This window comes from Arachis stenosperma, chromosome 10 (genome assembly GCF_014773155.1).
Source record: "Arachis stenosperma cultivar V10309 chromosome 10, arast.V10309.gnm1.PFL2, whole genome shotgun sequence".
NCBI classification, from domain to species: domain Eukaryota; kingdom Viridiplantae; phylum Streptophyta; class Magnoliopsida; order Fabales; family Fabaceae; genus Arachis; species Arachis stenosperma.
This window is the reverse complement of record NC_080386.1, coordinates 7776944-7849032: the sequence shown is the minus strand read 5'-3', so window position 1 is coordinate 7849032 and position 72089 is coordinate 7776944. Positions and strand designations below refer to the sequence as shown.

The window sequence follows — 72089 nt, the reverse complement described above, 5'->3', positions numbered from 1 at the left end:
TCAATCCTTTGAGTTCCATCATGTATATACTCACTTAAACCATTATAAACTTTAATTTGTTGATCCTCCATTGTTTATAATCTTCAAATTTTTCAATCTATCTCAAGATTAATCACTCATTCATCAACTCATAAACCTACAAAACAATGGCTAATTGGATATCTCTAATGCTTAAGTTAGTAAGAGATACAAAAATAGCAATATAAATACAATGAATTCAAACAAATCATATTAGATTAGAATCCAAGATACCAAGTTCATTTCAGATGTTAAAAAAACTTTCTTTACATAAAAGTTTAGTGAAGATGTCCGCTAGTTGTTTACTAGTTTCGACAAATTCAATAACCACATCACCCTTTTCAACATGGTCTCTTATGAAGTGATGTCTAATCTCAATATGCTTGGTTCTTGAATGTTGAACCAGATTCTTGGTTAAATTTATTGCACTAGTATTATCACATTTGATAGGAATGTGATCAAGCATGAGTCCATAGTCCACAAGTTGTTGTTTCATCCATAAATTTGGGCGCAACAACTACCGGCGGCTACATACTCGGCTTCGGCGGTAGACAAGGCTACACTTACTTGTTTCTTACTATGCCATGAAACAAGAGAGTTTCCTAGCAAGTGACAAGTGCCGCTAGTGCTTTTCCTATCCAATTTGCAACCGGCAAAATCGGAATCGGAATAACCAATCAAATCACAAGTGGATCCTTTCGGATACCACAATCCAACATTTAATGTTCCTATGAGATACTTCATAATCCTTTTCACCGCACTTAAGTGAGATTCCTTAGGATTAGCTTGGTATCTCGCACACATGCATACACTAAACATGATATCTGGCCTACTTGCCGTTAGATAAAGTAATGATCCTATCATGCCTCTATACTTCTTTACATCTATGCTTTTACCTTGTTCATCTTTGTCAAGGTAGCAAGTAGTGCTCATTGGTATGTCCATTGCCTTAGCATTGTCCATTCCAAATCTTTTGAGCAGTTCCTTGCAATATTTGATTTGGCTAACGAAAGTTCCTTCTTTTCCTTGTTTGATTTGAAGACCAAGGAAGAAGTTGAGTTCGCCCATCATGGACATTTCAAATTCACTTTGCATGAGGTTTGAGAAAAACTTGCAAAGTGATTCGTTAGTTGAACCAAATATTATGTCATCGACGTAAACTTGTACCAAAAGGATATTTTTGTTTTCAATCAAGATAAATAAAGTTGTATCAACCTTCCCTCTTCTAAAACCCTTTTCTATTAAAAACTTGCTCAAACGTTCATACCAAGCTCTTGGAGCTTGTTTAAGACCATAAAGAGCTTTCTTGAGTTTAAAAACATGATTAGGATTTTCATAATCCTCAAAATCGGGAGGTTGTTCAACATATACTTCTTCTTGAATGAAACCATTAAGAAAGGCACTCTTAACATCCATTTGATAAAGTTTGAAGTTATAAGAGGATGCAAAAGCAAGTAACATCCTAATTGCTTCTAATCTAGCTACGGGAGCATAAGTTTCGTCATAATCAATGCCTTCCTCTTGATTATAACCTTTGGCTACTAATCTAGCTTTGTTTCTAACAATTGTACCATTTTCATCGAGTTTATTTCTAAAAACCCATTTTGTTCCTACAATTGTTTGATTACTTGGTTTAGGCACCAATTCCCAAACGTCATTTCGTTTGAATTGGTTAAGCTCCTCTTGCATTGCCATAGCCCAATGTTCATCATCAATTGCGGACTCAATGGTAGATGGTTCAATTTGAGAAACAAAAGCACTATATGCAAATAAATTTCTAAAAGTGGATCGAGTTGTTACCCCTTTCGAAACATCACCAATGACGTTGTCTAGAGGATGATCCTTTGAAGTACGCCAATCCTTTGGAAGTGCATTTATTTGTGCTTGTGATGGTTCAATTTCTTCAACTTGAACACTATCCTTTGTTGAGCTTGTAGAGGCTTCATTTAAATCTTTTCTTTGTCTTCACCATTCAAATTTAGTGAATCAAAGTTTTCTACATTTTCATCAAAATCTTTTCTAGCACAACAACGGTTAGTTTCATCAAAAGCGACATGAATACTTTCTTCCATAGTCATGATGCATTTATTATATACTCTAAAAGCTTTGCTAGTTAAAGAGTAGCCTAAGAAGATTCCTTCATCAGCCTTAGCATCAAATTTGCCTAAGTTATCTTTTCCATTATTTAGAATAAAGCATTTACAACCAAAGACGTGAAGGTGGGAAATATTTGGCTTTCTTCCTTTGTACAATTCGTACGGTGTTTTCTTAAGAATAGGTCGAATGATAATCCTATTCATAACATAACACGCGGTACTAACCGCATCCGCCCAAAAGTACTTAGGAATATTAGCCTCATTGAGCATAGTTCTCGCCATTTCTTCTAAATGACGATTTTTCCTTTCAACCACACCATTTTGTTGTGGTGTTCTAGGAGAGGAAAAATTATGCTCAATGCCATTTTCTTCACAAAAAGTTTCAAAAAGATTGTTTTCAAATTCTCCACCATGATCACTTCTAATAGATGATATATGCAAATTCTTTTCATTTTGAATAACTTTGGCTAATCTTTTGAATGCTCGAATGCATCACTCTTGTTTGCTAGGAACAAGGTCCATGTAAATCGAGTAATCATCAACAATAACTAAAGCATAGTAATTGCCACCAAAGCTCATAGTCCTAGAAGGACCAAATAAATCCATGTGCAAAAGTTGTAATGGCCTTGTTGTTGAAACAATGTTTTTGGATTTAAAAGAGGCCTTTACTTGTTTTCCCTTTTGACATGCGTCGCAAAGGACGTCTTTTTCAAAACGTAGCTTTGGTAAGCCAATTACTAACTCTTTAGAGACCAACTTGCTAAGATGGTCCATGTTAGCATGAGCTACTCTACGATGCCATAACCAAGTTTCATCATTTTTACTAACAAGGCATTTCACATCATTTGAGGAAACTTCATTTAGATTAATCATGTATACATTGTCAACACGGTGCCCAATTAGCACAATTTCATTAGTGTCTTGCCTTTTTATCAAACAACATTTTGAATCAAAGGTGACTAAGTTTCCTTTGTCACAAAGTTGGCTAACACTAATGAGATTATGTTTGAGACCTTTGACAAGTATAACATTATCTATGGAGGTAGAAGAATTTTACCAACTTTTCCAACGCCGATTACTTTGCCGGTGTTGTTGTCTCCATAGATCACGTTTCCTCCGTTTGTAGGCTCTATTGCGGTGAACTTTGATTCATCGCCGGTCATGTGTTTGGAGCATCCACTATCAACATACCAATTTGTATCCTTAGCTCCAACACGTACCTACAAAACAATTAAAATTGGGATTTAGGTACCCAAGTGAATTTGGGTCCTTGATGGTTAGTATGAGCATAATGCCCATAAGGTGCCCATCTCGTATCTTGATTACGAAAGTTTATATGTTTAATTCTAGTAAAGCATACGGGTGCTATATGACCTACTTTATTACAATAATGACATATGACATTTGGATTATGCATCCTATGCATGTTTCTAAATGGTTGCCTAGGTTGTTTCCTAAATGCAACATCTTTTGATCTATATGCATTGTGATTATAATTTCTAAATGAAGCATGTTGAGGAGGATGTTTAAATGCTTCATTCCTTTTAGGCATGCTTGCCTTTTGGGCTTGCGGTTGCCTAATAGGAGTTTTAGTATTTTTAAATTTTCCTTTTTCAAAACCTAAACCTTCCTTATTATGAACATGCTTTTGGTTTTTCAACATTTTATCTAAGTTCTTTGAAGATTCATTGAACTTAGCTAAAGTGTTCTTAAGATTTGTAATTTCATTTTCATGCATTTTACAAGATTTGTATGGATCACTACTTGTGCTACACTTATCTTTTCCAAGATTGATATTCTCGTTTTTCAACATCTCATTTTGTTTTAAAAGATCCATATTCTTTTTCTTTAGGAGAGAATAATCTTGGGTAAGTTTTGTGTACACCTCAAGTAAGGCATCATATTCATCTTGTAAATTAAAAGAAGTGGAGTTGTCATCACTAACCTTTTCTTCGCTTGCCATTAAGCAAGATTTGTAACCTCGTCGTCATCGGAGTCGGATTCATCCTCGTTCTCCCATGATATGTATGCTTTCTCCTTCTTCTTAAATTTCTTGTTTTTGTCCTCCTTTTGAAGTTTTGGACAATTGGGTTTGATGTGTCCAAGTTCTCCACACTCATAGCATTTTGGTACCTTTGTTTTGCTCTTGAAGTTTTTCTTCATTGCAAACTTATTGAATCTTTTTAATAAGAGTGCAAATTCTTCATCTCCTTCTTCTTCATTATCATCACTCTCTTCTTGTAGTGATGTTGTTTTAAGGGCGAGACTTTTCTTCTTGCTTTCTTCACCTTTTTGTCTATTTAGCATAGTCATTTCATAGGTGAGAAGATTACCTCGTAGTTGATCAAATGTAAGTTGATCATAGAGCCTTCCTTCCACAATGGCGTTCACTTTGGAGTTCCATTTTGGTGTAAGGCTTGTAAGCACCTTGGTCACAATTTGTTTATCATTGTATTTTGTGCCAAGCATGCTTAGATTGTTGAAGATCTTGGAGAGTCTTTCAAGAGCTTCTTCAATGCTCTCTTCATCTTTCATTTTAAAATTTTCCCATTCATGAACCAACATAAATACCTTTGATTCTTTAACGTGGTCGGTTCTTTCGTAAGTGATTTGGAGTTTATCCCAAATCTCTTTAGCGGTTTCACATGTAGAGATCTTCATATAATCATGCTCGTTAAGTGCACAATGAATGAAGTTGATGGCTTTATCATTCATTGCCACTTTCTTCCAATCATCGTCACTATATTCATCTTCTCCTTTCGGTACTTGCTTTGAGACGGAGACTTCTCCTTCTTTAGTGCTTGTTGTCTTTGTTGGAATGTGATTTCCATTCTCAATCACTTTCCAAATTCTCACATCTTGAGAACGGATCCAAATTCTCATCTTATTTTTCCAATAAGAGTAATTTGTTCCGCTAAAAAGAGGAGGTCTAGCGGTTGAGTTACCTTCACTAGTGTTGTTGTTGTTAAAGCTTGTGCTTGCCATGATCTTTTCCCTTAAACGGTTAAGTCTTTCAAAGGGTTAAGCTCTGATACCACTTGTAGAACCTATGCACAATTACTCAAGGGGGGGTGAATTGAGTATTACAACAACAATGAATCTTTTTGCGAAAGTTAAAGACAATATACAAAAGTGTTATTGTACTAGTATTTTTCCAAGAGCTTAACTCAATTGCTAAGCATTTATAAGGAGCTTTTACTTTCCAATAGACACCAACTCAAATAAATTGATCAAGCTTTTCACCAATCGGACTTAAGCTATTCCTTAAGTACTTACGAAGCTACTTTTCGATCACAATTTATTTGCTCAAAGGTAAAAGACAATAATATTAAAGAGATGAGTTTGGAGAGATGAAAACGCTATTTAGAGTGGTTCGGCACAATCCTTGTCCTACGTCCACTTTCTTTCTCAATCGCTATTGAGAAGTTCCACTATTGCCAAGCTTCAAGGTGCTCGCGCAAAACCTTTTACAATCCGAGTCCTTAGTTTCTAACACCTCACGGTATATGATCACCACTCATATACTAACCCATTCCACTTAGAGATACCTTCTCTAAGATTTGCCTTGAGTACTTAGTATACCTCTTTGGTATCCTCACCGACTATAGTGTTTATAACTCTTGACTCAACCTTGGAGATCACACTCCAATTTACAAAGTGTACAAGAAAACAATTCTCAAAGAATTGTTGAGACGAAATGAGTACTCTCTAGAAGAGTGTATGATTACAAGTTTAGCACTATTGAACCAATTGATATTGCTCTCTCAAATTGTGTATTATAACACCTTAAAAAATGTGTAGAATGAAAGAATATGAACAAGATAGTTTGCAAATGCTCAAGTATATGAAATAAGGCTTCAATCCATCTATTTATAGACTCCCCAAACCTTAGAAACGTTGGGGAGTTAATGGGATGGAGCCTTTTTGTCAAAACTAGCCGTTTTTTATGTTTTTGAATCATTTGCATCGATGCATAACACTTTGCATCGATGCAAATGTGTCTTTGAAGCTGAAATTTGAATTTTCAGCTAGGTTGCATCGATGCAAACATCTTTGCATCGATGCAACAAGTCGTCGCATGCTTTGCATCGATGCAAGATGAGTGTGCATCGATGCAAGATGAGTGTGCATCGATGCAAACCTTAAAGAATGGCTTAAAATCACTTCAAAATACTTAGGATTGATCTCAAACTTGTTGGAGTCAATTCCTATGCTTTTGTACCTTTGAAAACAAGTTTTAAACCATTTGGCTAGCATCGAATTGCAAGATGTGCATCAAAACATTTTGTGAGTGTGTGTTGAGAGATTTAGCAATTGGTTCTTAACAAGAAGTTACCTAAGTCCTAAGACACTATACTTGTCTTCAAATGTTGTGGACTTGAGTTTCTTGTTGTTGTTGTGTTGCTTTCAACTCTTCATTCCTCAATGTTGAATGTTGGTTGATCTTTCAACATGTTGTTCATTCAAGTTGTTTGTTGGTTTGTCATTCATCAAAACCTACGAATACAAACTTCGCATACAAGCAACATGATTTACAGTTAAACCATCTCTTATATCCCAAACCATTGTAGTCAAAAACAACTTTATAAACTTTGTCTCTAATAATTCTTTCACCAAAGAAACATTGAATTGGAAAGTGGCTATTTCGGTTGCATAGTCTACAAAATCTTAAAGTTGTTGTTTTGCTAAAGCATGTTGAGTTTTGAAACCTTATATCATTTGAAGATGAGGCCATGTTTTCAAATAAGGTTTTTCAACAGATTTGAAATTCTTGTGAAACCCCAAATCAGCTTTATCATAGAGAGGTTTTTGACTAGCCAAGATTTGATTTAAATTTTCAAAACTTTGAGTGAACTTGGCTAAGTCATTTTTAAGATTTTTTATCTTTTTAGCAACTTTTCATTTTCTTTAAAATAGTTTACATATGCAACAACAGAATGATCACTTTCACAGCTTCTAAGTTGAGCTTTTAACTGCTTGTTTTCTTCAACAAGTTCAACAGCAGTTTCAGCCTCCCTTAGTTTATCTTTAAGAAAACCATTTTTAGCTTTAAGAATGGTGATTTATTGTTTAAGACTTGGTTATCAAGTAAGAAACATATCATTTTTTCAGAAAGGTGGTCTATCATAAGATGAAGATCTTCAATGTCAGGGTTATGAAAGACTACCTGTTCAATGTGATCTGCCATGAGACATGGTTGGGACTTGGTCTCTGATTCTTCATCATCGTCTGAGTCATTTTCCAAGTCCTCCCAAGGAGCCATCAGTCCATTTTTCTTTCCTTTCTTTGGCTTCTCCTCCTTCTTCAACTTAGGACAATCAGATTTGAAATGCCCAGTCTCTTTGCAGTTGTAGCATGTCACCTTGCTGAAATCTTTCTTTTGTTTTCTTGAACTGCTTCCCTTGCCTCTTTCCTTGAACTTCACCATTTTCTTGAATTTTTGGCAAACAACACAAATTTATTTTCAGAGGAATTATTACTGGATTCATCATCCAGGGGGTTAGTAACAGATGTAAAAGCAATTACTTTCTTTTTTGAATCCTTTTTCAAATAAGTGTTTTCGAAAGCAAGTAAGTTTTCTCTCAAATCATCATATGTCATGGAATCTAGACCACTACTCTCAGATATGATTAATGCCTTAGTTTTCTACTCTTTTGTGAGACATCTCAAAACTCTCCTCACAAGCACAGAATCAGGATATGTAATTCCCAGAGCATCCAAGCCAACAATGATAATGTTAAATCTTTCAAACATTTTATCTATTGATTCTCCTTCCTTCATTGAGAACATTTCATATTCTCTGTTCAGCATGTCTATCCTAGTCTTCTTCACTATGGTGATTCCTTCATGAGTGATTTGAAGTTTATCCCAGATTTCCTTTGTCGTTGTGCATCGTGATACCCGTCGGTATTTCTCAAAGTTGATAGCACAGTTGAGCAAGTTGACAGCTTTAGCATTGAGCTCCACCTTCTTTCTGTCTTCTTCGGTCCAGCTTGCTTCGGGTTTAAGAGAGATTATTCCTTCAGCACTTGTGGTGGTTGAAAATTGAGGACCCTCCAGGATAATCTTCCATAGTTTGTAGTCCAATACTTGCACAAAAATCTTAATTCTCTCCTTTCATAGGTGTAGTTTTTCCCATTGAAAAGAGGAGGTCTGTTGCTTGATTGTCCTTCTATCAGGTTGTAGGACACCAGATTTAAGCCACTATTTTCTGCCATCTGGATCTTTTCTCTAAGCTACAAAGCTTGATCTCTTTGAGACCAAGCTCTGATACTAATTGATGTTTTATCAGTGGCTAAGAGAAGGGGGTTGAATCTTAACCCCTTTTTCGCTTAGTAACTCTTGTTGTCCTTCAGAATACTTGAGGAGATATTTCTTGTTTTGGTCTCGTGCCTAGCCAAGAGACTTTTTCGTTTTGTCTCGTGACCAGCCATGAGATATTTTTCAATTTTGTCTCCTATGCATCAGAATAAAAAATGGAGTAGAAGAGAGAGAAAATTACACCAAGATATATCCTGGTTCAGCTGCTAAGTGCAATGCAGCCTACATCCAATCTCCATCACAACAACGATGGAATTTTACTATAATCATTTTTTATTACAGACACAAATTCTCCCTAGGAACTACCCTTCCTATCTGGGACAAGTCCAGAATCTATTCCCAAAACTGAACTTGACTTGGTAACCCACCAAGCTTTCAACTGCAAAGTGCTAACCCAACTTGCAAGGAAATTCCCACAAAATCATGAAACACAACACAGATGTACAAAGGACCTCTAAGGACATATATGGCTTTTTCTTTTAATTTTGTGCACTCTGCCTTTTTCCGCTCTATGGATTTTTCTTACAAACATCACTGTTTGCCTTTTTCCATGAGACTCAAGACAGACAAAATTAAACAGAAAAATACAAAATAGAAAATATTGAAGAAGAAGAACTTCTATTAGCTTAGGTAGCTATGTGAATAATGTGCTTTTCACTCTTTTCCTTGCTTCAAGCCCTGGCTGTTCTCCCTTATTTATAGAAGGGGAAGCCTCCACAGTTGAAATTGTTAAACCAAGCGAAACTTCTTCTTCTTCATGCAAAACCGGTTTGGCCAGAGAGAGAGGAGAGATAATCGAATGTAAAACCTAACATGCAATTACCTCTGTGTCTTCCCTTCACACCAAACTTCATCAATCCGAGCCATCCATCTTGACTTGCACTCCAAGAAGGATTCCTAGCCCTTGATGCGTTCTTGATGCATGACAGCTCCTCCTGCTCTACTTTTGCTTCCTCCTTCACGTAGCCTCCTTAGCTACCTTCTGTGATGGGTGAGCACAAAGCAGAGATGAGCCATGCCTCTGAGATCTTCTTCCTCTGACCGAGATCATCTTTTTCCATTTTTGGTATGGAGAGCATGAGCTTATTTCACCAAATCTTATCCCTTTTGGTGAAGATCTCAGCCACATTATACTTTTTGTTTTCTTTTTCTTGCCATCATTACAATGGTCTTTAGCTTGCTTCTAGCTTCTTCTTCATTACTCTGATAGTTTGCAAAAGCTTCCATGCTTTCTCTATGAAGTGACCGAATGCAAGAAGAGAGATGAGAGAGAAGAGAGAAAACTTTTAATGGATTTGAATGAAGAAATCAAAATGAATTAATTTACTTCCCTTTTTCTGCTTTAGGTAGCGTGTAGCATTGATGATAACAATAAAATCAATTGCTAATTTCTCTCTCATAGTTCCCATGTGATTAATGATAATTAAATTAAATTTGGAATTCATCACATGAGAGAGAGAGAGAGAGAGAGAGAGATCCGTTGGAAGCAAGAAGCATTTGCTTTCTCTCTTTTCTTTATTTCGGACCAAGAAAGCTAGTGTCTAGAAAAAGATTAATTTGGGCTAATATTAATAATTGAATCTGGCCTAACTAATCATAGAAACAATTTAGCCACTTAATATAACAATTTTTGCTCAAAGATGAATGTACTGGGCTTTGTTTACCAAGATATTGGCCCAATTAACAAAACAATTCAGCCAACATTCATATAATAATTTCATAACCAAGGCTGATTCTCCTTTTCATATTGGGCTAGCAATTTTTTCGACCCAATAGCAAAATCTGCACAGCAAAATTATTTAATTAACACATATAAACCAAAATCAAATTAATAATTTTGCAAACTAATTTAATTTAGCATTTTCCAAACTCATCAATCACGATTTTCTGGTCTTCTATATAAATAGCCACACAAAATTATAAAATAATCATTTTTATCGCTTTTTCTATTTTAACTCTTTTTTTATGTATAAATGTACTCAAAATGAGAAGGTATGGATGAGTGTTTCATTAATCATTTGTTTGACAAATATTATAGTCTGAAAATATCTCAATTTAGACATTTTACCGCTGTCGATGAAAGTTGGACCTGTAGTAATTTAGGGTGACCATGATATTTTTTGTAATATTACATAGAAAAATATTTTTTAAAATAAACACACCCATTGTAATTAATTTTCTTTGTCAATCTATTATCTTTTACCTAACAAATAATATCCATGTTGAATATATTATTTTCATCAGATACCATACAAAATTGATTGATAATTCTATGTATAAAAATACTCATGTAGTAACTAAATACTATATTGTTATCTTGATAAAGTTAATTCTCCTATGATTATGCGAATGTATAGCACTATCAGGTAAAAATTGATTGGATTACATTTATTTCCAACGAGGTAGGTGATCTTTTAGGCCTAATTACGGTCAAAGTTGAGTAAAGTTTGAAAAATGCTAACAATACAAATATTTTTTATTTTTATTACCCAATAATAAATATATAAATTAAAACTAATATTGTTTCGTACAAAATCATAAAATATAGAGCGAATAAATGAGCATTTGTATCCATAAAAGATGAAAACACTGACATATGTATCCATACTAGATCGAAACTAAACTTGTACCCACATAAGATGCCATTCGTGTGACAAAAATACCCTACGTGGCATTCCAACCCTCTAAAGATAGCGTACTTTTGTCACACAGAGGGCATCTTGTATAGGTACAAGTTTAGTTTTGATTTAGTATGAGTACACATATCAGCGTTTTCATCTTTTATGGATACAAATGGTCATTTATTCAATATAGAGCATACTCAAAACATATCAAATTTGTATTAACTGTCATTGTTTATCAGTTACGTTATGATAATTTTGGTTATTAAAAAAGATTAAAATTAACTTAAATATACACAATATTATTTCATACTTTTTATTTTTATTTATTATTATAAAAAGTCATACATATTATAAGAGAACCTCATCTTTTTACCAACGGTTCTTTCCTTCAATGATTTTTATAAAGAAAAAAGGTATAATAATATTGTGTTTGGCAAGAATATATGGGATTTTTAAAGGTTGAAGCATAGGTTTAGTCCTTAACATATTCGTAGACAAAGTGTAGAGTAGATAAAAAGATAGCTAGCTAATAAAAGAATAAATGGTTAAAGCTTTCTCAATACTAACAGTCGTAGTGTATGATAGGTGTTCTATAACTTTTTTGGATTTAATTGTTTCTTTATTATTATATGTTGTTCTGTTTAATTGATGATAAAATGACTTATGATAATCATCTTATCGTGGTAGTGTAAAAGTTGTAGGTATTATATTTACTTTGTATGCTGTTAAATCTCATGTCCTTGATAGATATTTGTGATTGAGTAATTATTAAAAGAAATTGGTTTAATATCTATTTTATATTCTATTTAAATTATAATAGTGAGTAAATATTTTTTATAATAAATAATGCAATTTAAATAATTGTGAAATTAGGATATACCACATATGATGATAAATATCTTGGCATTAGATCTGCTATAATACAAATTTTTAGGAATATTATATTGTATTATATAATTTAGTTATATTTTTCTTATCTTCAATCTATATTATTTAGATTGACATATTTCTAAAAAAGTTATTCAATTTTTTTAAATTATTAAATCAAATCAGCTACAAACTAATTAATTAGGTTGATTAAATATCTAGATATCTTATAATTTGAGCAATTTACTCAATTAAAATTGGTGTGAAGATTTTTTACTCAAATGCAACATTTCCAATTCGTTTACGTGAGTGTCCTTTTTGGTTATGATGTAAACCGTGGTAGGTAATCACGATTTTCAATTTGTACATAAACCATGGGCGGTTAGCACGGTTTATACTTAGAAAATGTTGTACATAAACGGCGGCTGCTTACCACGGATTATGAAGGAAAAATGCTACTAGAAACCGTGGTTGGTCATCACGGTTTATGAAGAAAAGCTGTGAGCATAAAACCTTGTTGGCTACCACGGTTTATGCTTAGAATAGTATAAATACCTAATCTGCCTTAAGTGTTCTAAGTCTAAATTTGTCATGTGAGTACATGTGAGTATACAGCAAATTCATTGGTTAAATATCAAATTCTTAAATAAAATTTAGATCCATGCTTGATTTGTCGTACTCGAATGTACTAAAACATATTCAAAAAATAAATAGAAATACTAAATTCTAAATTCTTAAAAAATAGGTTTAAAAAATAATTTGACAGTCAAAATAATTGTAAAATGTTATTTAATTAAACATTGGTTCTTCTTTACTAATTAAATATTGTAAATTTAACTATTTAGTTTTATTAATGAAACTTTGTTTTTTTAAAATATATTGTTAGGATTTTTCTAACAGCTATATTTATTATTACTCTTAATTGAAGTCAATTTAATTTATTAGTAGTGCTATAATTTAAAGCTATTTTGACTAGCATACAAAAATTAAATTGACTTCAATTAAAAGTAAAATAAATATAGCTGTTAGAAAAATCCTAACAATATATTTTAAAAAAATAAAGTTTTATTAATAAAACTAAATAGTTAAATTTATAATATTTAATTAGTAGGGAAGAACCAATGTTTAATTAAATAATATTTTACAATTATTTTGACTGTCAAATTATTTTTTAAACTTATTTTTTTAAAAATTTAGAATTTAGAATTTCTATTTATTTCTTACATATGTGTTTGTACATTTAAGTATGAAGGATCAAGTATGGATCTGAATTTTATTTAAGAATTTGATATTTAACCAATGAATTTGCTGTATACTCACATGTACTCACAAGGCAAATTTACACTTAGAACACTTAAGGCAGTATTTATACTACTCTAAGCATAAATCGTGGTAGCCAACAAGGTTTTATGCTCACAGCTTTTCTTCATAAACCGTGGTGACCAACCACGGTTTCTAGTAGCATTTTTCCTTCATAATTCGTGGTAAATAACCGCAGTTTATGTACAACATTTGCTAAGTGTAAATCGTGCCAACCTCCCACGGTTTATGCACAAATTGAAAACTGTAGTAATCTACCACGGTTTATATAATAACCAAAAATGACACTCACGTAAATGAATTGGAAATGTTGCATTTGAGTAAAGAATCTTCACACCCATTTTAATTGAGAACCCTATAGTGAGAACCCTTTCGAGGATGACGTTCTTACTCCCCTACAGATCTTCTCTTTTCAGGTTATAGACGACGAAGTTCAGAAGATATTATTTTTTCTCTGTCAGACGATATTTTGTATTGTTTTAGTATTTATGTTTCCCTCGCCTTTGACTTTTGCGAGTCTTGTAAGAGGGATAGGATTGTGATGAGATATTTGAAAATTAATATATATGTATATATATATTTCCTATGAGTATTGCAACTTATATTGTAAGTATGAATGTATATTTTCGAAAGATTCGGTCTAAGTTTTAAACAAGCTCATATTTTAGTATTAAATAGTATAAGAGTCGTCGTAATATCCAAGTTATCAGAGTGGCGCAGTTGGAAGCGCGACTTTTGATAGTTAGGGTGTTACATTATGGTATCAAAGCGGTCCTTCCTGTAGAGCCTGAGGAATGGACCTACTATGCTTCAATTGCATACTTTGAGCGTTGTCATGTAGTAGGTCTTGTTCGGATAACAAGAATTAGAACTTTATGCACATGACGGTCTATTGATTAATGCCATTAGACTTGCATTGCATAGTTCCTGATATTAAGTTTGGCCGGTTTAATACTAGTGAATTATGTATATGAAAGCACTAATGGATTATCATAGATGATATACGAGTTTTGGGTAAAGCGAATCGCGGGTTTTGGGAATGCTAAAAACTATTTCTCGAGGCTATTCAGTTATGTGTCTTGAATTCTGTTCGTGTCGACTTATTCTTTCATATCGTAACTTGAAGTTCTTGTTTGCTAATCCTTTTGAAGAGTAGTTTGATTTTTCAACTCTATTCCTCTATTCATATGCATTCTTGTTTGATCTTAATTGCATATGCTTGTTTGAAATCCTTGTTGTATCTATCTTCCTCTATTCGAGTTCTTCTTCTTGATTCACGTATTCTTTGATATAGCTTTGAACTTTACTTAATGTGATGTGCCTTTTTACCCCTGGTTCTGAGTCCATTCTTAGAGAAATTGTTGATTCAGTTTTTTTCTCTTATTTGACAGTGATTACAGCCAATTTTGAGATTTTTATAAAATTGCTATTGATTCGATATACACTTATCTATATAGAAAACTTTGAAAATTCCTTATACAGTTTAACAATTATTTATTTTTAATACCTCGCATGTAGTTTTACTGGGTTATGGAACTGCACTTACTTTAAATACAATTTGACTTTCTAATAATTTTACTACAGTTCCAATGCATATCCTTATTTGATTATGTATTTAGGTATTTTTCAAAATTCTAGAGAAAAAGGATTTTTTTGCTTTTATTCTGGTTGATCTTCGTTTGACAATTTTCGCCTAATTCATTTTTAATTGAATTTAGTTTAGCATGATACATTTGCTTATGCAACTCGTTCTTTTGAAAATATTGGGCTCATATCTTTCCTTTCTAGCATGGAATAATTCCTTAAGTCTTTGTTTCTATGGATGTCATACTTGACTTTGTTTTTAACTAATCTTTTACATCTTGTGAACATTACCATTGATCTTGGTGTCCCCTCTCTTATGAATATTCTTCTTATGTGAGTCAGCTTGATTCATTTTAAATTAGTGCCTCGTTTATCCTCTTATTGTCTCTATTAGAGTTCTTAGTCAAAGATTTATCCTTGAGAAATTACTAATGATTGAGTTGTCTTTTCCTATAAATTTTGTATTCTTTTTTATCAATTGAAAGCTTGTTTGATGTCTCATGCCTAGTGGATCTTGTTTGAACTACCTTGATTTAAGATCCTTTCTTGTATGGCTTGACTCCTTTTCAAGTACATTCTAATCTTTTTGAATATCCTTCCGAGATGGTAAGTATACTCTCGGAGTTTTGTTTTGAACTTATTAAAGACGTTTTGATTCCTCTTTAAGGATATTGTAAGTCAAATTTTCTTCTACTTGATTGTAATTGAAACCATTGTTCAATTCATGACAAAGTTGTCTTAAAGTTGGCATGCACTATCTTAGATGAAGTTTTGAAAAGCTTCCTTGTTTAATGGAAACTTGTCCATTTATAACGCACTACCTATTTCCTGTACCAACTTGTAAGCAAATTCTTACCTCGGAATTTCTTTCCTAAATAGAGTTTAACTTCAACTTTCGTCCTTGCTGTAATTTTTATACACGCTTGTTTGAATATGGACTTTGAGAATTTTTGAACAAGCATTTGATTCTTCTTCCGAGTTTTATGATTACTTTTGGTCAAGTTGTGCACCTAATTATCTTTCTAAAATATTTGAGGAAATATTTTAGCTCTTAACCAAACCTGTGTGCATTTTATTTTTAAAACTCTACATAATCTATTTCAACATGAAATTGTATTAAAACAAAGCCATGTTTATACTTTTGTTACTCTCTTGAAGAATGTTTGTTGCTTAACTTTTCTTTTAGACTATGAAGTGATTTTTCTGCAAGTTTTCGACTCTTTATGAACAATGTATTCGGAAGTATTTTAATCGTGCTCTTGAGTTTTGTGAGCTTTGCCTTGAGTTTGAGATATTCTTTTTCGTAAACCTCATACTTCTTCGAGTCAGCTTGAATTTGTTTCAAACTAATGCGCTGATTTTCTTCTTATTGATCCTATTGAATTTCTTGATCCAAGGGTTATATTTGAAGTTGTCAATTGATTTATTTCTAGCAAACTTCATTGCTTGAGCATCTTTGTTTACTTGGGATTGCATACATTCTCTCAAATCTATGAGTATTATCTTTGACATTTGTCTCTCCTTTCTAAATCTTGTATCCTTTTGAGTAGACTCGAGAATTGTTTTGATGTCACATGCGATCTGTAGACGTAGTAATGCGATACGTTAGTTCTTTAAGACGTGATATGTGTATATGGAAGGTGAAGCGGTAGGTGTATAACGTTATAAGTTGTGGGTGTTTTGTTCCTTGCAAGCGAGCTTGCGGGTGTTAGGTTTATGATCGACTATGAGGTTGTAAAGTGTTTGATGGAGTTAGGAGGCTAAAGTTCTGAAGTGGGTAAAACATCTATGAGCGAACATTATGTCCACTGTATAAATACCAGTATGCTTTGTAGCCTTTTACCTCATTAATTACCGCTTCATTTTGTGGATGCCTATCTTGATTTGCACCTTATTTTGCTACCTCAAATTTTTGTAAAGTTTTAAGATCATATAACCTTATGCATCGAGCCTATCTAGTATTTTCTGCTTTACACCATACCTTATCCCTATATTTAAATCTTATGGTTATTCGGTATTTGAGCATTTATACATATATGCTAAGACTTCTTACTTTTCTAAAAGTATTTGAGAGAACTAAGACTACGTATTATCTTATGTATTACTTTAATTTTCGAGGACGAAAATTTTTATAAGGTGGGTAGAATGTAAGACCCAGAACTTTTGAAAAAGGACTATCATGAGCTAATTTCAAATTCAATATCTTTGTAACTTTAATTTCAGAAATTTCTTATTAAAGATAATTAAAGTAAGTTTCGATTAACTAAATTTGAAATAAATTAAGATTATTATCCAATTTTACAATTATTGGATTATTTTCTATATTTAAATTATAAAGTTGGTAGTTATGAAATAATAAAAATTTTATATGATCTGGACTAAATGATTAATATTTTAAAATATTAATACTGCTATTCTGGAAAATAAATAAATTAAGTATATTATTTCTAATCTTTGGATTTTAACATTTTATTGGAAATAATTTGTGAAATTGATAAATAAATAGTATTTTTATACATTATTATTGTTGGATTAAATTTATTTCTAATTACTATATTATCCCTACTTTTATTTGAAATTACAAAACTACCCTTAGCTTAACCCTAAACCTAATTTTCAAAGTGATGAAACCTTAATTCCCAACCCAACAGTCGCAACCTTCCTCTCCCTTCAGCAAACAATCAGCAAAAAATAAAAGAAAGAAAGAAAGAAAGGGGGAAGCAGGGGAAGGGGCCGCGGAAGAAGAGAGGGAAGAGCTGCGCTGTGACCGCCACCCAGCTGTCGCCGCCATCCTCCACGTCGTGCCGCCACTGTTCGCACAGAAGAGAGAGAAAGACGTTGAGACAGAGAATGGCGCCGAAGAGAAAGATAGGTTGAACGTGGGGCCTTCGTTGACGCCCTCGTCGCTGACCAACTCGCCGCCACTGGTGTTGTGTTGCGCTGTCGTCATCCTCAACATGGAGCCCAAGTCATCATCATCCATGGTGGGCCGAAGAGAGAAGCTTGAACAGGAGAGAAAGAGAGTTCAACCGAAGGGGTTCCTGTTCTACGGCTGTGCCTCTGCCGTCACAGATCCTCTACTACCCTTTCACTACCGTTGATGTCCCCCGCCACCGTTGCTCGCTTTCGAAGCTGCTGCATCACCACTGCTGGAGGTCTGTCCTAATCTGGTCTGAGGGAGGGGAAATGCGAGCGAAAGAGGAGACGGAGAGTCATCGCCGCTGCTGCTGAACCACGAGAGCTGCTGCCGAGACTCAGTCGTCAGAGAACGCCACTGTTGTCGTCAATGGCCGCTGTCGGTAAGGGTTTTAAGTTTGGCTTCTGATATTTTGGGCTCTAGAAAGGTTTTTAACGCCGCGTGGTTGTTACAGTCGCCGTCACCAGGGTTTTTGCTCGCGACTGTCATTTGGGGTTATTGTTGGAGCTATGGACGGGTTGATTCGGAATCGCAGCTGCTTCATCTTGTTATTTTTGGTATGTAATTATGTTTCGAAAAACCTCGCGTTAGTATTCTGTTGTGTTTGAATATGAGTTTTGGTAACGTGGGATCGGGTCTTGATTATTATATGTTACGATTAGAGTCGTTGTGATTGCTGAAAAAGTGGTTTAGAGCAGAGGTTGCGGCTGTCGCAGTTGCGGGTCGAGAGAAAATGAGTTGTGATGCGCTTTAGAGCTTTTGAGTTTCGACAATCGAGGTAGGGGCTTTTCTAAAAAGTTATTTTATATCTGGAATTGTTATAAATAGATACTGGTGTGAGAATTATATACTTAGTGATTGTACCAGTCTTATGTATTGTTTGGCTACTTTGGATGGATATGATTATATGTTTTGATTAGATTATTGGTTGGTTGTGATAAATGGATTGTTGCTGAATTGTCTCTTTAAAGATTTGGAAATGACTTTAATCAGTTGATAAAGATTTGATCTTGAGGCGACTTTTGATTATTGTTTGGTTTGGATAAATGGATTGTTGCTGAACTGATCCCTTAAAGTTTTGAAAATGAGTTTAATCAGCTGACAATGATTTGATCTTGAGATGATTTCCTTGAGATATGAAAATGAGGTGAATGTTGGATTCAGTTTGCTTTCGAACTGATTTTAGGTTTGAACCATTGAAAATGATTGTGGATTGGTTTGGATGGGACCCAGAAAGGGTGGCAGAGTCCACGCTTTAGGGGAGGTGCTGTCAAAATTCTGGTAGAATATGAAACTTTATTGAAATGTTATTTGGAAAATTATGAGCTAATGGCTTCTACTATTTTATTTGAATTATTAAGAAAGGGATGACTTATGCTTTTGAAATGAGTTATTGAAAAGAAAATTGTGATTTACTCTTATTTCTTAAGAAAAATATTGTATCTCTTTTGGGAGTAAGTTATTTAGATGAAACTTATGTTTTAAGGCTTTTTTAAATGTTAAAAGGGTTATGTCTTTGAAGTTGACTTGAAGGTTTCAATTGGAGGAGTTTCAGTGACTTTGAAAGAACCTGAACGTCTATTAAGAAGTTTCATTTTAAAATGTTTTGGAAAAAAGTTTTAAGTACTCTTTGAATTCTGAATTTTTTGCTAGACTAAAACAATTTTTGAGTAGTTGAAACGCTTTAGAATTTATCATGTGGTTGAAGTTGGTTTTGTTTAAGTAAAGGAAATGGCTTTGAAAGGAGTAATTGATTACATGACTCGGTTTGGCTTAGATCCTATTTTATTACTCAAATCAGGAAGCCAAGGTTTTAAACATTTTAAGTGAATTTGAGGAAATGAGTTATTTTATTCTCCCCTAAAGACTTGAGACTCTGCCGAGGGACTTTTGTTATAAATCCCGTTGTTGGATGTATGATTTTGAATATTTCAAAATAAATCTTTAATTTGCCGTGATTTTGGAAGTTTTGGAAAGAGGATGCCGATGGTGGCTTTATTTCTAAAAAGGAAACTTACTTGAGTAAAAGTAGCTTATGAGCCTGAGATGATTTGAGGAATGGGAACTTTAAAGCCAAGGCTAAAAAGAGTTGAAATTTGATTTCAAAGTGAAGTGAATTGAGAAAAATTGATTTATGGTTTGAATGATGATTTTATGAATTTGATGATGTTGGATGGTGGAAGTGTTATTTTGTTATGAGCCAGAATGGCTGTGTATGATAATAAATTATGGCTGATTGCGGAATATATTCTGAGCCGAATGACTGACTATGAATTATGAATCTAAGCCAGATGGCTAAGATGAATGTTGATTTATGGCTGAGAATAAATGCATATATGCTGAGTTATTGATATTGTGATTGTTGCACTTCCAATTATCTGAGATACGAGTTTTCCTGGGTAGTAGCAGTGGCTAGCACGTGCTCCAGGTTGAGACTCGATACTCTGTTGACCCTATATCGTAAGTGTGGCCGGACACTGTGAAAGTTCCGGATGAGCTCGCCCCCGTGAATATACACCAGTGAGGGTGTTGGATGTGAATTATGATTATGATTATGAATAACTCGAGTTGGGGATGGACGACAGAGGGACAGTCCAATGGTTAGCTACCAGGACTTGTTGGGTTGGCTTTATAACCGATAGATGATATCATCAGCCACTAGGACAGGCATTCATCATATGCATCTATGTGACATTGTTTGGGTATGCATATTGTAATTGGTTTGCCTTTGTGATTACTTGTGATTAACTGCTAATTGTCCTACTTGTAGTAACTGTTTGTTTGTGCTTGAACTTTTCTATTTGTGTTTGTGACTGAGACTCTGTTGGACTGTGGTGGTTGTTGTTGTTTGGGTTGTTTGGGCCTAGAGCTGTGGTTGATCATGAGGTGGGCCGGAGGCCATATCTGGTTGATGTTTCTGGGTTGGAAAAGTATGAAAAACTATTTTGGTTTAGCATAGATAAACCTTTTGAACGGCTTTTGAAATTTTCAAGAAATGAATAGTTCCTCTTTCAGAAGAGATTTCAGAATTTTCTTTTATAGTCAACCATACTTTTGAAAAGATGCATAAGGCAATTATTAATCACTGTAACGATTTTATCTCGCGTATCCTTTTATCATAATTCTGCAACCCTATAATGAGAACCCTTTCGAGGATGATGTTCTCACTCCCCTACAGATCTTCTCTTTTCAGGTTACAAACAACGAAGTTCAAAAGATATTATTTTTTCTCTGTCAGACGATATTTTGTATTGTTTTAGTATTTATGTTTTCCTCGCCTTTGATTTTTGCGAGTCTTGTAAGAGGGATAGGATTGTGATGAGATGTTTGAAAATTTATATATATATATATATATATATATATATATATATATATATATTGTAAGTATGAATGTATGTTTTCGAAAGATTCGGTCTAAGTTTTAAACATGCTCATATTTTAGTATTAAATAGTATAAGAGGCGTCGTAATATCCAAGTTATCAGAGTGACGCAGCCGGAAGCGCGACTTTTGATAGTTAGGGTGTTACACCAAATACTTACTTAAACGGACAAATGAGATGACTATTCAACCAATCCAAATTGATTAAAATAAATATTAATTATTTTTAATATTTTTAAGTTGTAAAATATTTATAATAATAATTACAATAGATTTTTTTCATTTAAATTTTAATAAAAAAATTTTATATAAGTTTATGTATTACCCCGTGCAGGATATGGGAACATACATTAATTTTAGAATATAATTTTAGAAAATTTTATATTTTTTTTATTATAATATTTGCGTTTCATTAATAATTATTAATGTCTTAATATATTATTAATGTATTAATTATGTGACTGGATAAGTGTTTTAATATATTTCCAAATCATAATTATAAGTTAAATCTATTAATTGCTTGGCTTTTAAGTGTGGATAATTTATTGGCTGTGTAATATTACTGATAAAGAAAATATTAATTATGTATAATTGATAAATATATTAAAATGATTGATAATTAGAATTATTAATAATTAATATAATTATTTATTAAATGTTATTTTTTATATGATTATAAAGAATATATTTTTTTAAAATATTTTAAAAAGAAATAGGTATACATGTTGACACCAAAACGCACTATATGTTAATATTTTTAGTGCCAGAATATTTTTTATTATAAAATAATATAATGATAATGATAATACATATTATATAATAAGTAACAAATTAAAAATATTGGATTTTTTTGAAATAAATTAAAAAAATATTATTTTCAAAAAGAAATTATTTCAAAAGGCATTATTTTGAGAGTGATTTTGAATTTAATCCTTGATAAAAGAGGTGAAAATTTTTAGAATATAATTTTGAAAAATTTATATTCCTTTTTTAATATAATATTTGTGTTTCACTAATAATTATTAATGTCTTAATATATTATTAATGTACTAATTATGTGCCTGGATAAGTGTTTTAATATATTTTCAAATCATAATTATAAGTTAAATCTATTAATTGCTTGGTTTTTAAGTGTGGATAATTTATTGGCTATGTAGCACTATTGATAAAAAATATTAATTATGTATAATTGAAAATTATATTAAAATGATTGATAATTAAAATGATTAATAATTAATATAATTATTTATTAAATATTATTTTTTATATAATTATAAAAAATATATTTTTTTAAAATATTTTGAAAAGAGAGAGATATACATGTTGACACTAAGATGCACTATACGTCTATTTTTAGTGCGAGTATTTTATATTGTAAAATAATACAATAATAATGATAATACATGTTATATAATAAGCAACAAATTAAAAAAATTGGATTTTTTTGAAATAAATTAAAAAAATACTATTTCCAAAAAAAATTATTTCAAAAGGCATTATTTTGGGAGTGATTTTGAATTTAATCCTTGATAAAAGAGGTGAAAAGTTTTAGAATATAATTTTGGAAAATTTTATATTCCTTTTTTAATATAATATTTGTGTTTCATTAATAATTACTAATGTCTTAATATATTATTAATGTATTAATTATGTGAATGGATAAGTGCTTTAATATATTTCCAAATCATAATTATAAGTTAAATCTATTAATTGTTTGGCTTTTAAGTGTGGATAATTTATTGGTTGTGTAGCACTACTGATAAAGAAAATATTAATTATGTATAATTGATAATTATATTAAAATGATTGATAATTAGAATGATATAATAATTATTTATTAAATACTATTTTTTATATAATTATAAAGAATATATTTTTTTAAAATATTTTAAAAAGAGAGAGGTATACATGTTGACACCAAAAGATACTATACATTAATATTCTTAGTGTCAGAGTATTTTTTATTGTAAAATAATACAATGATAATGATAATACATATTATATAATAAGTAACAAATTAAAAAAATTAGATTTTTTTTAAATAAATTAAAAAAATATTATTTCCAAAAAAAAATTATTTCAATTTTTTATATAATGATTTTTTAAATTTATTATAAAAAAATCATCGTTAAATATGACTTATTTCTGTGTATTTTTGGAGACGAAGATAATGGTTGTCATTACTGCCGACGATGTTGAAGAAGTTATTTTTGTTGTCTGTATACTTTTGTGTACTCCTATATACTATTGAAGATAATAATAAAGGTGTAGGAATTTGAGTTTCGCTCTCAGCCAATTATTTATAAAGCAGTTAAAATAAAGTTTGTCGGGTGCGACGAACTCATCCTAAAAAAACGCATTAAGAAAAATAAAATTCGTTTAATTTTAGTTGAAAAATAATAATTTTTTTAAATTTATAATAGAAAACAACCTTAAAAAATCTCTTAAAGTTGTATTTTATAAATTATTTTAATTTTTGAAATTTAAATTTAAATTTTTTATCCGGTCCGGAAAAATTGAAAAAGAAGTCATATTAATTCCAAAAAAGGATGATGAATTAACTAATGGTAAATATCTTTGAAAAAAAACAAAATAAGAAATGTTATTAAAACATTTTTCTTTCCTAAGTTGCTTTGCATTTTAATAAACATTTAACTATTAAGAGGAATATTAGAATGTTATTAAAATTTATTATTTTTTGTTATTATTAGTCATTAATGTTTAAAAATATGAGATAAAATATATTATTAAATTATTAAACTAAAAAAATTAAATTAATAATTAAATAATAGTTAAAAATAATAAATTTTAAATTTTAATAATTTTCTGACATTTCTCATTCTCTTAGGCTACATTTGTTTATAGAGGCAAGACACTGAGACAAGGATACTGAGGCATAAAATTGTGTTTGGTATAGGAGACATAGACAGAGACAATATGTCCAGAGACACTGAATTAGTGTATTTTGAGTCCACAACTTATTTTTTATTTTTTTTATTATTTTTGTTAATTTTTCATAATTATATCTTTTATTATTATATTTTTCATCTCAAATTTTTTGAATGAAAAAAAATGAGAATAAATTGGATTTTCATAATTTGTTCTAGTTTATCACCGAACAGAATACAAGAATACAAAATTTTATGTCTCTATCCATCAATATCTTATCTTGTCCTATTCTCGAAAACAAACGCAATTTTAATGTATTTTTGCTGAAAAATGGTTGATCAGCGACAAAAGACAATATGAATTTATTTAGGCTATAAATATGATTTGGAGTATGCTCATTATTAAGACTATAAAAGCAACTACATATGTATTGGTGACACTTATTACGATTTGTTAGTACATATATAGTGTGTCAAACTGAGAGAGATGGCAATTAGAACAAAGCCTTTTGTAGCGGTAATTTTAGTAGCTATTCTGGTGACAACACTCTTTGCAACAATGGTGGTGAATGGAGATGTGACTTCAACTTCTTCTCTTCGTGTTACAAAATTATCACGTGCCGTTCGCATGCTTAGAGTTACTCCAAGTGGGCCTAATCGATTGCACAATGAAATGGAACAATCCTCTATCTATGGTGCTACGGAGTCTACCGGATCAAGATGATCCACATGCAATCACTGCATAACGGCCTAACCTTCATGTCTACACAAAACTCGCGAATAAATTAGTCAAAAGTTAGATTCAAAGTGTGATCCAAATTCTTAATGTTATGACTGTGACTTATTAATGCAATATTTTTATGTTCCGAATTTCAAGTCTGTTCTATATATGCCTGGAAATCTTTTACTTACATCTTTTACTATATATTCTAGCCAACTCACCCAAATATTTTTTTGCCCGGAAAAGTCTGAAATTAATTAGGATACCAGCTAACTCCAACCAACTATAATATAGATCACAATAAAAAGGTTAAATAATACAAAAATAAATTCCTAAATTTAATCCTAAAATTAAAAAAAAAAACAACCACACACTGCCTCCATCTCTTTTCACTCTCACTCACGCTGTTCATCTTGTTGTCTTCCTCTTTCACTACCACAGCGTCCTCAATCGCGATTCACAACGTTGCTAAGCATCGCAGAGTCCTCCCTCGTAAATCGCCATGCCCAAAACCACCTTAGTGTCCTCCCCCGCCCCACATGATTCGCAGCATCTAAGACCACTGCAGCGCCTCTTGTTTGCGATTGGCCGCTCTAAGAACCACCTCATTGCCTTTCCCCTCGCGAATGTAGCGTCGTAGACCGTCCTCTTGAAGTGCGTTTTTTTTTTTTTAAATTTTTTCTTTAACTATTTTTTAGATGTTTCTTTTTCAAGATTTTAGATATTTCATTTTATAGTTTTTTATGTGAGTTATTAGATATTTTTTTTTAGGTTTTTGGATATTTTTTTTTTGAGGTAGGTGCATTCCTTTTTTTTATTTTTTCTTTTAACTGTTTTTTGAATTTTTTTCTGATTAAATGGATGTTTTTTAATAATTTTTGGATATTTCTTTTTGAATAAATAGATTTTTTATGTAGATTATTGGATGTTTCTTTCTTAAATTTTGAGGATTTTTTTTGGAGAGAGGACGCGACAACATGTATTTTTTTAAAATTTAAAAAAGTTAGTTTAAGTTAGCTGATATTTTAGTTAGTTACTTAGCGAAATTATTTTCGCAATTATGCTCTATGCCATTTTAACTAATAATATTAAGATCAAGTAATATATTTTCTTGATGAAAATATGGTGTTCATTTAATTTGAACATCCAGTTTGTTTGAGAAAACTCTCTCTGGACCTGAACCTGTTTTATATATAAACATGTAAATGATACAATCTTAAATTATTATGTCTTTAATTAGTTGCATGAACCAAGAGAGTGGTAGAGTGACTAGCGGAAAGAATACCTTGAATTAGCTCAACATATATAGCTATTTTCAAATTAATTTCCGCCAACACCTTATCAGAGTCTTTATCTCGAGCAAAATTATCATTGTCGATGAGCTAACAAAACCATGAGTCTTCGAACCACAAATTAATAAGGGTGTGTCTGATTTTGTGTGTTTAGTTTCTGTTTTTATTTTTAGTGTTTTTTGTTTCTTAAATTTTGTAAAAGAAAATATAAAAATAGTAAAAATATTACAATTTTATTTTTGTTTTCACCTTCTGTTATTATTTTTTTCATAAAATTCATATATATATATATATATATATATATATATATATATATATATATATATAATCAAACGCACCCTAAAATTTTTTAGATTTTACTAAAATAGAATCCGCTTGTTTCTTTAGCTTATTTATTTTTAGAATATTTGTATTATATAAACCCAAGTGTACGTTATTGTTTTATTGATTAAGTTAGCAAGGTAATAACATGTTAAGTTTTACATATCTCCTTTTACTTTCCTTTTTTCTTATTGTGTGTGACGGAATTTTATATTTCAACAAACCCTAATACTACAGAAATAAAAAAATACAGCTCAAATTTATAATATTTAAAAATAAATTTTAATTATTTTTAATTTATTTTTTTATTATTAAATATTTTCGTATAAATTAATAGGAAAATTGGTCACAAAAATATCCTTATCATAAAAAAGAAACAACTCTTTCCTTTTATCAATACCCAAAACTACCCGGTGCTCAAGGAGCATGGATGTGTTTGATTTTATGTTGAAAAAGAGGAAAGTGTGTTTGAGTTTTTTTTGTTGGATTAAAATTTATTTTTTATGTATTAATTGTGTTTTTATTATTCATAAATTTATTATTTTTTAATAATATTTTTTTATATTTTTTATACATATTATTATTTTTTGTTTACATAAATTTTTTTATTGTTATTGTTATTTTTTTGTATAAATTTTTTTTTACTTATTATTATGATTCTATTAATTTTATTAGAATATTATGAAAATATTACAAAAAAATATTAAAATTTATTTAAATATTTAAAATAAAATTATAAAATAATATAAAATAATATAAAATAATTATTTAAATTTATGTGTTTTTCTGTAATTTTATATCTAAAAGTGATTTTAAATAATATAATTAAATAATATTTAATTTATTATAATCTATTTTAAATAAAAATTATTAAACATAAATTATATTAATACTAACTCACTTTTAATTAAAATTAATTTTACAAAATTAATTTTAAACAAATTTTCGTTTGCGAGACATTGTTGACTTGTTGTGAACAACTTCAAAGAATAAAAAGTATCCAGGAATGATGATTCATCAAGGCCTAGCTAGATGATGATATTATTGAAAAGAACGAAGATAAAACCACTGCCTAAAAAGCATGGGACACTAATATTATAAGATCTTTAATTGATATTATGCTTAAACGCGTTTGTTATATACATATGTTTTACGCATTTTTACCAGATTTTTAATTTTTGAAAGAATTTCATTTCTTTTTTTAAATTTTTTGCCTTCTCTTTCTTCTTCTTTATTTACGTGTTTTTCTCTCTTTGTTCTCTTTTTTTGTTATTCTTGATTTCCATTATTTTTTGACATCAAACTCTGAAATCGTTTTTGAAAATAATGGATAATTCAACTTCAGATTGTCAGATGAACCAGTGCATGAACCTTGTCTGTAAAATTTACTGTTAATTCTTTCTTGTTTGAATTGAATCTAATGTACTAATTCTGATTAGAATTAATATAATCTTGTCCATTTTATATCAGACGTTCGGGTGTAGATAAAAAATATTTGGGTGTAATTTTATAAAAGTTTGGGTGTATATACAGTTTATGAATTTTTATCTGACAGAGGGTGAATTGTCTTATTCTTTTAGTTGAATTGTTTTAATTTCTGTTTAGTTATGATTCATGAATCTGGTTTTTGTTATTTTTTATGATGGTTTTATAGTTGTATTTGCATTCTATAGTTTATGCTTGTTTTAATATGATGTATTTTGGGTGTATTTTGCAGCCCTTGTTGACTTTGGTGGCTGATTTTATTGTACACATAACATAACTCATTTCTGTATCTGCAGTAAATTTGGGTGTAAAAACGAAGATATTTGGGTGTAAAACGAAGATATTTTGGTGTATTTTTATTCTGATGAGTTCTGCATCATTCATAACTCTTCCTTTTCCTCCTCCTCATCTTTTGCTGCTTCTTCTTCTTCATCTTCTTATTTCATATATTCTCATAATTCTTTTTGGGAGGAAAAAATCAAATAAAGAAAAAAAAAACATAATTTGCAAAATCAAAAGAAGAAGGAGGAGAAACACAACGATGAAGATGAAACACGCGAAGTAAAAGGAGGAGAAACACAAAAAAGGAGGAGAAGAAGAAGAAAGAAGAAGAGGAGGAGGAGGAGAAACGCAAAGAAAAATGACAGTTGTAATTTTCATCGAGAAAGAAGAAAAGTCGTTCATAATGGTAAGTAGCGCGCTTTATAAACAAGAAGTGGTTGAATAACGTGCATGTATTTACTCTTGAATGTAAGAGTGTAATGCGTATATTTTGTTGGACTTGTGCCAACTTATAAGACTTGTAAGTCAAAAAATTTGTATATGTAGCATACATGTTATAATGTTAAAGGAGTTAAAAAGCTAAAAAGGATACGTATGCAAACTCCAACGGTGGCTGAATTTGAGAGTTTTCAATAAATACTTTTTAAGAAAATGATTTCACTTTGTGAAAAAATGAAATAGATTTTTTCTTTAAGTGAATTCTATAGTATTTTTTATTATGATGTCTAAATTGTTTAATTTATTTTTAAAAATAAAAAATAAAATATTTAAAATTTATTAAATATTATTTATTTATTTTTTTAATAAATTAGACATAATATTAAAGACATTATAACATTCACCTCCTCTTTATTTATAGATCAATTTTGATGTTCTTATCTTCACATTTGTGACAGGTCACTCATGAGTCAGTCATACCTAGGTGACAACCAACCGTACCATACTGTGCACATATACCCCAAAATATCTAATATATTAATTAGCAATATATAAATAATATATAGGAGATTGCATATCTAATTTCAAAACAGCAATATCACAATTTATAATTTTAAATGTGTGTTGAAAACCGTAGATATTCTTATTGCAAGTCCTTTTTGCCTAAGCTTAACCACAAATGAATTAAATTATATAAGAGTATAGTAAATAACTTTGATATAAATCTAGTAACTGATAAAATAAATAAGACCTACAGTACAATCAAGTGAATTTAATTTGGATAGATTCTTTCAATTTTTTTAATTGTTTAGAAAAATATAATTTTTTATTTTATTTTTTTAAATAAAATAAAAAATATTAAATAATTAAATATCACACCTTATCAAATAATTGAAAAAAAAAAACAATCTACTCTTATCTAACACTTATAAAAAATGAAGAGTGTATATACAATAAAAAAGAATGAATAAAAAACTCTCGAAAAAAATTATAACATTCTTACTATCAAAATATTATGTTTAAATTATGATATCGCTAATGACAAAAATGTCATTTATATTCATTATATTACTTATTTACATATTATAGGAGCCTTTAAATAAATGAAACTGAAAATAAAAGGTATTTTTTTTGTCATACATATATACATACATATATTTTATATTCCAATTATTATAAGGTAATTAACAATTATTACAACTCAAGCAACTACATTTATTGTCATGAATAAAATGAGTTAAATCTCAAAGTGGTATCTGAACTTGTAATCGAACTTTGAACTCGTCTCTAAATTTAAAATTGTCCCAAATTTGTCCTTGAACTTAACAACGATCATCCCTGAAATATTTTTTGGCGACATATTGACGACGTGGTTCGACAGAGATCACGCTAGACTTGTGAACGTCGTTGTTTCCTTTTTGACCCCAAATACAACTGAAACGATGTCATTTTAAGTATTGAGAGATGTTTAATGCATTGGTGTTACTGTGCATCTGCCTCTCACAAAGTCTCTTCTTGTTCTCCTAATCCCTGCAGATACCTCGCAGATGCCGGTGCCACCACTACAACAATAACATCAATTTCTTAACATAGAATCTCTGGCTCGAATGGATACTACAACTCTCTCACAGTTGGAGCTCCATGTCCTGTCTTTCTCCTACCTCTCCGTCTTTGTTCTCTATCCCACCCATTATCACCTTGTTATCCCCAAAATTGATCCCTCTTTCTTCAACGAGAGCACCAGATCTTGCTGCCAGACATACTCCCGTCCCCTTCCTCCCTCCCTCCAAGTCCTTTCTCACCAGCCGCCAATACCGTATTGTTGGCCTCCTCCTCGTCGCTAAGCTACCTTCTATCCTTTTCAATGGTCTTGAAAATGTCGAAAATCATGTGATCATCGATTATCTAAAATATTTTATTAGAAAAAATCAAAATTTGACAATTCGCTCCGCCTTCTTCCGCTTCCGCGCTGGTCGCCCACTACAGAGGTGGTGCTGTCGAGTGGAGAGGAGAGCTCGCTATGGTGAATGTCGGGGAGAAGAAGAGGAAGAGTGGGAGGAAACTGAAGGTGAAGGTAAACTTGGAAAAATCTTATTATGATGAACAAGGAGTAGTGATCAATCTAATGGAGCTAGTGAAGGTAGAAGATCACACTTTCTAGATATTAAATTGGGAGTAGGGTTATAAACTAATAATAGAAATTAAATTGAGTCAAAATATTATAATTGTCACGTAATATAGCCGTTGATTATCCATTATGGCTTCCCTCCATACACGACATCACTCCTTTCACGAATATTCGCCGAAAAATACTTCAAGGACGACTATTGTTAAGTTTAGAGACAAATTTGAGACACTTTTAAGTTTAAAGACGAGTTAATTCGAGGCTCAATTGCAAGTTTAAGGATCATAGTGAGGAGAAAAAGAGGAGAAAAAGCCAAAAGAGAAAAGAGGTAAGAGAGAAACATTAAAAAACTAAAAGAATTTTCTGTGTAATTGATTTTTGTTGAACTAGGATTAATTTTCTTTATCAAGTTGGGATAGCACTTAGTGGTGGCTAGGTTTAGGTAGAAGTTTAGTGCTTGATACTAGATGAATTAAGTTGTAATTCATTGGTATTAGTATATGTAATCAGTTTGATTATAGTGAAAATTGCACCATAGTTGTGGTGGAAATTGGATATAAATTTCATGGCACAAAGAAACTGAACCAAAATATATACTTACCTAATTCTCTTTTTTCTTTCTCTATCTTATTCTAGTTTTAGAGACAAATATATATATATATATATATATATATATATATATATTCTGCATAATCTGTTTCTACAAAAAATAGCTAAAAAAACTTTTTTTTTTAAATTTAACTTGATTTAACCCCTTCTCAAATTTTAGCAGTATTATCAACTATTTTAATATAATCATATGTTAGTTCTCGAACTTCAAATTTTTTTTTCAAACAATATATTATAGACTTCTATAATTTACTTTTTTTAAAAAAAATTGGGTTACTACAATTTTACTTCTGAGACTCATACATATTTACCATTTTTAATTCATTTTTAATGTATATAAATTAATTGAAAAAATCTTCTCTATTATTTCAAAAATTGAGCAAACAGTTAAAAATGATTTAATACTTTTTAAATTTTATTTATTATTTTTTATCATCAAAACTAAATCTAAATTAAGAAACTAACACTAACAACCTCTTCGGTCTACATTTGAGATATTTTCATAACATATTTATAATAATTAATTTTTAAAAAAATTATTAAATTAAATGATTTTACGATTCAAAATATGTTATGATTTCATATGTTAGATATTTAATTTATTTTTCTAATTTTACACAATCTTGATTTTTACTATTTTATTCTTAACAATTTATCACTCTATATTCAATAAGTTCTTTCAAAATATATTTTTAAGGCAACTATTCTAATAAAGATGTTAAAAATATTTTTTTAATTTTATAATAATTTTTATTTAAAAAATATAATTTATTTGTTTGGCTATACTTTAAATAAAAATAATACTTTTATAATATATAAAGATAAAATTCTATAATTTATCATCTAATAATTAAAATGAAGTATATTCATATGATGACAATCAATAAATTTTCATTAAAGTAGCCACCTATTTATAATAACTAATTTTGTCACGAGTCATGACATTTGTATTAATATATTATATTTTTTGAAATTTATTATCAAAACGTTACTTTTTTAAATTAATTACTCAGATATCTCCTTTTATTAAGGTGATAACTGATTTATTATTTTATTTTTAATTATAATAAAAAATTGTAATATAAAAAAAATAATATTTAAATAACTAATTTTAAAAGAATCACCATTTTAGTAATAAGTTAAAAAAAATGACACATTAATAAAAAAAAAATCGGCTTGCCTTTAATCAGTTATATACCATTTAGTCCTCCCAATCAGAAAGATACACAAGCACTACTCTTTTCTATAATTTCTACTATATTAGTTGCCTAGTTGGTGGTGCAATCGCAAAGGAGATATTGCACTTTTCATTTAATTGCTCTAAGCTAAATCAAAGGGCTATCTCCACCGCCAACATTAATTATCACTGGTTGGCTTTGTTTCAAGCTTTCAATTGCAAGGGTACAAATTAAACACTCCAGCCGCTTTCTTTGTAGCCGTCATAATTGATTAACAGATGAGTTATTGTAATTGTCATCATATATTGAAAATTTCGGCCCAAAATGGTGGAAAGCATTCAATCCATTTCTTTGGAAACTTTTGCATCTTGGAGCTCCATAAATTTAGCGGCACCCAGTAATAAGATGCTATAGATCTGGTTGAGTAAAATTTTATAAAAATGCGTTTGTGTTTTTTAAAAATAGATATTTTTTATTTTGTACTTGATAAGAAAGAGAGTAAGATTGCATATATTTGTATAATTAAAGACATATACGATGGAGTTACAATTAATGTAAAGATTTAAGATGGTGTGATAGAATAATTTTTTATTAGTATAAGATTACACTAGGAATCATCTTTAGTCTTAGAAGTACTCATAGAGTATATTCAAGAGTCTGTGCCATAGTGCATGTTTTTTGCTGATGATATTATCCTTATGGGAGAGTTAAGGGAAGATCTAAATAAGAAGGTAGATTTATGGAGAGAATCTCTAAAAATGTGTGGTATGCGCATAAGCTATAGGAAAACGGAATATATAGAATGTAAGTTCGGCCGCCGAAGAAAAAATCCTAATACATAGGTGAAGATTGGAAAAAATATCCTACGAAAAGTAAAAGGTTTTAAGTATCTTGGATGTATCATACATGATAATGTAGAGATTGAACATTATGTAAATCATAGGATCCAATCAGGTTGATCAAAACGGTGGAATGCGTATAATTTTATATGTCACAAAAAAATGCCTTTTAAAGTTAAAGGTAAATTTTATCACACTACTATATCAGAGTGGCTATGTTTTATGGTACAGAGTGTTGGACGAGCAAAGGAGAGCACGAACATAAGTTAAGTGTGACATAGATGAAGATGTTGAGATGGATGAGTGGTCATACGCGATTGGATAGAATAAAAAATAAAGATATAAGGGAGAGAGTTGAACTAACATCTATTGTGGAAAAGATGGTAGAATCGCATCTTAAGTGGTTTGAACATGTGAGAAGAAGACCGACAAAGCACCTAGTCAGGAGAGTGGATGAGATGGAAGATGGATAATGAGTGAAAGGTAGAGAAAGACTTAGGAAGATCATCCATGAGGTGGTCAAATGAGATTTACATGTAAATGATCTCTCTGTAGACATGATACATGATAGAGGCAAAGCTCAATGGCGCGTTTGATTCATGTAGCTGACCCCACCTAATGGGACAAGGCTTTGTTGTTATTGTCATATTTGATAAATTGAAAAAACTATATATTTGTGCTTAAAAGATAAAGGTGCTTTTAAAAGCATCTAAAATAATTTTTTTTTAAGTTGGTTTGTACTTATCAAAATTAAAAAATCTAATATAACTTTATACAAATAATTTCTAAATTTAACTTTTATATTTATATCTATTGTAATATTTTATTTTAAAAATTATTTTATTAAATATAATTATAATACTTATATTTATTGAAAGTTATTTTTAATTTGATATTTTTAAATGCAAGTGGTGCTGCAGTTTTCGTAAACTATTTTCATAAAATGAAAATGTTAACAAACGAAACTTTAATGTTCAGGGTCCAAATTGTGTATACAATAACTAAAATTATTGTGCAAGTTGTCACAACTAAAAAAGAGAATTTTAAATATTGTGCACAATATTAAATTACTATATAAATATTAAATTTTTAGAATAGTACTTTGATCACATTACCATTGAAAAAGAAGGAAAATATACAAATAATAAAAAAAGTTGTACAATATTTGAAAATATACATTTAATGATGAAGGGTGAGTTTAAGCTGCATCTAAAGGAAGTGATTCAAGAACTAATGGAGTGTGAGGAGAATGTTTCTCTGCACATTTTCTTGTTGAGAAAAATTGCAGAAATTGGATTAGTGGTTGAACTAACTCTATTAGTCACATGTTTGTGTATTTATACGTAAGCTTGCTCAGAAGACTAACTGACTAACTATAAATAGAGTTAATGCTAACTAATTCTAACAAACTTAAAGCAGTGCTAACTAATCTAATCAGGCTTGAAGCTTCAGTTATCAAGTCACGCCTTTCCTCAAGTCAGGCACATGTATGTTGAGGAGCCTGAACTTGCGATGACATGAATTAAATAACTTGGGAATCAATGCTTTAGTGAGGATATCTGCAGCTTGCTCTGCAAACTTAATAGGCAGTAGTTTGATCACTTGTTCCTTGGCTTTGTCGCAAATGATGTGACAATCCGCTTCTATATACTTTGTTTTCTCGTGAAACATTGAATTAGCAGCTATGTGTAATGCTGTCTGGCTGTCGCAGTAGATGGCTATTGGCTTCATTGGTGAAAATTTGAGCTCATTCATGATGAAACGTATCCACTGGGCTTCACATGTTGATGCCGCGAGAGCTTTGTACTCAGCTTTTGCTGATGATGTGGTCACCACATTTTGCTTATTGCTCTTCCATGTTATCAAACTTATTCTCAGGAAGAAGCAATAGCTCGTTACTGGCCTTCTCGAATCGGGACATGCAGCCCAATCGCTATCCGAATAGCCAATTACTTTAAGATTGGACTTGGTGGAAAAAAATAGGCCTCGTGCTGGGGAGGATTTCAAGTATCTTAGTACTCTTAGGCAAGCTTCGAAGTGTTTGTTAGTGAGACATTCCAAAAATTGGCTTAACTTGTCGACTGCATAGCTGATTTCAGATCTTGTATTTGCTAAGTAGAGTAGGCACCCAATTAATCTTCGATATTCATTGTTGGTCTCTAACCTTGTTCCTATTGATTTTGATAGTTGACTGGAGTAATTCATTGGAGTTGTGGCACTCTTGGCAGCTAGCATTCCATAATCTTCAAGTAGTTCAAGGCATGGTACATTGCAAATCCCTACCTACTTCTGTCAAACTCGATGCCTAAAAAGTACTTAAGTTCACCAATGTCCTTGATCTAGAACAGTTCGTGCAAATGATCCTTGACAGCCTGAATCTCAACCATACAGTTTCCTACCAAGACGAGGTCATCCACATGCACAAGTATGGCGGTGAAGGAAGTATCAGAGCCCTTGGTGAAGAGACAATCATCATGCTTCGATTGATGGTACCCAAAACTGATGAGAGTGGTGGCAAGTTTGGTGTACCACTGTCTACTTGCTTGTTTTAATCCAAAAAACGACCGCGTAAGCTTGGAAACCAAAGCAGAATCATCAACCTTAAGGCCTGGTGGTTTTTTGTTCTTTAATAGTGGAAAGTGCTACGGTGTGAAGGTGGCAGTGACTCGTAGGATAAGACATCACTCAGTGGATATTTGCATCGTGTAACACCCTACCACACAGTGCCTTACGCTTAAGTCGTAAAGTAGATGTGGCAAGATATTATGACCTCTAAAGGAAAATTATATGTACATAAATATAGTGGATGAAATCATATCAAGAAGCCTTGAAGAATAAGCTAAACAAAAATGATAAACAGAAAATCGTGTCACACTCGCATGGATGTTCGTAGAACGGACAAGTGAGATCAAAACAAAACTGAAAACATATGTATATATCAGAGTTCCAAAACTTAGATAGCAAGCTCCAGACTCGACCTGCGAAGCTAAGGTCGGCCAGAGTATATAATTATATATATTTATATACAACCCAAAATAAAACTCAAACTACAAAATAAACATCTGTATCTCCAAGTCAACCTCTAGGAGGGACAAAACACAAAATGTACATGCGAAGATTCTATAAACATATATGTATAGCCTAAAAGAAAATATGACAGTCCAAAAGATAGTATTTCGCTTGTAAGAAGGCTCTCCAGACGCTCAACGAGGTGCCTCTCGACCTGCATCTGAAAAATAACAAAATATATATGGAATGAGAACTGGAGGTTCTCAGTATGATAAAGGTACCCACATAGTTAATATAAAAGGTCCCGGGAAAGCCAGAGGCATTCTTAGAACTTCGACACTCATATTTCAGTTCAAGGAGTCAACTACACACCAGAAATTAGGTAAGTTATCTAAGGTATTCAAGTTCTGAATCTAAATTTAACCGAACATTCCACTTTCTGTCTCCTCTAATCCTCTGAATCACCTGTGGGACAACCCCCCTTCACACCTCTGCCAAGAGGGGTTTCTCAGAAAACATACACATACAATTCAAGCAAGAAAAACACAGATAGAGAAGCATTTACAGCAAGTAGAACAAGTAGCAGATAAGCAAAATTAAACAGTTAAGCAAACCAAAACAATGCACACTTAAGCAGACAAACAAATTCATATGATGTATGCCTATCTTATGGCTGATGAGTCTCATCTCTCGGTTATACAGCCAATCCGACATGTCCTGACAGTTAACCATTAGACAGTCTCTCTGTGCGCGCATCCCCAAGCTCAATAATATAGTATTTCATAGAGTCAAACTCCAAGCTCAATAACATAGTATTCCATGGAGTCAAACTCCAGGCTCAATAATATAGTATTCCATACTCAAATATAATATTCATATATATATATATATATATATATATATATATATATATATTCAATATATGCATGCCCATAGGGAGAATCTGGAGAGTTAAAGTGCCCGGTCACATCTTGCGACAGAGGGTCAACAAATAGTCTCAAATACACAAGCCACGTAATAATCTCTTTCCTTTTTAAAATAACACTTCAAATCAAAACTCCAATTCTTATAGAAATTTTAGTAGTATCTCCTCTAAAACTCGAATTTCTGCCAACCCTTCAAGGGTCCCAGCTACCAACCAAACACCTCTCAGTCATTCAAATCATTTCCAGTAACAAATTATTTCAAGATCGAACAAATAGCAATATTAAATTTTTTCCCAAAACCAACCAACTTCAATAGCAAATTACTAACAACAGCTAAACCACACATTTTATACCATATACATAATCCGTCAATTATACATTTAGTTCATTCCTATCTTAAGGTCTTTTAGCCTAAGTTTTCACGTGACATTAAACATTAACTACGAGAAACCAAAATCATACCTTTGTACGGAATCAAAATATTCGAAACTCCAGTGAAGCTTTCTGACTGAGCCATCGAAGAAGAAAACATCCAGAATCGTCTGTGCCTCCTAGAACTCCCGTTGGCCAAAATCAAAGGATAGAGGAGCTACGTCGCCGTCAACTTCCATCGACCAAAAGTAGTGCCAACGTGTAGAGGAGGAGGATACAAATACTTTTATCGGATTAGATTTTTTATTGGGGTTACGGATTGCAAGAAATCGAAACAAAAGGTTGGAGGAGATTTACATTCTCACGCTTTTCTCTCCCGGTCACTCTTCTCTCTCACCACTCATTCCTTCGTATGCTTTATATATATATATATATATATATATATAATGACATAATAAGGCTAATGATACTCATAACTATATATCATATATATGTATACGTATACAACGACTTTTCATTAGGTAAATGGCTGCCGCCTTTTAATAATAATAATAATAATAATAATAATAATAATAATAATAATAATATAATTAATAGCAATAATATATATAAAGTTAAATGTATATAAATTACTAATATGATATTAGTAACTTAAAGATGAAAGATATTTAGTGAAATATTAGCAAAATTAAGCTCACCAAAGAGTACCAATATTTACTCATATCGGCAATTATCGAACTCGATAATAATATTATTAACTAAACTCTATTTTTAAATTAAAATATCAATTACTCAAATTAAGATATACATATAAGTTTTATTAATTATAAATTGTTAGAATTATAGTTTTAATTATGTAAAATATTATATATATATATATATAAGAATATGAATTTGATTGAATTTAAATTGTTATAAAATTAGTTCAATTACTGATAGTAAAATAATTTTCTAAAAATAAGGAACTCTAATTTTATAAAATAAATTATAATTTATTTATATTTATATTTTTTTTTAAAATTGAGAGTCGCTACACATCGGGTTGCAAGAGCTGAAGATGATTGGCAAGTTGATCCTGTGGTTAATAAGGAGCAGTGAAAGTCTCTTAGGTAAGAGGGGGTCTCCATTCTCTTGAGGATCGCCTAATAGGCCTAGCAGACAGTGTAGTGTTTTGATGTTATGCAATAGTGTGTGATGCGGTTTGAAATGCATGCTGTGATGGTGAATGATTATATGGTGATGTGTGTGAGGGAGAACTCAAAACTATTTGAGGAGATGTGTTTGGATTAGGAGATGCACACCGTGTATTATTGGATGAGAAGTGAGTGATATTTTGTGAATGAGAGTGAATGATTGAATCAAGAAGATCTATGAATTGATGAATATGATTTTCTGGTTCTGGTATAGAATCAAAGATGCCATGAGTAATCGAATGAAAAAGAAAAAAGGTGCTCATAGAACTTAACATCTCTAAAAAGAAATATTTCTCTAGTCTTTAGGTCATAGAGAAGGTAGCCTTTAACTCCTTGTTGATGTCCAAAAAAACGGATTTTTTGGCTCTTGAATCAACTTTTTTTCGATGAGCTGAAGTGGTGGTAGCATAAGCAAGACAGCCAAATACTCGAAAGTAGTTGATATCTGGTAGTTTGTCATATAGAATTTAGTATGGGAACTTATTTTTTAAAATTGTGCTGGAAATCCTATTGATTATGTGAATGGCTTGAGCACTTGCATAGTTTCAAAAATATTTTGGAATATTTGCTTGAAACATGAGTGCTTGAGTCACTTCTAATATATGTTGATGTTTTCTCTCAACAATGCCATTTTTTTGAGGAGATTCAACACAACTAATTTGGTGGATAATGCCCATGGCTTCATAGTATGCTTGCATTTGGAACTCTATTCCATTGTCAGTTCGGATCTTTTTAATTGTTTTGTTGAACTGAGTTTGGAATAGTGTTACAAAGCTCTTGATTAAGTCTTTGACTTCAGACTTTAATTTCATAAAAAAAGCCATGTATATCTATTTCTATCATCTACAATGTAAGAAAATATTTGTGACCAGCAGTAGATAAGTGATTAATGGTCCTCATATATTTAAATGAATCAAATCAAAATTATTTTCTATCTTTGACAACTTGTGTCCAAATGCCAATATATCCTCTTTCTCTTTCTCTGATAGCTCCTCTGCCATGCCTCATTCCTCTATTTTCTTGAGCAGTTTTGCTTGAAGTGCTCATCAGGGTTCTGGCATCGAGTATAAATTCAGGCTGATGTATTTGCCTTTCTTGCTGAAGTAGCAAGGAGAAAGCTTGATCAATCTTTGACATTGGATTTATCAACATGACTTGAGACTTTACATGAGATTAAACTTCAATAATCCTTTCAAGAATCACACGACATATGTATTTTCTGACAATCTCCAAACCACACACATAATTAGTTGCTGCACACGTTACACAAGAGATATAGGTCGTAGGTTTTCAAGTTCTTCTCAAATTGCATTCAATTCGGTGAAGTATGTTGTCAGAGAGTTCACCTTGCTTGATTGCGCTTAGCTCATCATCAAGTTCGACCATCTTGAATACATCTCATTGACTATACCTGTGTTTTAGGTCTCGCCACAAATCTGCTACAACATCGTGCTAGATCACACTTTGAACAATTTCTGGACTTAATGCCAAGGTTATCTAAGAAACAATGTAATTGTTGCATCTATCCCATGCTTCATACAATGGATCATTCACATATAATTTTTCAATTGAACCATCAACAAATTTTACCTTATTTTTTGACCTCAACGCTCTCCACATTGCTCTTTCCCTACTGTGGTAGTTTGAAAAAGCCAAGATCGTAGCGATCAGAGGGGATCCTGGACTTTCACCAGAATAAAGGTAGTACGGGCTTAGTGGATCTGTGAAAAGACTCATATTGTTCCTTGCATGCTGAGACTGCATGATGTTAAATTAATTCATCATATTCGCAAAGGTGTGCATGTCCATGTTTGGAAGCTCGTTTTTCTAATCTGGCGCCATATGTATCAATGAATCTTTTAGCGTTCAAGATTCAGAACTTCTTCTCTAAATTGGAAAAACATAAATTTTGCTAAGTTTATTGTAATATCATCAATCTCTATCGTGTGAGCGAAGAGAAGAGGAAGAATTGGACAGAAGCGAAGAGAAATTGGAAGTTGAAGAATTTGGGGAAGAATTGGATCAGGAATTGAATATCAAGGGTTTTGATGCAAGAAATTGAAATTGAAGTTGCGAATGAGAATCCGATGCGTCAATCACAATCAGGAATCGAATATCTAGGGTTTGAGGCAAGAAATTGGAATTGAAGTTTCGAATGTGAATTCGATTTGATGCGCCAATTACTTCTCTCATACTATTTGTTCGAATTTACTCGACCTTCAGAATTTAGCCTCCACGCTCACTGCACCATAATGAAAGGTGAATTCGAGCTGCATCTAAAAAGAATAACTCAATAATTAATAGAGTATAAAGAGAATGTTTCTCTTGCACATTTTCTTATCGAGAGAAATTGCAAAAATTAAATTAATTCTATCAGCCACATGTTTATGTATTTATACATAAATTTATTAAGAAGACTAACTAACTATAAATAGAGTTAATACTAAGGTGATTGCTACGGTACGATAATAAATTCATACGTACCGATACGTTTAAAATATGGACAAGTAGTAACAAGCCACGTGGAATTTATTTTCCACGTTAGCATTTAATTTTTTCTTTTTTAAATATATATTATATCACCACTTTTACTAAAATACCCTTTTAATTAAATAAAAATAAAAAATATTTATTTATTTAATTTTATAAAAAGACTTAAATACCCTTTTTTGTATATATTAGACAAAAATTACTCTTTTAGATTAATTAAATTGTTTAATTTTAAATTTTAAATAATCTAAAAAATAAAAACAAAAATACATTTAACAAAATTATTTGTCTCTTCATAAACCCTAATCAATTATTCATACCAAAAAAATTAAATAAATTTAAAAAGTATTAAACAAAATCTCTTTGTTCTTTGTTTACTGGGTTCTCACACAACCCCCATCTCTAATTGTTCATACCAAAAAAATCATCTGAAAAATTGACAAAAAAAAATAAAAGAACAGAGTTTCATGTCTTCATCTTCCTGGGTTTTTCACCAGCACACTCTCAACGAGCTTCTCTCTCATTCCCAATTCTGAGACTCAAACTCTCTCCTCTCTCACTGCCACTAGAGTCTCTACTCGTTCACACAGTCACACTCACCGGCGTCTCGTTGTTCATCTCCTATCGTTGCCGGCATTTCAACGTCTCGCGGCCTTCCCTGGGCTCTTCCTCGCCGGCGACAGAAGCACTCGTCGGATCGTCGTCGCTCGTCGTCTTCTGGTTTCAAGTACTCACCGTCGCAAGTCACCGTGGATCATGGACTGTCGTAGGGTCGTCACTTGCTTCGTCGCTCGTCCTCTTCTGGGGTCGGGTCCTCTTCGTCACCCAGTCGCCCTTGGTAAGTCCATGCATCATCACTTTCCCTATACTCCCTTTTCCAGATTCTCTTCTCCTTGTATTTTGAGATGATGTTGAATTGGTAATCAATTAATTTGTTAGCGATTGAATCTTGAATTTGTTGCTGTATTGCTGAATAATCACCGAGTTTAATTTTTTTTGTCTTTGCTAAAAATCATCAGAGTTGAATTTGTTACTGATTATCATCGAACCTTGAATTTGTTGCTGGCTTGCTCAAGCACCTCCTATTATGTTTTCTATGTACTACTTGTGTATGCTACAGTATTCATATGACCGGGCTTACAATTTATTGTTGTCTTGCTCAAACACCCCCTATTATATTTATCTCTACAGTTTTTATATTGTACATTGCTTCATGATTTCAGTTTGTTTTTGCATAATATACTTCAACCGATAGCTTGTTTCCCCTGAATGAATTAAAATAAAAAACTGTAAACTAAACATATACCCCATTCGGGTATTTGGATCAAATAAAAGCAAACAAGCTAAACCCCCAACTGACAAAAGGAAAATACAGCCAGTCTTATGATTGGACCAAGAGTAAGAATGTTCATTTGTTTCACATTTTGATAGGAACCTGGGAGTCTTAATACACTGTGATCTGCGGATCCGTTTTATTTGATTACATTCTATTTTATGTAATCCTTTTACCAAAAAAAGCAAAAAAAATATGTATCCCTCAACCATTTCTTAATAGATGCAGCGCTTTGAGATAGTTAATGGTGTCACTGAAGGAATAGCAGAGGAGAAAACTACAGGTGCTGAAGAGGACGAAGGTACTAATTACAAGATCACACATTTTCCTTAAATAGCATTTCAATTCATTCACTGATAACACTTTGATTTGGTTTTGTAGAAAAAGGAGTACTTGCTTTTTGGCTCAATGCAATGAAAAACAATGAAGTGTTAGCTGAAGAGGTTAGTTGGTTCTATCAATAGTAACTCCTTTTTTTTAAATATTTATTTTATGTCTTGCAACCAAGTCTTAGTGTTAGCTTAAGAGGTTAGTTAGTTCTATTCAATAGTAACTCCTTTTTTCTTTGAAATGTTTATTTTATGTCTTGCAACCAAGCTCATTTTAAGTCTTTGTGAAATAGATTTCAGAGCATGATGAAGGTGCTCTCAAGTTTCTCAAAGATATCAAGTGGAGTAGGATAGACAACCCAAAAGGTTTCAAGCTTGAGTTTTATTTCGATACTAATCCTTATTTCACAAAGCAAAATCTCAAAAAAGATGCCTATTATTTCCTTATTGGCATTTTCCCTATTTCATGACCACATCAAATTTTGTTTGCATGGAAGGCATATTATTTGAGAGCATAATTGACTTAAGCAAACTTATATTTTCACCTATCATTTAAACTTTGTCAATGTGTGGGTTGAAAAGATGTTGATTGGTTTTGCTTGCTTGACAGATGTGGAAGATAGTCTGGAAACAACGATAGACGCCATTATAGAGGGTTGTAATTATTCATGGGAAGGAAATCATGGAGGGATAAGAAAAAATCTTGAGGATCCATGCTTAGCTCCATTTAATGAGACGAAAAGTTGGAGAGAGTCTGTACTCATTGCACAAAGTGCTTGCCAGGCAAGACAATTTCCAACCTAATACTAAATTAAGCATGTTGTGATTGGTGTTTGTGGTGCATTCACATGCTTAAGTTATGTGTTTGAGTAAAACAAGAGGAACCGGTTTAACGAATCTATGATGCCTTGTTAAATCTGTTTCAACGAATCTATTCTTATGTTCATGACCTGTTAGTTAGCAGTCAATGGCACCTGTTCCTTTGATCTCCATGCAAGTACTCAGATCTTTGTTTAATCTTGCAGGAACTAGACAGTATATGTAATGAAAATATTTGGACCATACCAATGTATCGAGTATCTCCATCAGACGATAAGTTGTCCAATTTAGGTGTAGAAGCCAAGATTCTTGTGATACACAGTTATGTTGCTTGTATATCTATGTTGAAGAATTATCATGTATTTCACATGCACTATATATATATATATATATATATATATATATATATATATATATATATATATATATATTGCTTAATGAAGGTGGATTCCGAGCTTTGGTGACCTTTAAATGACCCGACTTCGAGTGTTCATTGGGGGGTGACACTTGTTCCAATCCTCGCGAAGCAAGAGACTCGGCTGCTGCAAGGATGTTGGCTAACTTAAGAAGTAAGCAAAAATCGGCTAGTAATTTTGACTTCAAGGCATAGAATCAGCAAACTTTCTAGATTTTTCTCTACCTTTGATTTCTGTTTGGTGTAAGAAAAATAAAAGTAGTTTTTATTTTACTGATTTGACAATTGATGTGCCATATATTAAGTATAGCAGCTGAGTTTGTTGCTTAGTCCCAAGTTATCTGTTATCTCGGTTTACTTTTATCTTTTGTTATCATTAATGTTTTGGTGAACAGAAATGTTTTCTTTTTGAAAGTGAATTTCTAATAACTGCTGCATGGATGGATATATTGTTTTTGTGAAACGGCCATGAACATATATGAGGTTTTCTTCGTTGTTTTTGCATGTTTTTGAAAACCTTACAATTTAAAATTAGTTGTAAAGATAACTTAAAAGAAAGAACAAGGTCATGTGAGGAAAGTACTATAGCAGAATGGGTTGCCAAGTGAGGAATTCAGTGGTAACCCATGTTTATAAATAATTATTGAAGATGTTGCTATATGTACAAAAAATTAATTTAGATAGACAATTGCACAAAATAACAAAAAAAGAATGAGATAATCAAATTACAACATACATCTTGCATCTTCTCCTCCTGCTCTCCAATGAATGATTTTCGTATGTGGAATATCAGAAACAAAAGAAAAAAATAGTATAATCACCCAGACAAAACTCTTTTTAACTTGCTGTGTCCATGTCTTTACTTCCAGCAACAACTTTGCGGTGGCGCCTATTACTAGTTTTCCTATCTCTTCCACGCCTTCCCGGCCCTCTCCTGTTGGGTAGACTTCCAACCTTTTTGCTGACCACCTCGAGAATTGGAGCTGGTGGAGGGGGTGGTTGGACATGACCCGCTGGTGGAAAGAAGTAGAAATGGATTCCTTGTGCTGAAAGAAGAGACCTTGCTGAGGCTGTTAGAAGCAAAACGACCAAAGCAAGTTCCTTCATATATATTCTATTATGCTTCTTATTCTTCTTTGATGATGATGATGATGATGCAATTTTCTTCTTCTCTTGCAGAATTATGCAGAATAGTGTGAATGAATAGAAGGGTAGTATCAATTTTCTAAGAAGAAAGAACATAAATATGCTGTTGAATTTCTTTGATAAGCTTATCTAGCAGAACATAATTGGTAATGACTTGTATAAGCACTAGCAATAGATGTTAAGGTCTTGATTATTGCCATATAAACAAGGTACTGAATTGAGATATGCATAGTGCGATGCTTACCTTCGAGCGTATGATGGCGGGCAAACAAAGGCGAAACAATTGCATTGGTCCGGAATGCCATCTATGTTGCTGTTTCCTATAAGCTTCATAAGATTCTGGTAGCTCACATTGACACTGAAAATAGTAACAAGTTACAATTAGTATGATAGAAGATGACTGAATAACAAAATTTAGGCTAAGCTAGCCGTCGTCCCTCAACGATACATGCAAGATCAATTTGATCCCTGAAAGATTCATGACATTGGTTTATTGATGTCACATGTAACTTTTAGAGACTAAAGCAATGTTGATGTATATATTTAACTATTTAAGGAGGACTAAGCATGTCTTAGAGGGATTAAATACCTAGTTTAATCTAATAATTTAATAGTTTGGTAGAAAATTAAAGTAGTAGGGCAAACCTCAACATCATTGAGGAAGATGAATTTCCAGCAATGAAGATGAGCTCGAACGGCAATGTCCATGTCCTCAACAGTGGTCCTCTCCAACCAACCACCGGCATCCTCCAAGGCCTTAATTCTCCACACTCCGGCGGTGCCATTGAACCCAAAGAAATTAAGGAAGATCCCATTTACTTGCTGCTCAACCTCAAAATGAAAAGCCAAATTAATGTTCTGCAACCGTGTTAAAAGGTTCTCATCCTTGTTCACAAAAGACCATCTCGTTTGAACTAATCCCAATTCGTCGTTATCCTGCATAGTATCAAACTAAATAAATTTAGTTGACTATAGCAGAAACATCCATCCAACAATAGATGCTAAATTTCTAGTAAGGGCATTGAATTTAATGAATTAATGAATCACCTTAAAATGAGGAATTGTTCTTTTAAGGAAATCAGCAGTAGGCTGGAAATCAGCATCGAAAATTGTGACAAACTTGTAGTCTTTCACATAGCTACAACTCATGGCAGATTTCAAGTTACCTGCCTTGTAACCCTCTCTGATCACCCTATGCCGATACACCATGTTGGCACCCTCTTGTTGCCATTGCTTCACCTCATCACTGATCAAAGACTGAGTTATTGGATCATCTGAATCGTCTAGAACTTGAATTAGCAACTTGGACTTAGGCCAATCCAAATTGCAAACAGCACCAATTGATTGCTGATAAACCTGAAGAACACAATCAACTTGATTGGATCAACAAACCACATTATTAGGTTTGGAGGTAGATTATGTTGGTTTCAAGTAGTTAAGTGGAGTCCAAATTGGAAGAAATCCAAATTAACAAGTTAAGCAATAAATGACAAAACAAGTCAAGCATCACTTCTTGATCCAAAGCTTTAAGGCTTTACAAATATATACCATTCAATTAATCCAAACTTACAACTAAAACTTGAAATTCCATCCTAGGAACACAAATTGGCTAATTTTTCAAAGCAAGTTGAACCCACAAATAGACTAATCCAAACAGAGAAATCAATCAAATCATCATTGTATCTTTATCTTACCTCTCTCTCTCATTGCACATGGGGATCTGGACTAACACCATAGGAAAGAACCCTTTCTTCTCCCCAGATTCAAGATCCAAATCACTATAATCTTCAGTAGCAACATTCTTGATCTTCTTATACCGGATCCAAAAATAACCCAAGCAAAGCACAAGCCTATCCAAGCTCTGAATAAGGAACAACACAATTTGTTTCACTCTTCATTAGTAATCAAATAATCATTCAATAAAAAATTAAAACACAAAATATTCAAATATTCAGTAATCAAATAATAATTAAACATGGTATAAATAAAAAACGCAAAAGAAGTTAGCAGTGAACTGACCGTCGAAGTCTAAAGTTTTTTTCTTGGTTGAGCTTCTGCTCTCTGAACTTGAAGGAAAGAAACTGGAATGGAGATGGGTTTTTCTTCTGAGTAGTCTGAGAAGAGGGGGGCAGAATCGTAACGGAGACAGAGGCCAGGCGACGAACACAACTCAAAAGACGGTGGTGGATTGGAAGAATCTGCGACGACCAGACGAAGACGATGGTGACTGAGCGCCCGACGGACGGCGACAGGAGCGCAATGGAGCAGATGAATACCAGGAATTGACGCGCCGAGCTCGAGGAAGAAGAAGCTGCGATTCTTGAAGGAGGAAGAAGCACGGACGACCAGACAACGATGGTAGTGCCTGAGAGCGACGGACGGCGACAGTCCTTGCGACGGTGGTGGAGAAGCTAGGTTTCTGTTTCAACTTTCTTTTTTGATTTGGGGAGAAAGATTGGGGTATTAAAAGGGTATTTTTGTCTAATCAAATAAAGGAAGGATGTTTAAGTCTTTTTATAAAATTAAATAAATAAATAATTTTTTTTATTTAATTAAAAGGGTATTTTAGTAAAAGTGGTGATATATTATATATTTAAAAAAGAAAAAATTAAATGTTGATGTGGAAAATAAATTCCACGTGACTTGTTACTATTTGTCCATATTTTAAACGTATCAATACGTATAAATTTATCATCGTACCATAACAATCACCTAATACTAACTAATTCTAACAAATTTAAAACAGTGCTAACTACTCTAGTCCGACTTAAAGTTTGAGTTATCAAGTCTTATTTAAAAAAATTGCAAGTAAACTATGTCGAAGCTTTCACCGATAATTTAAAGAAGGATTTCTCTTTAGTGACAAAAGCAATTAATAATTAAACTGCTGAGAAATAAATATTAAATATTTTTTTGAGAAAAACTAGAAAGTGCGAATAATTCTCAAATATGCAGGGTATAGGTTTATATATCTTAGATATTTTCTAGGTGTCATCTCTATTGTTCATTAGTAATAAATTATCATGCAATTGTGGTTTGAATAGGAAGAAGCAGATGTCATGCATTAAAAAACACTATATTTATCTCTTAGATGTGTAAAACGGTATAGAAAGAATACAGTGTAATGATCTTAAATATAGTAAAACTTTTGTCGAAATTTAGGTTGTCGTTTTTATTCAATTTTGAGATATTTATTTTAAATAAGTTTATTTATTCTGTTAATTTTTTTTAGTTTTAATTAAATTTTTATACTATTTTTAATTTTATAATTAAATAATTTGTATACGAAAAATATTATTAAAAATAGCATAATATTTTTTTTAATATATATATAGTAAAAAATCTAATTAAATTTTGAATTATAAATACTTTTAATTTAATTTATAAAAAAATATCCAATTAATTCTAATATTTTTTATATTAAAAAAAATTAATTATAAAAATAAAAATAATATAAAAATTCTAATTAAAAAATTATAAAAATCTAATTATAAATTAATAAAATTATAAAAATTAATAGAATAATAAGACTTATTTTAAATATTAATACAAATTACTATTCATATAAATATTATCTGACCGTATATAGTACAATTTATTTATACGTGTACAGTACTATTTACTTTTACACATATGGACTAACGTATATGGTTATTCGTATAATGTATACATACAGTAGTATTGATTTATACGACACCATTTATATTTACGAGACTACTTACAAATATATTTTTGTTCATATTTTTTATTGTATTGTAATATCTTACAAAATTTATTTTATTATGTATATTTTGGTGTCTATTATTACATTCGAATATCTCTAAATTTATGTTGTGAATCAACTCTTGATGAGTCCAAGACAATTTATATTTACATATACGAAGAAAATCTTAGTTACATTAATATTCACTAAATTCAATAAAAGGTCTTAAATAGATATTCATTAAATGTTTTATACTTCAATCTTGAATCATATATTTACTAAAGAGTTAACTATCAATTTCATATTTGAAATAATTTTTGAATTATTTAAAAATATAATAAGAATAACTAATAAATATTATATTTTTTATAAGTGACAAAAATAATTTTGTATTTAACAAATGACTTATTTATTTGATTTGAATTTTTGTGATAATATTTGAATAAATATTTAGAAAATACAAAAAATAATTCAAAACAAAATTTGATCTCTAAATTTTTTATTTTTCAAAATAATTTGGTCATTCAAAATAAAGAAATTTTTTAAAAAAATCATTTGACATAAAATAATCTAATTTTAAAGATAAAAGCTATTATTTTTATAATAATATTTACAAAAAATTGTATTACCATCTGATATTTAAAATGTTTTTAGAATAAATATTTAATATTTAATTTTTTGGTCATATTTTTAAATTTTTTAAAAATTTATTTATTATTAACATCTTTTAAAATCATTTTTAGCAGTAATGTAAATTTTTTTAGTACTATTTTAGTAATTTACTCACTAAATTATTGTACTCGCATACTTTTTATATATCCTCTCCGTCTTCTTTATATCTAAATTCAATAAATGTTTTAAATGCATATCAAATTAGATGGTATACATTAATTGTATTTAATTAATTAATTTGGATTTTACCTAAATTGCTAATAAAGGAACCACAAAAATTTATTATAAAGTTGTTTATGAAAATATCCTTATTTAATATAACTAATTTAAAATGTAAGTATCTATATTATTAATTGTGTTTAATATTGTGTAGTGAGTAAAAAACAAAATATTTAATAAATATTACATTAAATCAAGAAAATTTCTTTAAAATAATTGATATTGTGAACTAGAAAGAGCTGTCTGGTTTGTATAATTTCTTTTAAACTATTCCATTTTAATTTCCATAATATATATTTAGAGGGTGCTTATTAGGAAAAAAATTATTGGATGTTGCTTAATTATTACTTTTCAAGGGAGGGAGAAGGTTATGGTGGTGATGATGAATCGAAGGAACAAGAAAACGAGGACAAAATTAAAATAAGAAATGAATTTGGATAATACGGGGGTTGAAATATTAAAGTTATTTTAGATATTGAAGATAAAAGTGAAATAATTAAAAGTTGGAGTGTTTTAAATTTTAAATTTTTCTGAAATTAAACTTGGGAAATACTATATTTCATCCAAATTTCTTTCAGTATTGTTAGGTGACCAACATTTGTTAGCCAATAATGAGGCTATTTTTCTAAATGTAGTTATGCAACTAACTTTAATTTCTTATTTTTCAATGATTAGATTTATTATCACTCTCTTTTCCTCTCTTCTCATAACAAATAATTCATGGCGTTTTTTCTTTCATCTAACAGTAGAATCAATTCAATTAATTTTTGTATGTTGTTATAAGTTTGAGTTATAAGATTCAGAAAATTGTTTATCCATTAAGTTAAGCCATTCATTTGGGATTAACTAACTAAAAAGTTAATAATGTTAGTCATAATTAATTATTGTTATGTTAGACTAATTTAGTTATACTTAATTAACAAAAAAACTTGGATGTATAGTATTATTTAAAAGTTAAAGTTTTCAATTTCAAAATTCATAGATAAGATTTGAATTTAAAAAATTATATAAATAGAAAAATATAATTATTTAAAAAAAATAAGTACCGATATCACAATTAATTATTCATACTTATGATGTATAATATTTAAAATGTGAATGACTATTTAAAATCATAAATACTCTACATATTACACATAACGATAAATAAAATATTTATTTAGTTTATGTAAAAAACCTCTAAAATAACAAAATATCTAAGTAGAAATTAATAAGCAAATTATGGTCGTTCATTACATAGTAAATGTAAATATATATGTATATATGAACACAAGTATTTGGTTTTGATTAATGATCTCATCTCAAAGAAGTTTAAGGATTTTATGCAATAAAGAAAGAAACATATTGAAATAATATTAACCAACACACATATAGAATCCCTTGTTCTTCTCCCACTTGTGTTTATCATTGGTTAAGGTACTCCCAAGTTAAAGGCATAAAGAAATGAGAAGCCTCAGACTCAATGGTGTGTAATTGTTCTTTCACAAGGTGCATGTAAACAACCCAATCACCATTCACAAGAGGACTTGGCATTGGCATCACATAGCCAGCATTTCCACCCCAAGGAAAATGATAAGAACCAAACACAGCCTTCCCCCACCCAAAATCCACCTTCTCCTCCGGGAACCTTTGTCCAGACGATATAACGAAAGCCGGCCCCTCCTCGGCGCCATGGCAATAGATCTTCGCCAACCCAGGAACCGGCCGGTGTGCTTCCACCCAGTCAATAAGCCCTAGAAAGTGCTCCTCTGTTACTGCCACCTCCAAAAACTCATGAACCACATTTGCCACCCACCATAATGGTTTCTCCACCAGCTCCTCCACCAGTTTTTGACCAAAGGGTATGGAAAGCACATTTCCAAAATAAGAATTCATCAATGATTTTTTTCCTTTTTCTCCATCACAACTGCTACCACCACTATCGGCTAGCCTCTTCCTTCCATCCACCACTATGCCCATTTTGGCAACAACCTGCTACATCATTATTAGAATAAATAAATACAAGAATACAATAGATAATAGTTGAAAAGATATAAAATAAGTGTGGTGTTCAATTGTGAAGTGGAAGGTTCTGTGAATTATAAATGAAAGAGAGAATTAGTTTAACAATCATGTTAGGTAATTGATAGGTATCACTCTATAACAATCAATTATTAATTCAGCTGCAAACAAACTAAAAAAATTATTCAAAATTAATTGAAAAGAAATATCTAAAATTAAAAGAAAAAAAATCTAAACTATAACAAAAAAAAAACATCTAAAATTAAATAAAAAGAAAAAACTAAGATTATTGTAAAAAAAATTCAAAATCTAACCAAAAAAATATTCAAAATATAACAAAAAAAAAAAAGATATAAGATCATGGTAAAAAGAACTCTTCTAATTATGGTTAAAAAAAATGTGTTACTTTCAGATGTTTTTTATACTTAGATTTTGGATATCTAAATTTTAAAAGTTTTGGATTTTTTTTAAAATGTATAATTAAAAGTAAATAAAATTAAATTATTACAAAAAGCATAATTTTGGACGTTTTTTATTCTTTGATTTTAGATGTTTAAATTTGAGAGATTTTGAGTATTTTTTTAGAATTGTACAACTAAAAATAAATAAAAGCAAATTATTAAAAAAAAGCATCATTTCGAATATTTTTTATGCTTATGTTTCGGATGTTTAAATTTCAGATGTTTTAGATATTTATTTTTGCACATTTACATTAAAAAGTAAATGAAAAATATAATATCTTTAAATTTTGGATGTTTAAATTTTAGATATTTTAGATTTTTTTATAATTTTAGATGTTTTATTTTATTAAATTTTGGATCTTCTTTTCAACGATTTTAGATGCTTTTTTTTTGTTAAGTTTTTAGATGTTCTTTTTTATGATTTTAGACTTTTTTTTCTATTAAAATTTTGGATGTTATTTTTCAGAACATAAGAAAAAGAAATATCTAAAAATAAAAAAAAAACATAAAAGACTATTAAAAAGAATCATCCAAAACCTAAAAAGATGAAACATTCAAAACATAAGAAAAAGAAACATCCAAAATCTATAAAAAAAGACACATCTAAAACCTAGAAAAACGACACATCCACAACTATTAAAAAGAACCGTCCAAAACTAAAAATAAAAAACATATAAAATATAAGAAAAAGAAACATGCAAAACCTATAAAAAGAATATATCCAAAACTTAAAAAAAATACATATCTAAAACTATTTAAAAAGAATCATCCAAAAACTAAAAAAAGAAACATCCAACATTATTAAAAAATGTATCCAAAATTAAAAGAAAATACATCCAAAATTATTGAAAAAAAAAAGACAACAATTAGAGAAATAGATAAAACTTTTTAACGTTTATGTCAACATCTTCTCGCTTTTCGACTCTAAAAAGATGAAAACGGCTTAAAAGAAGCAGAAAAAGAGGAGAAGAGAGATGAAGGAAAGAGAGAAGGTATATTTTTTAGTGTAAAACTTTTTTTTATTTTTAAATAAAGATTTTTTAAAAAATTAATTGCTTAGTTGTATAGTGTTAGTTTTTTAGATTTTCTCTTAATTTAAAAAAAAAAGAAAATACCATATCCCTCTTAACTCACATATACTTAACTGATCATTGACTAGAGTTGATTTAAATTGTCTAAATTTAACCAGAATTAATGTTACAACTATAATAAAATCAGTTTGTAATTAACTTATTCTTTAAATCTGTGTTTTGTATAATTTTTTAAAAAAATATTAGGCTAGTTCAACTGTACAATAACTACTTCTTTTTCATGCTCTTTTTTTAGAAAATGAAAAAAGAAAGGGAAATTTCTCTCGCACCATTGTTTCATATTGCCTTCCTTACCTGTCCATTCTCTCGCTACTTAACTTTGTATATATCTGCATATCATTTGTTGGATGTCACAAATATTTAATTATGCTCAAATGAGCACTATAATAATTTGACGATAATTTTTAATATGTAATCATCTCGTTCTACTTTCTTTCCTTCTCTCTTTTTCCCTAATCATTGTCCCTTGAATTGATGCTTCGCAAAAAGACTAACACTCACTCCACATAATATTTGGATTATATATATATAAATTTTGGGGGTTTCCTAAATCAAAAAGTAAAATATTAATATAAAAAAATGACAATATATTTGTATAGAAGAGCGCGCGTGGATGTGCATCACAAGGACAAATTAGAGTGGCAAAAACAATAAAGAGGGAGAAGGTAGAGAGCAAAGAACCATTCAATTAGAGAGGATGAGTAACGGAGGCAAGGAAGAAGTTTTTTTTTCCTTTTTTAAAAAAATCGTGGAAGAGACTAAGTTTTTCAAAAATATGGATTGAGCTAATATATTTTAAAACGGATCAAATATATTTTTTGTCTTTAATTTTTATGATTTTTTTAAAAAAAATCTGTAATATTGAGTTGAGTTCAATTTTAATCTTTGAGATTGACGAATTGTACTGATTTAATTTTTGAAATTTCAATTATTTTTAATTCCACACATTTGAAAAAGTACATCACGTTAGTCCTAAGCATATTTTTTATTACTGGAACTCAACGCCATAAATAAAGTAACTTAGTCCTTGTCACACTAGACATGATAACAGTTAGATGACGTGAAAGAAAAGTGAGATTGAACCAATTTGATTCTTCTCTGTGCATACTTGGAGGTCAAGAATCATGATTACAGCGCATATATAGAAACCCTCACACCCAATAACACAAGAACTAAAATAAATTCTAACACAGACTCGTGTTCAACAAAAGTAGGATTAAAATAATAAGAGTAAAGTATCGTTTTTGTCCCTAACGTTTGGGGTAAGTCCTATTTGTGTCCCTAACGTTTAAATCGTCCTATTTGTATCCTTAACGTTTATAAAAGTGATTCAATGTTATCCTACTATCAATTATACTAAGAAATCAGATTATATTTTTCAATTATTCTCACTTAGATGTATTCATTCTCAATTAGGTCTCACTTGGATGTGTTCGATTTTAATATTATACCCACTATTTGTGTTTAGATTCAGTTATGTCCCTAGAAAAGTGAATTATGTAAATGTTGTAAGAATAGTTTTAACATTTGATGAGCTATTTTTCGGAGTAGATCATCGATTCTATCCCAAATATTTGTATTCTAACTTCAATAAGAGATTTTTAAAACTCAAACTAAAGCTTTCATGATGTGTAATTGATGGTAGGATAACATTGAATCACTTTTACAAACGTTAGGGATACAAATAGGACGATTTAAACGTTAGGGACACAAATAGGATTTATCCCAAACGTTGGGGACAAAAACGATACTTTACTCAAATAATAAAAATAGAGAAATATCATCGCCAAATATGTATACATTGCATAAAAATCACCAAAAAAGTTTTTACCACTCGTCACTAACTTCTGTGAGCAGAATTACAAATTCTTGCAGTTGTGTTCAACCTCCACGCACACACTTATACACATTTTTTTGAAAATCAATATTCAACCACAAATTCCTCCTTCTCCAACAACCACTAGTTACTTTCAGCCATAAGAAAAAGAAAAGTTTTTGTTTTAAAGTTTAAAGGAGAGAATACGAAGAGTGATCAAAAGGGTGGAGAAGTAACGTTTTATTACTCTAAAACCCTCAAACGGCGTTATTTCAATCTTTCTTTAACGCTAAAACATATATGACGTTGATGTTTCTTTTTCAGCGTGACAAGAACTAAGCCACATCACTCACAGCGTTGAGTTACGCTCCAGTAACAGAAAATGTGCTTGGGACTAACGTAATATATTTTTTTGAATTTAGGAGATTATGTTAGAGCAATTGGGATCTTAGGGACTAAAGGAATTCAATTCATCAATCTCAAGGATTAAAATGGGGCTCAACTCTTTTAATGTTTAATTTCATTCAAATTCTTTCTAATATTTTTTTTATTTAATTTTGTCCTTAAAGTTTATAATTTTGTCTTTAATATTTTAAATAAATTTGACGTTTGGATATAATTTTGATACAAATAAAAAATATTAAAAACAAATTAAGATTAAATACAATTAAACATTAGAAGTATTTTTGAAAAAAATTACAAATATTAAAAACAAAAAATATATTTTATTTTCTTTAAAATTATACAATGACATATATTTAAAAAATAAATTAATTATAAATTAAACTTATTATGATTAAAAAATTACATTTAATTAAATTTAAACAAGGAAAAAAGATAAATAGGTCCCTGACTTTCTAGGTTTTTGACAAATTCATCCCTGACAAAATTTAAATACAAAAAAGTCCCCGACTTTAACAAACGGAGGACAATTTAGTCCTTCCGTCTATTTCCCTCTCACACATCAAACGGAACTGGCTGAGGTGGCTATAACGGTGTCCAGGTGTCCGTTACGGTGCCACGCTGGAAGGAAAAAAAGATCGAAGGACAAATAGGTCCTTACTGATCAAAACAACGTCGTTTTGATAAGGTAATCCATTCTTAATAAAAAACCTTTGCCAACACAGAAATTACCATATACTGCCCTAACCCCTTCATCAAGCTAGAGCTTCCTTCCCTCTGGCTCGAAACTAAGGTGGAGTAGGAGAGACTTAGTTCGTATGCTGAAGAAGTTCAATCATCAATCAAGGTAAGCAAGTCCGCAAAGTTCATGATGACATTCGCGTTAGAGTTCCATTTAGTGTATGGTGTGATGCATGTAAATGCATTCTGCTATGGTTGCTTTCTGTTTCAATCTATTTGAAAAAAGTTATTTTGTCTTCATTTGAAAGATTCTGAGGGTTCTATGCATTGTGGGTTGATTTTATTTTTGTTTGAAAATTACAGATGATTGATAGATATGTAATTCCTATTTTTCACCATGGAGGAAAGTTTGTGAGGAATGGTGATGGGGGACTTGTTTATATGGATGAAAAAGTAGAAAAATTTCCAAAGATGGACATAGATTTTATCAACTTTGGGGATTTGGTGAAGTTGTATGAGGGTTTAGGATATCCTGGCTACAAGGCAATATACTGGTTTGATAGTACAGCCAGTGATATAGAATCTGGGTTTCATCGTTTAACAGGGGATAATGGAATTCGTGAATTATGTGACAATTTGATTAGGAATGAAGAAAAAGATGAGTTTCATGTTTACTTTGATCATGTTGTCAATGAACCTGAGTATGTAGAAGAAGCAGGAGGCGGGAATGCAGGAACTGAGAATGTTGAGTGCGTAGATGTAGATGATATCTGTGATAATCTAATGACATCCTCCTCTGATGACGGCTACGAGAGCACGGAGGATGAACCTTACAAGCATCTACCTTCGGGGTATAATGACGACAATGATGATGAGAATAGCAGTGGAGAAGAGAAACGTACCAAAAAAAAGAGAAGTATGACTTACAAGGGAAAAAAAGTGGCTGTACCAAAGAGGAAAATGAAAGAGAAGAAGAAGAAGGATCCAATAAAGAGGCAGGATGCACCAAGGAAAAATAGATCGAATATTGGTGGAAAAAGACCCAATGTACAACCAGGTGTTGGGCTCAGTGTAGACCAACGAGCTGGGCCTTCTTTGAACAATAGTGGGCCTAGTAATGGGCCTGACCAACACTCAAGCTGCACTGATTCAGAGTATGACTATGAATACCATTCAGAGGATTTGCATACCCCTATTTCCTCTGATGAAGAAGCTGAGAAGCAACACTGGCCAGAGTTCAATGATGAGTATGGATTTGGAGAAGGCCACTTTGAAGTAGGCACCAAGTTTGCAATTCTTGATGATTTTAAAGAAGTGGTGAAGGACTTGTTCATATCTGAGGGTAGGCAGCTTCAATGGATTAAAAATGATAAAGAAAGGGTTCGGGTGGGCTGCAAAGGAGAAGAATGTCCATGGGTTGTACATGTATCCTACAATAATTCTCTTAGGTGCTTCCAGGTTAAAACTTTTAAATCTGAGCATACATGTGCAAGGGACATGGGGAGTAATGCTGCTAACCAACACTGGCTGAGCAACAAAATTGAAAAAAGGCTAGCTATCCATCTTCAGATGACTAGGAAGGAGGCTAGTGATTTTCTGAAAGATGAGTATGGGATACATCCTCATGATAAGATGGTTTACAGGGCATTAAAGGAGGCAAGAGACAAAATTGTCGGAAGTGAGAGTAAGCAATATGGAAAGCTGAGGGATTATCTATTCAAACTCTTACGCAGCAACCCTGGATCTACTGCACTCTTAGAAGTGATACCAATTCCACAATCCCCACCAGTATTTGATAAGATATATATATGCCTGGATGCATGCAAAAAAGGCTTCAAGAGTGGGTGTAGACCTCTAATATATTTGGATGGATGCTTTCTTAAAGGGTACTTTGGTGGACAGTTACTTTCAGCGATTGGCCAAGATTCTAATAATCATTTCTATACCATTGCTTATGCTGTTGTCGGATCAGAAACAAAGGAGTCATGGAAATGGTTTTTAACTCTCTTACAAGAAGATCTTGGGAATGCAAGTGTGCACGGATGGAACTTTATGTCAGATCAACAAAAAGTTAGTAATATATTTGTTTATGCTTATGTTTTGAACTCTAGTTCATTATGCTTTTATTATGAGGCTTTTGGTTTATAAAATTATGCAGAAATTGAGGTTATTCTATTTCTAAATTTTTTTTACTAAATTGCAATCTTTAAGTTTTATCATATTAGTTAACATTAGTTAGCATTAGTTAACATTAGTTAAGATTAGTTAACATAAGTTAGCATTAGTTAGCATTAGCCAAGGTTAGTCAGCATTAATCAATCTTAGTTAGCAGTTGTGTATTAACATTAGTTTATTTACGCATTTGATTTAATCCCAAAAGATGCATCCTGCAAAATCATTAGTTTATTAACATTAGCCACTCTTTAAGTTCTTGAAACATATACAGAAAATCATCCATAATGCTAATGTAAATTAATGTGATTGACTGGAAATATTTTGAAACCCAAAATCGGGTGGCGTTGAACCCAATATTGATTTGTGTATTAACATTAGTTTATTCATAAGGAACTTTCCCTGCAATTGAACCCAATATTGATTTGTGTATTAACATTAGTTTATTTACGCCTTTGATTTAATTTTTCAAAAATTTATAAATTTGAGTTAGTGAGACTTACACCAGATTTTTAGCTACAACTAATTACATAGTTGGTGCTGATCTTTAATTTGGATTGAGGAGCTGTCTTCATATGAACGTGCCATGTTCGTTCTATGAAATATGCCTTTGGATGAATTTTTATTATATTTGAACTGTACGTATGTGAATTGCTTTTGCTAATGTGTTAAAATGTTTTTAAATTAATGAACAAGTTTTTACTGTCATTAGCCAAGGCAGGGGCTGCTGTCTAAAACTTTTCAGGTGCTGATATGCCTTTAAAGTTGGTATATTTTTTCTTTTTTGGTGTTTATTCTTCAACATTCTGTGTATTATGCTACACTTTTAATGCTTTTTTGTTCATTTTGAAATGATATTATGCTACTTTCAGGGTCTTCTTGAAGCAATGAAAGAGGTGATGCCCGAGGCACCACATCGTAATTGTGTGATGCATATGTGAAAAAACTTCATCAACCGATTTAAGAATCTGCAAGTTAGAGATGTGGTTTGGGAGTGTGCAAGTTGTTCAACCCCTCCTGAGTTTGTTGAGACTATGAAAAAGCTTAAGAAGATTAATGAAGAGGCATGGGAGTATCTTACAAGATTTGATCCTCGGGTGTGGGTGAAGGCTTACCTTAACCATGGCCCCAAGGTTGATTCTTTGACAAATAATATGTGTGAATCCTGGAATGCCAAAATAGGAAAGTACAGAACGAAACCCATTCTTACAATGTGTGAAGAGTTGCGCTGTTATGTCATGAGGAGAATGACGAAGCATATCACTCTACTATCAGCATATCCTGGAAAGCTTGCTCCCGTACAGCAGAAAAGACTTGGCCAATTGATTAGGCCCAGCAACAGATGGAATGCAGAATGGACAGGTGACAACGAGAGGAAGTGGTTTGAAGTGAGTCGAAAAACATCAAGAGTTGATGTTGATTTGATGAAGCATACTTGTTCATGCAATATGTGGCAACTAACAGGTTGACTTACTTACTCTTTGATTAAAAACTTGTTTTGCTGAGTAATGTATTCTAGATTATTAATGTGATTGTGGAATTATAGGAATGCCTTGTGTTCATGCGATTGCTGCTATTAGGAAGAAGCATGACAAGCCAGAAGATTATGTGCACAAATGGCTTTGCATGGAGTCTATCCATCTGACCTATGCACACTCAATCCAACCAGTTCCCAGTGAAGAATATTGGCATAGAACATGTTATATCAAGCCAAATCCTCCACCCATCAAGAGGCCGATTGGTAGGCCAAAGGTGCATAAAAGAAAGAAGGATCCAATAGAGGATTTGATCCAAGGGGACAAGGTAAGAAAAACGTTTCGCATAACATGTAGCAAGTGCGGCGAGAAGGGTCACAACTACAAGACGTGCAAGGGAGCACCATCTAATCCTAACTGGAAGCCTAAAACCAGGAAACCAAAGCACCAGAACTCAAGTAGTCAGGCACTAGTGGAACTTCCATTATCCCAATCTGCTCCAGAGCCTGAGGTAACAAAGCACGTGAGGATTTAGTTGTCCTCGTTATGAATGATGAAGGATTTATGTGTCTTCATTATAAAAGATAAAGGATTTATGTGTCTTCATTATAAATGTTAAAGAATTTATGTGTCTTCATTATAAATGTTGTAGGCTGGCCAGAATACACAACAGGCAGCTCCAGCTGAACAAGCACAGGACACTTCTTCACATGCAGCACCATTCAGCCAAGCACCAATCAAGACAACAAAACATACTCATTCCAAAATACCAGCTAAATTTAGGCCAAAGCAACCAATCAAAAGGCCACCTGCACCAACTACAACTCAGACTCAAGTTGTTCCACCAACTTCAACAAGTGTGACAACAACATCTAGTGGAGGAGTATCAAAGGAGACACTGGCAGCAACAACTTCTGCCACAACAGGATTATTCAAGTTTATACCAAATCCAGGCTTCAAGAACCAGACAAAGTGACAAGCTTGTTCCTGACTTATTTTGGAAACAAAAATTAGTTTTTTGCTGCAATACTTAGTTGTAATACATATTGGCAAACTTTCTTTTAGCCAATTTAGTTGCTTATGAATTAGTATTTTGGAATCCGAGGGATGATATACCTGCTACAGTTACTTATCCTAGATGTTATTATGTTGTGGTATGACAATATTCCTATATTATGGTTTAGGTTGAATGAATGAATTATTGTTGATTGAATGAATTATATATGGCTTGTTTCTGACTTAGGTTCATCTCTTGAAAGTAAACATGTATGTTACACGCATTCTGTATCTATTTCAAGCTAACAAGATATGGATAATTAAAATCTTATTTCTTTCATTTATATTAGCTAAAATAGTTAACAGATATAATTCATTACAATCCACATTTTTTTCATATTTTTCATACTCTAAATAAACAAAGACCAACAACTACAACAATCAAGCTTAGAACTATGACCCAGAAGTTACTGCTTTTCTTGTTCTCTAGGTAATTTATTCTTTGCTCTAGATCAGCCATTCTGTTCTCCAATTCTATCTTCCCAAAATGTTCTTCAATATTTAAGCTCTGATTGTCACCCAATTCCTTTGTTGGCTCCATGCACCCAATTCTTCCAATATGGTTATCAACCCACACAAAGAATTTGCAATATGGTTGTTTCACCTAAATCAATTCAGATAGTATGAAAATATGTTGGGATAAAAAAAAAGCTCTCAACTTCATCCATATACATGAAAAATTGTGAGTTTACCTTGAAGAATGGACATCCGAAGAATAGTCTGTTTGGGTTGGTATTTGTCTTCGACATGTAAAATATCGCATACATCCCGCAGAAGCATTTTGGAGCGATGCAATCTTTCTCATCCCCAGCTTGAACTGAACATGGAGCTGCATTTACAGAAGAGCCTTCCTGTCGTCTGCCAACACCTCCGCGTTGTCTCTTGATTGATGAGCTTCCATCACTGGCCATTAATTTCAGCAACACCACCATGAACAAATCTGAGCAGGTGCTGCGTATGTTACTTCACAAAACCCAGTTTAAATCTCATTAGGGTTACCTTATCAAAACGACGTCATTTTGATCAGTAAGGACCTATTTGTCCTTCGATCTTTTTTCCCTTCCAGCGTGGCACCGTAACGGACACCTGGACACCGTTATAGCCACCTCAGCCAGTTCCGTTTGATGTGTGAGAGGAAAATAGACGGAAGGACTAAATTGTCCTCCGTTTGTTAAAGTCAGGGACTTTTTTGTATTTAAATTTTGTCAGGGATGAATTTGTCAAAAACCTAAAAAGTCAGGGACCTATTTGTCTTTTTCCCTTTAAACAATTTAGATTAGTAGTAGAATTACTAACCAAACAAAAGAATCAACTAATTAAAAATTGACCGGATAGATTACATGTTAATTAGGAGTGGATTGGTTAGAAACCACCTAATTATTTTACTTCTTTAAACGTTGGTCATTAAATTAGCTTCTTTTATTTTTCAATATGGTAGTTTTAATTTTACGCATAACACAAACCTTTTTGTCTTTGATGTCTGTTGAAGCTGCATGAGCAACCATCTTCCACAAGAACGCGGAGAATGACTCGAGTTTTGTGCGCTTGGTGGCGCCATTGTCGGTGGCGAGTGACTGCATGTGTTGGAGTTGCTTTGCCGTGACATAGTAAATGCGGCTGAGGAGAGGGGTGGTGGTGGCAGCTGGTGGTGGGAGCTTGGAGATGGGAATGTACATGTTGTGGAGGGAGGGGTGGATGAATCCTGGGTGGCGGGGACTGAGAAGGGAGCGACGGAAGCAAGGTTGCTTGGGCTTGGGCCTGGTGGGTTGGGCCATGTTGGCCCATGATACAAGGAACATGTTCGTTGAGTATGCATCCGCTATTCGATGATCAAATGTGCATCCCACTACTATTCCACCGCACTTAAGTGATGTTGCCTGCATGGTTAAGTACAATTAGTTTGATTTCAATTACGCTTGTTTCAAGGGAGAATGGAAAGAAAGAAAATAGAAAAAATAAAATAAAAAATGATTATTTTTTGTTATTTGATAGATTGAAAAAAATTAAAAAAATAGTGTATCTACCAATTTTTTTTTTAATATTAGAAAGATTTTTTACTTTTAAAATTTTAATATTATTCCTTTACTTTTTTTAATATATTATTTGATACTAAAAAAAATTAAATAATCATTTCTAATCATAAAAAATTTAGATGTTAACATTTTTACTCATGAAAGTTGAAAATTAAAATTATACCATAAAAGATAGTTTTTACAAATAAAATTATTCAAACTCTAAAAAATTAAATAAAATTCTCAAATTACCTTCTAATATAATCTAACTCTAATTTCTAATTTTACCCTACACCACCACATCCCCAATTCCAAATTTTACCACCACTCTCATTTCTAACTACCACCATCACTGTCGCCATCACTATCACCATCTTGAAGAGCTCCCTCACCATCAAAATCTTGCTGATCTTGTACGCAACAAAGGAGTCTTGGTCAATCAATGTCTCCACTATGCTCGCCGTATCAACTTTTGTCTCAAACTTCACGTCTTTCCTGTCATTCTACACCGTGAAGTCGAACTTGTTTGCTCCTTCTGTTGCCAAATTTAAAGTGTTCATAACCCCGTTGTTTGACTTCATCATGTGCAGCGACTGGTATACTAGAATTTCATGGTACAGCAACACCGATATCTTCTGTGCGTCCGTGAGGTTCTTGTGCTTGGACATCAAACTGTTCATGATAATGTATGTCTATGAGACAGAACACGGTCAAGTCACTGTCTACGCTGTTCTGAAAAGTTGGAAGAGCCTTTGAAGGTCTGAGCAAGTCAGGGAATGACTTGCAACCTTTCTCGGATTGGATATGATGTTGATCTGGCTAGGGACTGCGGTGGGTGCTTCTGCTTTGGCAGAGCTCAATGCTCTGCTGATTTCGAGGATGGAGATATTGTAAGGGATTTTTTGAACGGACTTGACGTAGAAAAAGTGGAGTCCGTCGTTGTCTTTGGAGGCGAAGCCTACTTTACTGCCCTTAAGGTTAGTGAGATTAACAGTCGACAATTTCAACGACACTGCTAGTGGCCTGGAACTTGGAGGATCAAAAGTAATAGAGGTGGTAATGGTGGTGATGGCAGCAGTGATGGTGGTTGTTGGAAATGAGAGTGGTGGTAGGATTTGAAATTGGGAGAGTGGTGGTGTGAAATAAAATTAGAAATTATAAATAGGTTATATATATTAGAGGATAATTTAACAATTGTATTTAATTTTTTAGGGTTCGAATAATTTTGTCTGCAAAAGTCCATCTTTCATGATTATAACTTTAATTTTTGTCTTTTATGAATAGAAATATTAACGTCTAAATCTTTCATAATAAAAAATGACTATTTATTCTACCTCATTTTCTTATTTCGAATTTCACAATAAAAAATTTTATATTCTGGTGTATATTAGTCACCAAACAAAAAATCTTCGGTGTATATATATTTATGTGTGTGTTAAAATTTAGATGAAATATCTAATCCTTAATATTATATTTTTGTTTCGACAAATAATTTGTATCAAAAGACAATTCAGAATTTATTTCTTTATTATTTAAAGTATTAAGCAAATTAGCTTCCAATAAAACACTTTAATCATCCATCTGCTAGCTAAAGTATTTTTAAAGAAAATTAAAGTCTGGTTTGTCCTTTTTAAAAAATATTTTGTAACTACTTTGTTATTTTTATTTTTACTTAAATAAATTTTTTATTCTTATAAAATGACCGTATTTTAGTTTTGGTTCCTGTACTTATTCTTTGCTGGTTTTGGTCCAATAAAATTGAAAGATTTTGGTTTTAGTCCTGTTTGTTTACTTTGCTCCGTTAAATATTAATATGCTAGATTAAATGCTAATAAGTAATGTATTTGAGTTTGTCATATTATCGATTCTCATGGCATATCAGCACTTAAAATAAGAAACTAATAAAAAGGAGCCAAACTCAGAACCTTTTAAATTTCACTGAACAAAAAGATCAAGCAAAATTTTGTAGAAACTAAAAATAGAAAAAGTTAACTTTTAATAAGGACAAAAGACTTATTTAAGTTTTTTTTTTTTTTAAGGAACTAATATATCTAATACTTAAAAAATTATAGAGTAGTTTGCTAATTTTATAATATAAACTCTACTTTCTCTCGTCATCGTCTAATATAAAATTTATTAAGAATTAATTTGGAATTTATTCAAAGTTTTATTTTAAAATATTAAATTTAATACAATTTTATAAAATAAACATTGTCACTCCTAAATTTATAGTATAATATTTAAAAATAAAATGTTATTATCAATTTAGAAATATAAATATGCAAGTATTATATTATATATTTATTAAAAAAGAAAATATATACTTTTCATGGACTATCCCATGCATATTACTCTTTTCATGATATGCATAACTAATCATTATGTACTTTTATTAGTTATACTACCTTAGTCTTCCTATTAGACCTAGATAATGAATAAAAAAAATTTAGAGGGTTAATATTTTTATTGAAATTTGACCAACATTTAATCAATAAATAAAAAGTGAGTAATTTTATAATTTATACTATTAGATATAATTTTATACTATTAAAAATATTATTAATAATTAATTAATAACTACAAATTATAAAAGTCATTAGTCTCTGACACTCTTCTAATGAATATTATGATTACTATTTATATATTTATAAAAAAAAACATAAACAAAAAAATTCTTATATAAAATAAAATTATTAAAATAAAAATTTAGATATAATTATTTTTATATGAATTAATAACATAAAATTATTAATAATTTAATTAAAAATATTAAATTATCTAATAATTTTTAATTATTAATTTTACATAAAATTAATCTTTGTTATTAAATATTCTAAAGATTTACTTACGTTTTAGTAATCTTGTATTATTATTACCTGGACCACAAACACGCCACGCTTCTTCTTGGGAACAAGCTTCCCTTCAATGGAGACATCAGGATTGTACAAGTTGAGACAGTGAAGCTCAATGTCTGCGACAGCTTCAACAAAATCAACTCCACGGTTGTTGCATAGCAACTCGGGTTCACCCGCCGTGTTGGCCACCACTTCGCCGGCAAATGCATAGTAAGACACAAGAGCTTGAGACAGCGATTTCTTCAAACACCCCACCATGGATGCAAAGCTATTCATCACCATTGTGTTGTTGTTCTTGTAGCAGAAGAAGACTCCAACGTCTACCGGAGGAAGGAGTAGATCGAGGTTAGAGAGTGGTAGCCAGTGTTCTTGAGTTGGTAGAACCGCTGCTACCACGTCTTCATTGGTCACACTCACGTTGAACTCTCCAGCAGCACTATCCATTAGCAATTATTGTATATATGTATTTGTGTGTAGCTGATTGGCGTACTTGTGAAAATCGTTCTTTGGGTACTATACGGATTTATAGGCAGAAGGTGCTAGATAAGAGAAGATAAAAGAAGACACGGTAAGGGGAGTTGGTTTGATTTTCAACCAATGTTGGTTCAGCGCTAGCTGTTTCTTATTCGTTTAGTTTTCATTTTAATTATTAAAAGAAAGTGATTATACAATGGAAAAGTATAGATGGACAATGAAAATACTAAACAATGTGAATAATAGATATATCGAATGTTCATTTCACTAGGTGTACAGATAATTATTCTAATATTAAGATTTAAGTGGGTAATTTAAAAGTGTAGTGTGTTTTTATTTTATTGGTGGTTGTTCAGATATTTTTATTATTTTTTTATTGTTAATAATGTTTAAAATTTAAATATGTGTTAAAACTTAGAAGTATATTACTAGATCATTAAACTAAAAAAAAATGATAGTTAAAAGAATAATAAAGTTTAGTATTTTTTAAAGTATTCATCATTTAACATCGTGGATGGTAAATATATCAGAAGTTCAAATTAAGATAATCGTTTATGTTACGATAAAAATTATAATTTATTTTATTCTAAATTTATTTTTTATTTAATTTAAAATAAATAAAAATAAAAATTCAATTCATTTGTAAATTTTTTAGATTTACATTATAAACAAAGTCAAATTTTTAAAAAAAAAATTTCATCATTCTAGAAGTAAGGGGGAAAATAATAATTTTGTCATGCTCAAAGAATTTGATTATTAAAAGAATTATGTTGTATTAATATTAAAAATCAAAGAGACCAAGAGTATATTTCAAAAGCAATTTTATTGACTTGAAATTATTCATAGATGAAGAAATGTATAAATTTTGTTAGCCACAAAAAAAAAGGTAAAGCTCAATAAGTTAAGTGAGGACAACAAGAACCCAAAGAGTCACTAAAATTCAAATTTATTTAACTATATTTAAATTTGATTTGTTGATAAAATTTGTCAAAAGATTTTATTTTTAATTTGTTTAGTAATACTTTTAGGAGTTAAAAATTTTAAATCAAATATTATCTAATTTAATAAAATCAAATTTGATTTAAATTAGTTACAGTTAATTTTAAAGTAATATTTTTTATTTAATTTCAACTTTTATAATTTTATTCTAGGAAGATTTGATCTATATTAAGGCTTATCTATTAGAAAACTATTTAAACATTTTTATGAGCAATTTGAATAGTTTTTTTATGAATAAATTTTATGGTGTCTATGATGAACAAATTTTATGTATTCAAATAATGAGGTGAGTGAATGCTTTACTTGTTGCAGGAAAAAATTGAACGATCCAACCTAGAGGTAACTCTTAGTGTTGGTTATTATTATTTCGTTCCTTTGATCGAGGTTGTCAATGACAAGTTTTTTGAAGATTTAGTAGAAAAAATCCATCGGTGACCTAGGTCGCTAAGAATACATTTCTTATATGTCTAGTAGAAAAATAGTATCCAACTATCCTTTTAACTTAATCTTTTCAGTTTCATTGTGTCTTTTGTTCCTCTTTTTTTCTTATCATTTTAGTAGAAAAACACTATCCAAATATTATTTTATCTTAATTTTTTATTTTCGTTGTGTCTTTGGTTCCTTTTTTTTTTCCTTATCATTTTAGATGAGACTTTGGTGAAAATTTTGGTTGAAGTGAGGGTAGATGTTGAGAAACATCTGGGTGCGGCTCAGCAAGAGAAAACTCATATGGTGAATTAAAGTCCAAAAAAATAGTAAAGAGTGAAAACGATAGGATTAGTTAGAGTTTTCATCTAACGCGAATACAAATCTCGCCTCAGATAATTGTATCTCCACTACATGGTCTCCGCAAGGAAACAACTCTAACAAAACAATGTACTTCAATATCAATTGCATCTGTAAGAACAGTTAGAGAAAGGGAGTGAGAATCTACGGGTTTTTCAACAGGATACCAATGGAGGAAAAAGATCGTATATCGGGCCTAGGGTAAATCTGTATATCAGGAGAGTCACAGATATACGTACTAGTCCGACTTTAAGGTTATAGTCTCAGTCTGTTTATATCTAATGTTATAGTCTACCAAAGCAAGCAAGCAGTAATAACAAGCAAGTAAGACAAGTCACATAACACAGTAATAGAGAATAAATATAGAATACAATCACAGAGAATATGCAATAAATAATATGATGCATGTTTGTCCTAAGCAGGTCATGAGCTTAGTCTGCGCTAGTGTCGATTGACTACCTGCAACTTGATATTACTTGGGATCAGACCTAGTGTTAGACAAAAATATTATTTTTATAAGAAAATGATGAAAAAGAAATAATTAGTCATATGGTGATGTTTCTGTATATAATATCTATATTTATTTTAATTAAAATTAAGTCATTTGACAGTTTGTTTATTTATTTAGATTTTTTGAATCGACATCAAGCAAGGAGTGCAAAAACAGTTACGGATGCAATTCAAATTCTCCGGAAATGATGTACAAAGGTTAACCGTTAGTTGGCATTAGCTTAGTCTATAAATAACACTTTAGAAACACATTGTAGGGAGTTTAATTCTTTTGGAAAATACTTAGAAACCTAAAACACTCTTAGTCCCTTGGCATCACAGAGTAAAATTGGGAATCTTAAGTAATTCCTTTGAACTCAAACACTTATAATTTGCTTTTTTTCAGTTTCTATTAATAAAATTTCTCTACTTTTATGTATTCTTCTCTTTTACATATTCTTCTCTTTTACGTTTGTGTTTCTTTCTTCATCTTCTCTTTAATTTCTTATTTATTTTAATTTCTACAATTTACTTTGCCTCCGGTACCTTGCATTTATGTGTTTATTTGTTACTTTCATTTGTTTTAATTTTATTTGACGTTACAATTGCGATATTGAGATACCCACATTTTCTTTTAAACATAAACAAAATTTGAGTAAAATAAATTGGCACGCCCAGTGGGACATTGTCAATAGATTGTAGTTTGTCAAAAGAAAAAATCAGGAGTTTTGAATTTACATGTGGTTACCTAGTGGGAAGATTGTGTTTCCAGAGACCAAAAAATCAGCGTCAGTTGACATGTCAAATACATCTGCAGCATCTTCTTCTACTTTCAGCGATAAGATTGGAAGAAATGAGTCCAGGAATTCTCTCATGATTTCAAAAGCAGAGCCTACCTTGCTGTCAGTGAGGCATGATGGCGTTGGCCATGCCCATCTAGGGTTAAATGCAACTCACATAAATACCGTGGGTGGGGTGGCCGCCTTATGGCTTGCCATCGGGGTATGTCCCCCCATGGTGATACAAGGATTGCCTATGCCTCTCTACTCAACTTTTCAAAATTCTCTTTACCAGAATCCATATGGCATGTCAAATGTACCTATTTTTGGGGTGTCAGGTTCACATATATCATAACAAAATTTTTTACATGCTATTAACACAGGAAATAACAATGCATCTAATTCTACTACACCCACTGCTACTAGGGTAGAGAACTCTAGGCCTGTGTTTCCTGAAATATCAAGAGCAATATCTGTTAATCAACCTAGTCAAACTGTTGGATCTTTAGCAAATATTAGGCAACAGATGGATGAAAGCCACTATGATCTAGTAAACATGTTAACTCATCAAATGGTGACAGTCTTAAATCCTCTTTTAAAAATTACAAACACTAGAATTGAACAATTAAATAGGTAAGTTAATAGAATTGCTACTGTGGTAAATTTAGAAGAAAATGATAACCATGGTTTGGGATTGATAATGTCAACTAAAATGGTGGAGCAATTCCTAATTATGACGTTTATATGCTTATACATGGTCAAAATGCTTATGATATGTTGGAAAGACTTAGGCAAAAAAACTTAGGGGGCATTATAATCTAGCTAGGAATGTTGAACAAGTTTTAAACCGTTTGGGATTTAATGTTGGTTGTTTAAATAGGCTATGTTTCGTGTATGCTTTTTCTGAATGTGTCCAAACAAGCAGAGCTTTCAAGAGGTTGGAAAATTCTAAAATCCATTACAAAATTTTTTGGAGAAGAAAATGAGTCAACAGTAAAGCATATTACTCAATATACTGTTGAAATTGGGGAAGCAGCTTCTAATGAATATCTCAAGATGAGATATTTTTCTTCTTCTTTAACAAAAAATGCATTTACGTGGTTCTCCAACTTGAGATCAAATTCCATTCATTCTTGGGCTCAGTTATATAGAAATTTTCATAATCAATTTTTTCGAAGTGAATTGAAAATTAGCCTTATGGATTTATTCTCTGTCAGACATCCAGAGGGAGAATCCATTGACACTTATTTGGCACGGTTTAGAAACATGAGAAATAAGTGTTTTACTCCGATCCCAAAAACCGAAGTTGTCAAAATGGCTACTAATGGACTAGAATTTAGAGTTAGAAAAAAATTTGTTAACCAACATACTTTAGACCTTTTTCAGTTAGCTGAGAGAGTAAGACAAATAGAGTAAATTAAGAAAGAAAAAGAAAATTTTAAAAAAGGTTCTAAAAATGTTGCATATGTTGATTGTTTTTTCGATAATAGTGATTCAGATGATAAAGAAGTTTATATTGCTGAATTACATGGAGGTCCTCCTTATGTATGCAAGTCTTTGAAGCCTATTAAAGGAAAAAGATTTTTTTTTTCATATTCCAAAGTTGAAAATAAGACTTATTCTTTTGATATTTCTAAGGCAGATCAAATATTTGAAGTTTTATTAAAAGATAAGTAGCTTATTTTACCAGAAGGAAAAAAGATGCCTTCAGCTAATGAAATAAAGAATAAAAATTTTGTAAGTTTCATCAGGTATTCTCACACACCACTAATAATTACGTCCGTTTCAGGGATTTGATACAAAAAGTCATTGAGGAGGAAATGCTGAAGTTTGAGGATAACACTATTATGAATGTGGACACTGAACCATTTGCTGCTTATTCAAATTATTTTGAGCCATTTAATTTGTCAGTCAACATGGTAGAAATTGATGCTACAATGACTAGTGCTCAAGATGAAGATAAAGACCTAAGAATTTTTTAGCAAGACAAAAAGGCAGTTTATCCTCGTCCTGGTGAAAATTTGTTAGATTTTTTGTTAAGAATTAAAGAATCTGACAGCACCATCACTATGTGCCCAAAGTGCAGTTCTATGTTTGACAAGGAAACTGTAAAAGAGTTTGAAAAATATAAAGTTGAAGAGATAGAAAAGGATGAGTTGAAAAAGAAGATTGCTGAAAAAGAGAATAAAATTAATGAGCTAAAACGAAAGATAGCTGAGAAAAAACACGGTCAGACTTCTTTGAATAAGTATGTCAACAACGTTGGGATAAAACCTGTCAACTAGAAGATTAAGACTGTAGTCATGATTGATGGAAAAATCGATGTATTTTCTCAAAAGACAAGTGTTCTTCCCATCAAAATTTTAAACAATAAATGGGTCCAGAATGTGAAAAATGTGCAGAATCAACCTACTGCTTTCTCGAGAGGAAAAACCAAGTGGGTGAGGTCTAGACCTTTTAAACCCAGGTACTACGAGTTCTAGTTATGGAACATGAATCATGCATAAGATAGAGGTAGTGTATATATTCTAAAAAATATACCTATTTCCTTAAAACCAATTTATTCTTGTTATAATCGTAACATGCAGCAGGTTCCTAGTTATTCTCCT

At 31.4% G+C, this 72089-nt stretch overlaps 4 protein-coding genes and 1 pseudogene across 4 annotated transcripts; 1 reads left to right on the top strand and 4 right to left on the bottom strand.

Moving 5' to 3' along the window:
* Nucleotides 1–7760: 7760 nt before the first annotated feature.
* Nucleotides 7761–9662, bottom strand: LOC130956686 (uncharacterized). Its single transcript, XM_057883700.1, has 2 exons — nt 9600–9662; nt 7761–8180 (listed from the first exon to the last, which is right to left on the bottom strand). The coding sequence occupies exons 1-2, from the start codon at nt 9660–9662 to the stop codon at nt 7761–7763; spliced, it is 483 nt and encodes a 160-aa protein (XP_057739683.1).
* A 25098-nt stretch (nt 9663–34760) lies between these two features.
* LOC130956685 (secreted RxLR effector protein 161-like) lies at nt 34761–35540 on the bottom strand. Its single transcript, XM_057883699.1, has one exon. The coding sequence runs from the start codon at nt 35538–35540 to the stop codon at nt 34761–34763; it is 780 nt and encodes a 259-aa protein (XP_057739682.1).
* Nucleotides 35541–42672: 7132 nt separating this feature from the next.
* Nucleotides 42673–42783, top strand: LOC130959332 (small nucleolar RNA snoR2/U65; annotated as a pseudogene).
* Nucleotides 42784–45028: 2245 nt separating this feature from the next.
* Nucleotides 45029–49037, bottom strand: LOC130956684 (probable xyloglucan glycosyltransferase 12). The gene is made up of 7 exons (XM_057883698.1): nt 49012–49037; nt 47036–47229; nt 46385–46695; nt 45983–46273; nt 45582–45695; nt 45374–45466; nt 45029–45322 (listed from the first exon to the last, which is right to left on the bottom strand). The coding sequence occupies exons 1-7, from the start codon at nt 49035–49037 to the stop codon at nt 45029–45031; spliced, it is 1323 nt and encodes a 440-aa protein (XP_057739681.1).
* Nucleotides 49038–51160: 2123 nt separating this feature from the next.
* Nucleotides 51161–66434, bottom strand: LOC130956374 (coniferyl alcohol acyltransferase-like). Its single transcript, XM_057883410.1, has 3 exons — nt 65975–66434; nt 62550–62963; nt 51161–51902 (listed from the first exon to the last, which is right to left on the bottom strand). Exons 1-3 carry the CDS (start codon nt 66395–66397, stop codon nt 51336–51338), a joined length of 1404 nt encoding a protein of 467 aa, XP_057739393.1. The 5' UTR covers nt 66398–66434; the 3' UTR covers nt 51161–51335.
* Between the last annotated feature and the right edge of the window lie 5655 nt (nt 66435–72089).

Bases quoted from the DNA above. Each gene is read 5' to 3' on its own strand.
- LOC130956685 (XM_057883699.1), bottom strand. From the start codon at position 35,540: ATGCTAGCTGCCAAGAGTGCCACAACTCCAATGAATTACTCCAGTCAA.
- LOC130956686 (XM_057883700.1), bottom strand. From the start codon at position 9,662: ATGGAAGCTTTTGCAAACTATCAGAGTAATGAAGAAGAAGCTAGAAGC. The intron at 8,181-9,599 runs GTAATGATGGCA...AAACTATGGAAG, and splicing joins GAAGCAAGCTAAAGACCATT to ATTATCCTGGAGGGTCCTCA.
- LOC130956684 (XM_057883698.1), bottom strand. From the start codon at position 49,037: ATGGTGTCGTATAAATCAATACTACT. The intron at 47,230-49,011 runs GTATGTATACAT...TTACTAATGAAG, and splicing joins TCGTATAAATCAATACTACT to AGTGAAACAAATTGTGTTGT. The intron at 46,696-47,035 runs AGAGGTAAGATA...ATTGTGTTCTTC, and splicing joins CCCCATGTGCAATGAGAGAG to AGGTTTATCAGCAATCAATT.
- LOC130956374 (XM_057883410.1), bottom strand. From the start codon at position 66,397: ATGGATAGTGCTGCTGGAGAGTTCAACGTGAGTGTGACCAATGAAGAC. The intron at 62,964-65,974 runs GTAATAATAATA...TTAACCATGCAG, and splicing joins GTGGCGTGTTTGTGGTCCAG to GCAACATCACTTAAGTGCGG. The intron at 51,903-62,549 runs GTTTGTGTTATG...ATGATGTAGCAG, and splicing joins CAGACATCAAAGACAAAAAG to GTTGTTGCCAAAATGGGCAT.